Source organism: Pyxicephalus adspersus, chromosome 6, assembly GCF_032062135.1.
Source record: "Pyxicephalus adspersus chromosome 6, UCB_Pads_2.0, whole genome shotgun sequence".
In the NCBI taxonomy this organism is placed as follows: Eukaryota; Metazoa; Chordata; class Amphibia; order Anura; family Pyxicephalidae; genus Pyxicephalus; species Pyxicephalus adspersus.
In genome coordinates, this window is record NC_092863.1 from 33,816,657 (window position 1) to 33,888,745 (window position 72,089).

General features: G+C 38.9%; 3 protein-coding genes across 3 annotated transcripts in view; 1 reads left to right on the forward strand and 2 right to left on the reverse strand.

Moving 5' to 3' along the window:
- The first annotated feature begins 12,924 nt into the window (after nucleotides 1-12,924).
- On the forward strand, nucleotides 12,925-19,654 carry SDR39U1 (short chain dehydrogenase/reductase family 39U member 1). Its single transcript, XM_072415147.1, has 6 exons — nucleotides 12,925-13,045; nucleotides 13,773-13,879; nucleotides 15,437-15,519; nucleotides 16,689-16,810; nucleotides 17,121-17,276; nucleotides 19,137-19,654. Exons 1-6 carry the CDS (start codon nucleotides 12,946-12,948, stop codon nucleotides 19,553-19,555), a joined length of 987 nt encoding a protein of 328 aa, XP_072271248.1. The 5' UTR covers nucleotides 12,925-12,945; the 3' UTR covers nucleotides 19,556-19,654.
- Nucleotides 19,655-37,635: 17,981 nt separating this feature from the next.
- Nucleotides 37,636-59,055, reverse strand: KHNYN (KH and NYN domain containing). The gene is made up of 7 exons (XM_072415148.1): nucleotides 58,240-59,055; nucleotides 53,426-54,966; nucleotides 46,338-46,468; nucleotides 43,032-43,128; nucleotides 40,768-40,875; nucleotides 40,571-40,678; nucleotides 37,636-40,492 (listed from the first exon to the last, which is right to left on the reverse strand). The coding sequence occupies exons 1-7, from the start codon at nucleotides 58,480-58,482 to the stop codon at nucleotides 40,198-40,200; spliced, it is 2,523 nt and encodes an 840-aa protein (XP_072271249.1). The 5' UTR covers nucleotides 58,483-59,055; the 3' UTR covers nucleotides 37,636-40,197.
- A 4,489-nt stretch (nucleotides 59,056-63,544) lies between these two features.
- Nucleotides 63,545-72,089, reverse strand: part of LOC140333487 (ubiquitin carboxyl-terminal hydrolase CYLD-like) — a 26,650-nt gene continuing 18,105 nt past the window's right edge. The window contains exons 11-15 of the mRNA XM_072415149.1: nucleotides 71,297-71,429; nucleotides 66,997-67,102; nucleotides 66,371-66,489; nucleotides 65,942-66,146; nucleotides 63,545-65,116 (exon numbers count right to left, since the gene is read on the reverse strand). Coding sequence (XP_072271250.1) covers nucleotides 64,932-65,116; nucleotides 65,942-66,146; nucleotides 66,371-66,489; nucleotides 66,997-67,102; nucleotides 71,297-71,429 — 748 coding nt within the window. The 3' untranslated portion in view covers nucleotides 63,545-64,931. The remainder of the gene's footprint in view (nucleotides 65,117-65,941; nucleotides 66,147-66,370; nucleotides 66,490-66,996; nucleotides 67,103-71,296; nucleotides 71,430-72,089) is intronic.

Consider the following 72,089-nt stretch of genomic DNA (forward strand, 5'->3'; position numbering starts at 1 on the left):
TTCTTTATACATCTTAAATTTGCTGTGGTTGTCAGGGACAGGCAAGTCAAAAAAAAAAGGCAGGCATGTCTGTGCTTTTGAAGTCTGTATATCCCTAATATAGCTTGCTTGCGCTGAAGTTGGTTGAGGAGCCAATTCCAATTTAACTCTGTTTCTGCTTTTCCTAATTGTTGAATATGTATGAAATATAGGATGAGCGCCAACAGTTCTGTCCTAATTTGTTATATCTTCACAACATTGGCCCAAATTGGGTGATAATCAATTAATAAATACCAATCTTATTTTGGCACTTCATAAACTGTGTTACTGGAAACATGAGCAAATCCAGAGCGTTCTTTTTACTGCTTTAATAATAATAATCACTGAAAGTTCAAATCATTGCCTAATGCCCCACATTTTCTTAGCACAATATTTTTTAGATATATTATATAGGTTTACGGAGCAGAACATAATTTGATAGTCTGTTTACAAGCTAATGTGAGATTTACCTATGTAGAGTTACTGATAAAAGGTGAAATTCAGTTTAAAGAAATATTTATGCAGTATGAACACAAATCAGTGCATGCATGGTTTATTAAACAATGATTCCTAAATACAAAAGAGTTGGCTTCTGACTGCTGTCTCTAATTTTCATAGTGTCTTTGAAACATGTTTAATACTTTGGATTCAGCTGTGCAGAAAGTCTATTTGCTGAACTCGCATTTCTTTGTTTCCTGGGGAAGCCACCTTGATTTAGCACTAGCAAGAACATCCATGCACAAAAAAAGCAGATGAGAACATTCCTGGGGTTGAATGGTATTATCAAAAGTTTATCACAAATTTTTCTCTCATGGCTGCCCCACTAATACTTCAAATCAAAGAGGAAAATCTCAGGGGCATCACGTGAAACAGAGATGCAGAGGTTGTCTTCTGTAAACGTAGGGAAGCTTTGTGCAAATCCAGTCTTCATTGCAACAGACTTCAAAAGGAGTTTGTGAACCAGACAGATGCGTCAGCTATGTGCTAAGCTAGCATCCCTTTGTCTGGGGAGGCCACACACAGATTTAAACACAAAGCAGTAATGCAGGTCAGGTCCTATCTGCAATAAATGCTTTTGTTACACTCACTGAAAAGTTGTTGGTATGACCGTGTTAGGAACATTAGTTTGTAGCCACTGTTAATGACACTCCGTGTTTTGCACATTTGTATAGACAGTAGACTCACTCTCCAACCCTACATACTGGAATAATCGATCACGAAGAACTAGTGCTGTCACATGTTAAGAAGTTCTAGGTATTTCTCATGAAGCTGAATGGAGTGGCAGAGAATGAATGTAAAGGAACAAAAGTTGCCAATGACCTCCTCAGAGCCAAGTCACAAGTCAACTTTTCTCTCCTCCTTCTCTTCCTCTGCATTTGATACTTTTGACCCATCTACTCCTGATCCTGAATGCTATTGGTATGGGTGACAGTGAACTCTCTTGGTTTGCTTCCTATTTGTCAACTTTTCTCTGTACACCTCCTCTCTTGGTAGTCTCATATCCTCCTTTGGCTTACAGTACTATCTGTTTGCATATGACACTCAAATCTATCTGTCCACCCCTGACTTGTCCCCTTCTGTCCTGGATAAGGTCTCATGCTGCCTGTCAGCTATCTCATCATGGATGTCTGACCGATTCCTGAAAGTAAACCTGGATAAAACAAAACTCATCATCTTCCCCCTTGCTTTCCTTCACCTCCTTGACAACTTCCTAACCATTAATAACACTGTACAACCCTCCCCTCAGGCATGTTGACTCGGCGTCTCCTTTGATTCCGCCCTTCACCGAACATATTTACCATTTCCAGGTAATTTTGAGGTCCTGACACTTTAACTTGTGCATCATCTCCAAAGTTCCCCTACCTGTTCCCAGAGACCACCAAACTCCTGTACACGCTCTTATCATCTCTCGTCTTGGACTACATCATTCTCCTCTTGGGTATTCCACTAACCCAACTCTCTCCTCTACAATCTATTATGAATGCTGCAGCCAGACTCATCCATCTTTCCCACCGCTTCTCTTCTGCTGCATCTCTTTGCAATTCTCTACATGGCTTCCATTTCACATCATAATCAAGCGACCGAGCTTCACCTTTAAATTCCTCTACAGCTTTTGTCCTGTATACCTTTCTGACTTGTTTCACAAACACACTACTAGTGGCTATCTTTACTCATCCAATGAACTACCAATTACCTTCTACCCTTTGGACCCTTTAAAATGTAATTGTACAGGACACCAAAAATTACATTAACACTCAACTTCCTCTATTCTTTATAGCATTGCAATTCTTGCTTTAAACAACACTTTTCAGTAAACCAGGTCTCATTCATTCATACAATAAAAAGATGATGTGACTACACCTATATATAACACTGGTCAACAAACGTTTTCTTGCCAAACAGATTAAAGTCATTTTAGGTTATGTTTGATGCACAGATTCCAAGTATTTATTGGTTTTGCTAGATTGGCTCTAGTTTTTGAAATAATGATCTCAATAATAACCTAAAAGAAAACTAATGAAACATGAAAATTAAGCAAAATTAAACTACATATGCCTATGTATACAAAATTAAATTTTTGAAATACTTAATGTCATTATATTCTATATTCAGTATATTTACAGAACTAGACACAAAGAACTAATTGAAAAACTCTGTTTGTATGATTTCTTTTTATGCTGATGATCAGCACAATCATGTTGATGGCTCCAGCAATAGTCTGCCATCATGTGTCTATCCCATCTGCCCTGATACCTTTCAGGAGACAAGTCCCCATTCATCGCCTATAGTGCCCGGAGATCCCGCAATGACCGGAGGATTCCTACAGATACACAGCCGGGGTAATCTGTGTTGTATGCTGTACACACAACACTGTTCTGCTCTATGGAGAGGGAAGGGGGAGAACGACGGAGCTGCACCCTGCTGGGCTCTACTCCCTTCACTTCCATTACGATCGTTCGTCCACACTGTACACACGCCAGATTCTTGTCCAATATTGGCCCTGAACCGATTATCAGATGAGAACCATTGGACTTGTGTACATAGCCTAATGTAGGTATAATGCTAGAAGACATCTTCCAACTGCCATTTCCCTATGCACAGTGTCTGGACAAGCTCTTGAAAGTCAGGGCAGCAGCATTATTTTTTTGGGATAGAAATCAATGTATTTATGTGGATTAGGACTGTTTGGAGGCGTGAATAGGTGGAGTTTTGTTATCTAGCACACAGGCCAGAATACACTGACTAGGATTGCAGGGCAAAAGAGGCATTTTTTATGGGATAAAATATAGGAAAATCATTGTGTATTGAAGAGAAATGTTATCATACTCAGACATACATTTTAACTCAATTCAACAAACTTTGCAAAGTACTAGTCAAAACTAAATCGTTTTTAAAAACAGTCAGGGACAAGTATTCAGAATGGCTGATAACTTAGACCTTTTACATTCCTTGTCACTGTTCTATGTTGATTTTCCAAATGACACCTCCCTCCAGAGTCAGTATACTTTTCTGTAATCATACTGTTATTGTGCTGACCATACTGCAAGTTTGAGAACAAAATGATTGGGACCAAATGTATCATTTTTAAACTTTAGTTTGTATGCTTTTTCATGATATGTATAGAATCTTTATTTGAAAATTCAATATAATATATAAATCATAAGATATCAAGGGAACATCAAGGGAACTAGATGAGAAGATGAAGAGACGCCTCTCCTGTGTGGGCCAATGACTATTGTTGCTGAAGAAAACCTATGACATTAATATGGAGTGTAAACCATATAGTATTTATAACTGGTGACAAGTAGTTCTGCTCTTCAGATACAATCAGCCTAAACAGAGCCGATTTAGTCCAACATGATTCATGTTTGGCTCGGTTTGCAGAAAAAGCTCACAGGAAGGAAGAAGGCAATGACAGAAAACAGTTCACAGTCTTACTTAAAAGGGCTCAGAGAATCTCAGATTTGCATTTGGTGTTCTAAATATGAACAGACCTGAGGCAAACAGACTGAATTGAGGCAAATTCAAACAACATTAGTAACTAGTAGTCTGCAAATCAGCAACTCACTGGTCACCGCATAACAAAACTGTAACTTTTCATTTTGACTTCATCAATCATGAACTCCACAAAGTAAAATGTTTTTTCTTCTTTGGTGGTTATACCATTTATCGGCCAGGTCAAGAGAATAAAACTGCAATTTGGATGTTTTTTTTTAATTGTTGGATAACAGTTTTAGATGATGTATTTTTTATTGTGTTTGTCTAAAAGGAAAGAAATCTCAGAAGAGTAGATGCCCCTCTTTTTACCAGACTTAGGCTATGTTTACCCCTGGAAGACTCTACATGTAGATCTTCTTGGTGGCAGCTCCTTAGAGAATGAATGGGGGCATCAGACAGTGGTACTAGTACTGCTCACTGCTGACAACTGTCAAATGTCCAGATTCTTTAAGAACTAACACTGTGGTGCAAGTGACGGGGCAGCTAGGCAGTGAAGGTGCAAACTGTAGGGAGCTTTGTGGGATCGCTCAATCCCGAAGCAGGTGTGAACCTACCTTTAGTTGAATGAATACCATGTAATGCAGTTACAGTTTATCTAGTTTTTACAATCCGTGTTGCTGTCACACAGGCTAAAATGTGTATTGTATTACAAGGCCTCTGCTCTATATGTGGTGCAATCCATGACAGTGCCATTCATTTGGAAGGGTACCTCAATGCATACAGTAGACAGCAACACACCACAGGCACATACTTTGTTTCAACACCAGGTTTATTGGCAACAACCCGAACTTGAATATGGATAGCCACACAGTGCATGGTGAAAGAGAAAAAAAAGACATTAGAAGGTTAAGTTAAGCATGAAACAGATGTTGAAAAGTAACATGTACATGTGAGGTTTTTATTATAAACAGTAGCTAGACTTAACTTGTAATATATTACATTTGCAAGATATTAAATCTACTAAACAAAACAAGTTTGAAAGGTTGTGCAAAGGTCTGCCACAATGTTAATGTTTTTTTCTCAAGAACTCCTATGTAAGAGATTGCTTTCCAAACTTCAGGAGAAATGATTTCTTGAAGGCATATTGAAACAAACATTCATTGACATCAGCTTGTGAAATTTCTGACCTCTTCTCTATGCAAAATTTATTCCATCGCAAGATGTTTGTTTTTCCCTACATGAAGTGTCCATTTCAAGCTTCTCATAATATTTCAATGGGATTCATGTCAGGGCTTTAAACTGGCCAGCCCTTAGCCCCCTCTTTTTCTTCCTTTTGAAGCATTCTTAGTTGAATTGGCTAGTAGTGTGTGCTAAGGATCATCGTCACATTGAAAGATGCATTTCCGTTTCAATTTTAACTTTAGGATGGATAATTGCAGACAGACAGCCTCGTTTTCATCAATCATACTTTAATACAATGCGAAATTCATATGTAGCTGATTTATTAAAGCTCTCCAAGGCTGGAGAGGATACAATTTCATCAGTGAAGCTGTGTGATCCAGCATACCTAGAATATATCTGGTCCAGGCTTCAAAACATTTGCTAGCAAATAGAAATCAATTCCACGTTTGCCGAATCAGCCAGGTTCACTCATGAAAGTGTATCTTCTTCAGCCTTGAAGAGCTTGAACAAATCAGGGCCAATGGTGAAATCCATTGTAATACTGAAAAAATATTAAACATGTGCATGGTGCATTAAATACTTGAAGTCAAATGCAAGGATCAATGTGAATCAATTGTACTTGCAATCATAATATCCATGGTAAATACCAGTAATAGAAAATCACATAGGGGAAACCTTGTTTTAGCCAATGGAATCTGTGTATCCTCTCCAGCCTTGGGGAGCTTTAATAAATCTAGCCCAATCATGCAACCTGTTCATGCCCTGTAAAACAGAAAAGTGACTCCAGACTATTACATTTTCACCACTTTGCTTCACAGTTGGTTTGAGGTTTTTCTCCTGAAATGCTGTTTGGGTTTGCATAAAACATATCCACTGTTACTATGTCCAAATAACTTTATCTTTGATTCATCATTACTCGGCACATTGGTCTGTAAGATCTGCTCTTTCCCTAAATGTTGAATGGCAAACTGTGGTCTTGCTACAATGTTTTACTTTGATCGCAAAGGCCTTTTCCTGGCACCCCTCCCACATCATTTAAACTGGTGCTATAACTTTCTGATTGTAGATAATTAGGTTCTGGGGGTTTTAGAGACAGCCTTAAGTATTAAAAGGTCAATTGTTAGGCTTAATTTGCTGCTATAGCCAGTCCTGGACAGATTAACAATAAGTTAAAATCTATGATAATTTTTCTTACAGTCAATTTCAAACAATTTGGCAACCTTTAAATCTTCTTTCTGGGGGCCTAAGAAAGATCTTTTTATCTTGTCATGATGACATAACACAAATCCATAGCAGTCAATCACTAAGCCCTAGAGATTTACATAAAACAAGTTTCACCTGCATACTCCCTAAGGTCCCAGTCATTGACACCTAATCTAAAACACCCTATTCACCCATTTATTGATGCAAAGTGCTAAATATAGGGCTGTATTTGTATTAACTTAGACTATAGAAGTGCAATGTCATGCCAGTTTTGTGTGTCATGTTTAGGTATATTATTTTTATCTGAAGGTACTATTTGAATAAAACGTGATGCAACAATTTCCATTAGGTGTACATTACTTTCACCTAGTTACAGGTTCCAGGTGCTCTGTCTCCTGTGGGAGTTAAATTCCCAAAACCAACCTGAGGAAACTGGGAACCATGGCAACTATGTACAACACTGTATTTACATTTGGTCACTATGTATAACACAAAATTTATATTGATTACTGATGTATTAGCCAAAAATATACTTACCACCAAGGAGATTATATTAGTGGCAACTGACAGTAGGTTCCAAGTGTTAGAATACTGTTTGTTACAATACCTGAAAGGAGTGTCAGGAGTGTCATCATTTATATTATTATATGAACAAGTGTCCTACACACCTATTTTTTATGGACTGGGATAGAGTTAGCAGAGCCAAACCTGGGATCTTTTGAGTAGAGAATTTCCTTGAGTGGGAATAGCAGGTCACCATGGAAGGGTGTAACAAAAGATAAAGTGGGCATGGGCAATTTGAACCAAATTAATCCAGTAAGAATAATGTGCAGATATTGCAAACAACAGGTTTTAATGATATGCAAGTAATACTTTTGCATTCAGTTAAAAATTTGAAGAAAAAATTTAGTTTGACAATATTATAAACAACCCGGGTCAGACAGGATGAAGAGAGTTACTTACCAATGCTGTGGAAGGTATTTGCAGCTTCCATTATTACCCCTATCCTCATGGATGAAGGAGGCTACAGCCAGGATGGATGAAGGGGCTTCATCCGGAATGAATGGTGGAGGTTGCAGTGAGGATAGAGAGGTTACAGCCAGCATATACAAAGGGGTCTCAGCCAAAATGGATAGAAGAGGTTATAGCCAGGATGGGGAAGCCACAGCCAGGACAGACGGAGGTATCACAGCCAGAATGCATGGAGGAGGTCACGGCCAGGATATACAGAGGGATCACAGTCAGAAAGGATGGAGGAGGTCATTGTCAGGATGGAGAAGTCACAGCCAGGATGGAGGAGGCACAGTCCCAACTAATTTATATAGAGGGGTCATAACTAGAATGGATTGAGAAGGTCACAGTCAGGATAATGGAGGTCAAAGTCAAAGTGGATGAAGAGCTCACAACCTGGACAAATGGAGGGGTCACCTCCAGAATAGATGTGGAAAGTAACAACTCAGAAGGATACATGAGGATACAGCCAGGATGCATGGAAATAGTGGTTTGGATAGACCAAGCTCAAATTAGGTAATTTTCTTGAACCAGTTGGCAACACAGGTACCTGGTATTAAATTATGTTTTCACAGTTAGTGTTCCTAGCACAGATGCAAGACAACTAACCACAAATTGCCTGGTCTATTACCTTTTAGTTCTATCACTAAAGATAACCATACTGGGAGATATTGCATATGGATAAATTGAGTACAGGCTTACCAGGAGGTTACCCCACTCCTCTAAATGTAAATGGAAGCTGATAAGGCATATTAAAAGGCACAAGAAATTTTCACAGTAGGAAGGGCAATTCCTTATACATGTACAGCTTCTCAGCATTCAGTTCTGATAGTCAGCAAAGGGAACCTCACACAAAGTTATTATCCAGTATCTTAATTTTGGATTTAGGACACTCAGTTAAGCATATTATAAATGTAGTTAAACACAGGATACTTTGAAATGTCTAAAAGCTGCAGAAGTGTATGAAGTTAGTAATAATTAATTAACGTAGTTATTGTCCATAGTCTGTGTCCACAGTAAAAGTTTTCATGTTTTAACTTTTAATTTTCTTTTGGCAGGTGTTTTATGTGTGCGCTCATAATACTGAACACAAAAAGGCAGCAATTATAAAACAAGCATATTATATTTAAAGCTATTTCAAAGTTTTAAGCAGTGAGTTATGACATATAAGGGAGGGGTAGAAGGTTTTTTTTTACCTTTCTGGAAATAGGTAAGAGGTACTATTAACACCCGTTCTCTCTCCCCAGTTTTAGGTGATGGATATTTGGGGTCATCTCTATTAGTAAGGGCTTTCAGATTCCAAATAAGCTGTACTTCCACAGAACCCAAAGACACAGTGGTTACATTGAAGGGACGAGGCCTTCTTACCCCACAATGGCTCGTGCCACCATGACTACTTGCCAGACCAGTTATCTCTCTTATTATTATTGAGATCTGGGAGACTGTTTAACAGAACTTGGAATATCCTCCAGCACCAGTTAATAATATTTTGGGTATATCAAACCTGTCACCTTCCTCAAATAAATCATGCACACATGCCATTCAAGTCTCCATTTTTGACAAGAATTTGCCTCAGGCCATGTCACACCATTTTTAATTTTTGACATGGACTTGGTAACACCAATTTACAGTCTATGATCAGGCAGTCGGTTTCAGGTGATTTACTACCCAATTCTATTGTCAGGTAATACAGCCCTTTTCGCTGCAGATAATTTGAGCTGCTTTCTATCAGTCGGATATTGCACTACTGACCTTTACCATCTTTTGGTCAACGGGCCTGATTTATTAAAGCTCTCCAAGGCTGGAGAGGATACACTTTTGTCAGTGAAGCTGGGTGATCCTGAAAACTTGGAGTGGATCTGGTCCAGAATTCAAAACATTTCCTAGCAAATCCATTCAAGGTATGCTGGATCACCCAGCTTCACTATTGAAAGTGTATCTTCTCCAGCCTTGGAGAGCTTTAATAAAAAGGTCCCAATTTCTCTGCAAATCAACCATTTTCAATTTGGATACCATCTCATCTGATCTCTGCAGAGGTAAAAAAGGTAACTACAGCTACAATAAGATTATAAATAGGTCCTCAGAGATACATTTTTAATAACTTTAGGGAATTTATACACTTCAACAGTAAATTGCATGTGATGTTACTATGAAAATCATCAATGGAGCTTCTTAATCACATGCTTCTGTGAAGACCTTTATACAACAGTTCACTGAGTCAATTATTCAAGCACCAATTTAGACCATAACAGGTATCCGGTTTAAATAGATCCTCCATTCTCCTTTGTGATTCCCTAAAGTTTTTTTTTAAACTTGTTCAAAGCTTGAGACCAAATCTACCAGCCCTCCCTTGCTGCCATTTTTATAAGCTATGGCAGGACATGATGGTGCACCTACAAAGGTGGAGTATTCATAGGTTGCAGATAAGCACTGGTTATAGTTGAAGAATTCTCAGGCCATGATAAAGTACCACCAAGAACTGGAGGCTCTCTGGAATGATCTGTCATGCTGTCACAGTAGATCCTGGGTGTCTATGGCTTGTTGTTAACTGTTTTGTACTACTTTTATGTGTTCAGTTCAAGTGTGCAAAGGTCCACATGCAAAATGCCGTAACATATAGCAACGTATATGAGTTTATAGAATAAGCATTGTAATGTTATAGCCAGAATATTATGTTCAGGCTGACCAAACCAATGAAAAACCTTTACTAAAAAGGAGTTGTTTAAGCTTTTATCCAAGATGTTTGCATTTTTAACACCTGGGCAGTATCCACATGAGAACAGTTTTACCTGCCCTTAAAACCTAAGACAGCAAAGATATATACATGGCCTCCGCTGTAGTAATAGCACAATCTGGTCAAGAGCACAACTTATCCTACAATCCATAGGAAGAAAAAAGGACAACAAGATAACATATTAGGAAATTGGTGTTTTTTTGTAAATCAGGCACCAGCTATCACACAACTCCTTGATTCATTTCACAGTGAAGTGTTTAATCATATGGCGCATAACCTTGTGATTAATGGTATGTGAACTTCTTAACCTTTATTCCTGTGAATTCTAAGCTTTTGTTTAGGTAGGGGTGAGCCCTGCCTCCACCACGCAATGAAGAGAATATTGGCATAAAAAGACCAATGTATAACTTTGACACAACCTTTTTTGCTGATTTGACGTAGCAGCAGCATGTGCTCTCCAGAAAAGCTTCATTGGCTCCTAGTGCTGCAGTTCAATTTATTTTTGCATTATGTGCTGTTTTCGCAGCTTTTTTCATAGGCTTACTAGCAAAAATACAGGTATGCTTGTGTTCCAGTACAGAGGTTTGTTAGATGAACGCATTAAAATCTGTGGGGAGAGGTGGCTGTACAGGTGAGACAGGGGGGAGGGGGTTATCAAATAGGGAACTACTTCATGTCAGTCCTATCTTTGCTGTCAGTGGGATAAAATAGGCATCATTGTTGGATAAACAGTAAAATAAACCCCATTCTTTTTCCAGTGAGAATATTTAAGCCCCATATGGTGGTGGCCTCAGAAGGATGTTTGTGTGTGTAGTAGCATCCCCAAAATTTTGCTGCACACCTATTGCACTCTGGGGCAGAATTCTGCTGTCTACATGCTAAAACAATTATTTTATAGGCCTATATAGGTTATAAATGAATACCTGCAAAAAAAGTTTATACCTATGGCTGCAACTGCTAGCAATGTTGTGCTGCATTTATTATTAAATCCAAATAAGGGAACAAGTTTCCTGTTATGTCCGTATAGTATGGATTGTGTCTCTGGTTGTGTCGGCACATATTTTGTCTAATATTGCAGGTTTTGGTGAATAATTTTGGTATTGTATGATATGTCTGTGTTTTTGGGAGAAAGGTGCAGCATAAGGTAGTTGGTCTGGAGAACAAAAGCAGAGGGAAAAAAGTGTAACCATACTCTGTGGTTTGCCAATAGACCCAGATTGCGGATCTAGATTACCTATTTACACTTCCAGCAACCGTATAGAATCTATAAAGACCATATTCCTGGAGCCACCCTGACCTTATCAATATTGTAAATGGGAGAAAATTGTGGAAATCATTATTTTCAGTGGGATAAAATTCATGCCAATTCTTGGTATTAGTGAGATATTAAAATAAATGCTGTACCAATAGGTCTTATTAGGTGTCAGTAGGATAAAATCAGTGTCATTCCTTGGTGTCAGTGGGGTGTGATATGGGCCATTTTTTGGAGTTTAGGTGAACAAAATAATCCTGAAAAAGCTGTATCAATTGGAGCAAGAATAAATGTGTACTTACCTGAACACCGGCTGCAGGCCTTTGCCTCTGTTGCTCAGAACAATATTAGCAGCAAAGCAAAATGGGATTTTTTAGGCATCCACATTAACATAAATAAAAAGAAACTTTATTTCAAACATTTCAACAGCAGCAGTTTGATAAAAACAGTAAACCATATTGCCATTCAATTATGAATGAATGTGGATTAATTATGGTTTCACGTATGTAGGTCTCTATTACTCTTCCTGGTGAAGCAGACAAAATGGTATTTTAAATGTTTGAAATAAAGTTCGCCAGCATTTTGTTTTTAAGTTTTTTTTTAATTTTATGTTAATGTTGTTATGTTAATGTTAATGTAGATGCCTAAAAAGTCCCGCTTTACCATTTGTCTTATTCACAACAGGATCCTCTTCACCTATTATTTTGGGCTGGGAGATCCTTATGGATGTGGAGAACGTGTAGTAATGACATAAGCGGCATTTTCTGCACTCTGTATATGACGGGTGATCTGATGACAGTTCCTCAGGGGTGGGGCTGCCATGCCTTGCAATTACTGTATGTGTTCAGTGTCTCTGGGTTTCATTCAAGGAGACTGAGAAAAGGTGGACAGCTTCAGATATAGGTGTGTATTGCAGCAAAGGTTTTTGTAATGTAAAATTAAGCTAGCATAAAGCCTACTAAAATAAGTTTTGTAAATGTCTCATAAAACTAAACCAATGTGTTTATAAAGTCATTACTGGTCAGCAGTCTATAAAAACAAATAGCTTGGTGTGGTCAGAATGTGTGGCAGTGACTATGTGTTTCCAATCCTTGAAAAAAACATGTGGAAATCTATATCATACACAGAAAGCTTCATAACTATTGATACATTGTTTTGATCTAGTAAATTGTAATTATGGTATTGCTGTATATTCTGTTATTTAAATGTTAATAAATCTGTCAGATTGCTAAATAAAAAATAAAATATAAAAAAAAGAAAACTTTATAACTGTAATTGGCATTACAGAACAGAATTTAACAACACTCAGACATTGTAAATTTCCATTTAAATGAGGTCAGATTATGAAATCACGGGACTACACTACATCTAAGCAAACACTAGAGGTCACTCTCGTACTTTCATCATTACATAAGGTTTACTATCTGTTCTTTAAATGCTTTATGGTTATTTCAACACTGAGTGCGATTCAAGGGTATATGTAGGTATAATAACATTGGTATCAGGTGTCAGTTGTTTTGTATGGTGGTGGCCATTTTTCTGGAGACCTAAAGTTCACTGAATTACATTTATTCAATGCACGCTAACATGGCGTAAGTAGGAGACAATGTTATACAGGTGCTCTTGTAGTGGTCGAGGCGATGTCAGTGTGAGCGGCTACTCTGTGTGGAACTCTTCTATGAACAGCACGATGAGGGTTCTTATCGGTGAGGTGCTGGGTCATGTGATTAATGACTGACCAGTGACAGGCCGGGGTTTCTTTTACCTCATGTAGTGTTCACTTTGTAATTTTATGTCATAGTCACTACATTTTATAACCTGTGACAGATTACCTGTCACCTCTTATTAGGTGATTACTGGGAACATGCTTTCACACTGGTAGGGAAGTTGTGGTGCATTTACCACTTCTTGCACTACATATAGCGCCGCCCTGCAGCAGCCCCCATAGGGAATTAATAGGGGTGGCAGTTCCCACTCACTGACAACGCTGGTTATACCAGCGCCGCCATTCAAGTCATTGTGCCAACCACAGAGAGCCGCACAAATCAAGCAAGCGTCAAGTGTGAACCTGCCCTTATACCCTAGCCAGCCCTTAGATAAATGTAATGATTTGGGGCCATAATATTTAGCAAATGTTCACAATACTGACATGATAAATGTAGCCAGAATATTTATTGTCTTTATCTGGCTCCATGTTTGTTTCTCGCTCAGTTGTTCGGTTGTTCGCTCAGTTGTACTTAGGGGACAGAAAGCATTTTCCATAAAGCAATGTGGGCTCACAATACAAATGTCCACCTCAATATATAACAAAGTCTATTGTAGCTATCAATGCTTCCGCTGATGATTACCAATGTGTGGAAGCAGCCCACTGGAACTTGCTGCAAATTGAATGTTTTCCTTCATTTTGTCTGATGAGTTTTTTCCTCTTCATAGGAGGTGGCAATGGGTTCATTGGCCAATCTCTATCTCAGTTATTAAGGAAGAGAGGTCATAAAGTTACCATTATTTCCCGAAAACCTGGAGAACAGAGGATCACATGGGTGAGAGATATTGTATTTTACAAAATTACCATAAGTTATTTTCCATTTTGTTTATATTATATCGGCTCTATTTAATTCTGACCATAGTTGACCTCTTGTATGAAAGTAATTATCATTTCTTGGGAAGTAGTACATGAAGCCTAAAGCAGAACTAAACCAAAAAAAAAAAAAACTTTTGCAGATCCCCCTCATGGCGCTGTCCTGTTTGGGGTCCCACACCGTCCTGTAATCCAACTTCATGCCACCACCATCTTCCTCTTGTCTTTTTTCTTCTTCTGTCTACACTGCTCTGGTGCGAAATTGGGTGATGTACTGGCCAGAGCCGCTGAACACATTCCCAGATCTGAGCCTGCAATGGGAGAGTGGGTGGGGTTATGCCATCATAATGTCACTTTCATGGGTGTCATAATGGAATAACCCTGCCCACTCTACCATCGACCCGGCCCCTCTGGCAAAAAATTTTTTTAGATTGTGGCCCCTGACTAAAAATGTTTGCCCACCTCTGGCCTAGACGATGGATGAGTAGGAGGGCAAAGCTTGCGCAGTGAGATCGGCTAGTTTATTTTCCCAGACTTTTTTGTGCCTGAGTCCCGTGACATAGAAAGAAGAACCCGGATGAAGAGGAGAAGATGGCAGACCCTGGGTGCCAGCCCAAAGATGGGTACTGGGAAGACGCCGGACCCAATATAAGAAACCTTGAGACCGATCAACTGCACTGCAGGATTGAAGGTAAGTGTTATTTTTTTTTTTTGTTTTGGACACTTTTAAGTTTACTTCCTCTTTGAGAGAGGCCTGTATCTGTATGAAGTATTTGCGGAAAGTTGCTGTACATAAGCTACAGTCTCTGATTTCATAACTAGCGTCTATTATGGTTTATTCTTAGTTCTGGTGCCTTCAGAACGATGCATTCACCTGTGCAGTGCCTACTAACCCCATACATAAGTAGGTATTTAAGTATAGGATGCTTGAAATGGCATTTATCTATTTCAGGCTAATTACAATCTCCCATTACTACCACTCACCCAGGCTGTGCAGTCCTTTCTATCTCTATACATTTCTGATTTCACAAAGATAAATCCATTGAGATGTACTGTATAAAGTAACAGAAGTTAGGAGAGAGACGACTTGTGTGTTGCATGTATCAGGTCACATTGAACTAACTCATTAATGAACACCAATCACATGACGGGTCAGACCCTGGAGTACATGTAGGGCATGAAACCCTGATGACCAAAAAGACACTGGCCAGATGTCCTCATGGATTTGGATCTGGAAAGACCTATAATGGTTAATATAACAGAGCCAGATACAAAAGTAACAAATGCTGGGCTTTATTACATTACACACTACAAAATCAAGGATAGTACTACACAGGAAGATAACAGTCCTATAGATGTGCTGATCCTTTACTGTCCAGTCTACAGGCTGGGGCAGGTCCCTGACCAAGCTGCACTTTGCAAATATTTCATAGAATAATGTGGTTAGGTACATGGACATACTCATAAGTAATAAAAACAAGTCTGCTTTCTTACTCTTTGTAATGGTTTTGTTTTAAAGGTAGATGTTACCAAAAAGGGTTTGCCACCATGTGATGCAGTCATTAACCTTGCTGGAGAAAACGTTTTGAATCCATTAAAAAGGTGAGAATTGCGCATTGAATGTGGATTTTAAACTTGTAGACAGTTTTTTTCATCATAGCTTCAAAGTGATCCTTTTCTTTCCTTAACCATATATTTCAACCTTAACTCATCTTTACACAATACTGATATTTTAGCTTTTTAGTCACCTACTCCACCATTCTTCTTCTTAAGGTCATAACAAAGATGTCACATTTTGAAGAAGTCGTCACAAAAGTGGGGATTCTGGTTTAAATATCTTGCTTTCAGAATCCATGAGGAATATTCATGTCATGTAGCTTGACAGCACCACACTACACAAAACCTTTTTAGTGATAGGGAGAACCTAGTGACTTGGCCCCTGTTGTTTGATGATATCAGGATACTTCAACAATAGGAGTTTGTAGCAATAGTTTTCAAATCTAATTTATCTATCTATCTATCTATCTATCTATCTATCTATCTATCTATCTATCTATCTATCTATCTATCTATCTATCTATCTATCATCTATCTATCCACATGTGTTCCAGCATTTCCTACTGCATTCTTTATAATAAAAACATTTATTAATCCAACAAGAAGAGTGAAGCCACCTCACAATGGCTTAGTGAATATGTACTCAGGAAATCAGCACAGATATATCACTTATCGAGCATCCAAAATATTTAGGAATTGTGCCTTCATTGGGCAAATTTGAGTCCCTGCTTTTATGTGAACAAGCTGCCTCCAACTTGCAGTAAAGGGTGCTGTTCATACACCTGCTATACACTGAGCAGAATGCACAATCCATCCCTGAGTCAGAAAAATGCAAACAACACTACTGGAAGCACTATTTCTCTTGCATTGGTAGCTGCAGAGAGATGTACAACGCCATTAGCAGTAGTGAATGTGCTACCCTAAAAAATGTTAATAGGTGCCATATTTCTAAGGTTTCCGAGAAACATTTACTGTTATAATTAGAAATGGTTCTTTTTTTAGCACTCAAATTCTTTACATCTTCAAAGTAGGGAGACAATTGTCACACTTATGCAGGATTTTGGTGAATATTTTAGAAACGTCTTAGAAAACCTTAGCAGTTATGTGCTTTGTGTATACATTAGTTGGTTAAGCTCTGTCTGTATGGGGGCTGAACATTGAAGAATGTGTCAATATTTGTAATCACAGTGTATGATGTTTCTCTTTTCCTCCAGGTGGACAGAGCAGTTTAAACAGGAAGTTATTGCCAGCAGAGTTGAGACAACACGAACCCTCAGCGAAGCTATTGCCAGGGCAGAGAACCCCCCTCGCTCTTGGGTGCTAGTCACTGGAGTGGGTAAATAAATATTTGATTCTGTTTTTAGCCAACCTTTAGACATGTTCAACAAACCATTTACCATTAGTGTGTCTGAAACACAGAAAAAAAATGAATACTATTTGTTATTTTTTTTTTACAAACATATTCACTTTTTTTAAGCCAGTTAGGAATCTCTCTCTAGGTTGTAAATGGAAAGAATGCCATGGTAGGAAATCAGGATGTTTAGGTTCTTTGTAGACTTTACAGTGCGTTGTATTGCTATATCTGTACTCCCTTTAGGCAGAAACCAGTGACCAGAATTGGTCACATCACTAACTTTGTTTTTCAGGTTATTATCCTCCTAGTCAGACACAGCAATATACAGAAGATAGCCCTGGAGGAGATGCAGACTTTTTGTCCCGTCTAGTAAGGGATTGGGAGAACGTAGCACAGCTGCCCCTAACCGATGGCAAATGCGTCACACAGCTGACAAAAGTGCGGTCAGGTATGTCAACAAAAGTTATTAAAATACACCAAAATTTCAATAATAATGATATTATTTATTCAACATGAAAAATGTTCTGTATCTAATTGCAAACTAAATGATTTTTTAAAGTACTTAAAAAAAGAAAAAAGAAAAATTATAATAAAAGTTTTATACAGAGGAATGGGGTTGTGTCCACACAACTTGAACTAAGACAATTGTCCTCACATCAGGCAATAGTTGTAAAACCTTTTTTTCCTCATCTCTCTCTTTATCAGTGGCAACCAGGACTAATGCAGGGCAGATCAATACCTACTGGGAACACATACAGTAAAGCTGATATGATAAGGGTTTTCTGTACTCTATTAAAAGTTAAAAAAAGAGTCACGATTTTGACAATAAAATTAACAGCTTGAAAATTGCTTCTTACAGGCTACCAACATTTATTCATGTTGCAGAATAGTTTAGTCTGTGCAGCACTTTAGTTTTGGAGCTCACAATCTATTCTCCCCACCATAGTCTAATGTCTCCTACCTGCTTAAGGCCAATGCTGGGGGGAAGTCAGTCATTATGTTGTTGGGATGTGGGAGGAAACTGTAGTGGCTAAATTAATGCAACCAAGCATGGAAGAACATACAATCTCCATGCAGGTAGTGAATTCTCTTCTATTATCATTCTAAGCACTAACACTAAATATGATTACAGTTTAGACCAGATAGCTGTAGCTTTAGCAGCTAAGCAAGCTCCGACTAAGATGGGTTAGCACAGTGCTGTACCTATTGTGGAATGCTCCATGGATGTCTGTGGGCTACATTAGCTAAGGTCCTATGTGAGAGTGAGGCATCCCAGGGAAGTGAAGTATTGTGCTCTGCATGTTCAGTGATAACTGATGTAAACAAAGCCACTTCACTTGGCTTCTAGAAGCTGCTGCTATCATTTGTTCTTAGAGCTGCACTATTACCTTGTGTTTGATAGGGCAACAAGGAAGTGTACAAAAGTCTTTACTATAATTTAATGCAATTTTATGCTAATATTTGCTAATATTATGAAAGATTACAATTAATAGATACATGCATTTCACATTATGAGTCTGAGCTGAAAAACAATAGAACTTGGTGTGCAGTACATCTTGTTACCAGTAGATGACACCATTGATCCTTCATACTATTGGATGGTTTTGATTTAGACCAAATTTCTAACATTTTTTTGTAACATTCTTTGTAAATTGTATTAAGCTTCTAAAATCTCGTAATGAACTTCAGTTAATATTACATTCTAATAAATACGTTTTTCCAATCTGCAAGTAGCAGATATTCATGGTTTGTGCTAATCACAAGTGATAATTAGTTTTCCTAAAACACACACAATTTACCTTGCTGCTATTCCTAATTATTTTATCTCAGTGTCCTTGAATGTCTTGTTGCTCCTGAGATCCAAAACATGAGATCTCATTTGTTTAAAATTGAGCTGTAGTCAAAATTTCCTTTTAGTTCTCATAGATTTGCCACAAGCCTTTTACACCTAGGAACAGAAGTTTTAAAAACAAATGTGCAGACTTAGATCTTGGTGTGAGGAGAATGTTTCTTCGATGTACAAAGGAGAGAAAATTTGCTTCTGATTGCAGTGCAATCAAATCAGTAAGACTGCCAGTTGTTATTGTTGTCATTGTGTATTTATATAGCTCTGGCATAATTTGCAGCGCTTTACTGAGTCCTTAGTAATGTCACTGACTGTCCCTTACAATCTTATTCTCCTCACATTACATTGCTTTGAGACACACATGTAGGATAACTACAGAAGCAATAGGTTGTTGGGAGACAAGTTTTATTGTATGCTATGACAGATTCAGTTCTGCTTATATAGTTTCTTTTCTTCTGCTAGGTGTTGTATTGGGTCGCACTGGGGGTGCCCTCCCCACCATGCTGTGGCCTTTCAGATTGTGTCTTGGTGGCATTGTGGGTTCTGGAAGGCAGCCATTCCCTTGGATTCACATTGATGATTTATGTAGATTGCTGTGTCACACAATCGAGCATGAAAAAGGCATTGGTGGAATTCTGAATGCAGTGTCCCCTTCTTCAGCCTCAGATACTAATTCTGATTTCACTCAAGCCCTGAGCAAGGCATTGAGACGTCCTGCCTTTTTATTTACACCAGGCTTTGCTGTGCAGCTTCTGCTGGGAAATGATAGAGCTACAATGCTGCTGGAAGGACAAAGAGTTGTCCCAGAGAGGACTCTGCAAAGTGGATTTACCTTCCTGTATCCAGACCTTGACTCTGCACTTGCTGCACTCCTAAACTGAAAGAACATTCTCATTTATTGATGAAACAGTCATATTGTGTAATGGGGAACTTTAACTTTTCATGACTTATTTATTCAAAATAAAACTTTATTGTGCATATTAGAAGTGTTATATTTTTGCTTGCTTTGTATAGCTCAGAACAACATGTTTATGCACTTGGTTAAATTCCCGAGACTGCAGCCTTGTATTTTTCTGTGCGCAGAGCCTCTCTTTTATAACCATTGCAACTGAGGGACAAGAACAATGTCACCTTATAACAGGACATGGATAATATGTAGATACAAACTACATATACAGTTGCAGGTACATGTACATTTCATGTATCCCTAGCATCTCCTTCACTCCAGGAAACCGCATTCAACCTTACTTCTGCAGCGATTCACCAGTGAAAAGTAAATAAGCACAACCCCATAAAAAAAACTAGCACATGGGAACAGACTGTGATTTCACACAGGATGATCCCTGTTCATGCCAGTATGAGTTTGCTGAATGAGAGTAATGTGTTTTTCACAAAATATTTCAGCAGTTGAAGGAGACGTACTTTTTTCTTGGCATTAAAAAAAAAACATGCCTCCAAATGTTCCTTTCTTTGCTGTCTATGGCTTTATTACTGACATGAAGCAAACGTGCAAGTCAGCAATAACCATCTACATATTTATTATATTTGGCATTCAGTTTCCTATTATTCTTTGACTGTCAAAACAAGCAAGTAATGAGTGACCCTCTCCTACACAGTCAATGATGTGTTCTACGGACCATCTGAGCTTGTTTACGCCTGTCGCTGTGAAAAAAATAAATATATTCAGTTGGTTTGTTTGTAGGTTGTTTGCTTTCCAGTAGCAGTAAACTCATACCTCAGTACAGTGTGTTTACAATGAGCTCTCAGGATGGTCTTACAGTCCGTAGCTCCCCATACCAAATTTCCCCGACTCCTTAGCAGTACACAACCTCTTTTCAGAAGGACCATGACCTAAGGTAGGGGGGGAAATATATCTACCATTCAGAAGCCACCCCTGGCATCAGTGGTGTAGTCGCAAAAAAAGAAGAGGGGGCACGGTACGTGCCTGCCCCACTACACCCCTGCCCGTGTCACTCACAGGGGAAGACACTTCCCCCAGAGTGACATCATGATACCAGAACCTGCCCACTCTACTATCGCTGGTCTGGGCCTCCTGAACAAAGTGAGGGCACGGCGTTCCCACCTGTGCCTGCCCCACTACACCCCTGCCTGGCATCCTGTACAATCACCACTTGTGCACAAAACAAAAGAAATGTACAGCTTTTCTACATATACATTATCTTTGTGAGATATCTCCTGGCACTGTACAGTGCCTCTGTTCTATTCCACTTTGATGGCTGTGATGAGTGCTGGTATCTGATCCCCTGGACAGATCTTCACGATGAATGCAGCATGCCTAATGAACTAATAAAGGCACTGACCCACTTACTATTTGCAGTATTTATTACATTTCTTCAATGTGTTGATGGGCCTGTGTGTCTATGAGATGTGTCCAATCAAGCAGCGATTAGTACAAGGAATTGAATTCCTACTCTTGAGGATTTTCTACATGAGATAAATAAACAAAGCTTCAGTAATTTGAACGAGTGCCCCATCCACAACTGGTTCATGCTTGAGCCAGCCCAGGATGCAGAAATTAAAGTGTTGTTCATTGGCTTTAGGTCTAACAAATGGAAGGTGGTTGGGGGAATTAAACCAATGTAATCTAGTAATAATGAGTGCTGTGAAATGGGGCCAGGTTGTCTTTAGCATAATGAAAATCATTTTATTCATCTTGGCACTAAGGTAGCTTATAACTCAAAAGTGCACATTTTATTCTGGAACTTCTGTAACAGCAATGCAATATTGTTACTGGTTCAAATAATAGTGGTGTTATTAACAAATTACTCAGAAGCTTTTTTTTAATATATATATTTTTAATGCAGCACTAAAAAAAAATGATAAAACATAATGAATGAAAACAAAACAGTTTGTATGCATATAAAACGTGAAGAAAAAATAGCTAAAGAAAGGAAAATCAGGTTAGGTAATTATAGCTAAATTAGTTAATTGCATAACGTTTCCCATTTTCTTTAGTGTGGTAGATTTTAATAGGTTCCCTCTATGTATCTTTCTTACCTTTTGGTCTTACATACATGAAGATACTAATTGCTATATGCCAGTGACACTACCAGGGCATGGGTGAAACGTGGAGAAAGCTTTATGTCTTCCCTGCAATGAGTGAATCTTTAAAATTGCCCTCACAATCTTTACATAGGATACAAATGTGATGAGAAAAGAGGTGATCAGCATAATGGAAGATGTGATGGCTTCCTGGAGCTGCACAGCATCGGTATTAATACAAGCATTTAATAACAGAGATAACATCACAGAAGAAATGATTCAACACACTGGAGCAATATGGTAATCTCATTATTCTGATAGCTAAGGTTATTATGGAAAGAAAGGATCCTATCCATTCTCCAAAAATAAGTCTTTTGGGACTGTTGTATTGACAAAACAAATATCTAGAACAGACAGGTTACCTAAAAAGAAATACATGGGGCTGTGTAGACCTTGATCTGAGATGACTAGAACCAGGATGAGAAGGTTCCCAGCCATTGTACAGATGTAGATAAGTGGGATTACAAAGAAAAAGTAAACTTCAGCTAGATAAGAGGGAACACAAAACCCAACTAGATGGGGGGGGGAACACAAAACCCAACTAGATGAGAGGGGAACACAAAACCCAACAAGGTAAATTCTGTCACTAGAGTCAAATTTCTTTTGTCTGATGAAACAAGCTCATTTTTAGAGAGACCTTGTGACTTATAAATATGCAGCATCGTCAATATAATGATAAGTTCTGCAGTGAAAAAGAAAAGTCAAAATCCTTACATTTTACGTCCTCTAAAATCGAACATGAATTTTTAATTAGCTTCTTAACAAAAAAAGGTGCCCTTTGACAGAAATTTACGAATGTAGCTGCAATCTAAAAAGATGACAAACTTTAAATATAAAGGGGTTTGCATTAAGAGTAGAAAAGCCGGAGGGGCGTGGCCTGATAGCGGCGGAGTAAGACGTGTTCCTGAGAACTCCGTGTCCCGCCTGGGGATTTGTCACTGTGTCAGTGCTGCAGCTCCTTTTTCTCTCCGTTCAATGGGTCCCAAGGTGAAGGGACGCTCCGGAGGGGGCGATTCATCCTCTGGAGGCATCCCTGGCTTTTTCTCCGCGGAAGGCCGTGGTGCTCCTGACAAAGCCCCAAAGCCGGGGGCTCGATTTTTGGAAGCGTCCAACGGGCAGGCTTTGCGTCGCGACCCGCACATCCGCGGGCCAGATTGCAGCAGGAATCAGCTGTGCAGGGACCAGAGACGACCACCACACCACCACCAGAGGTAACATCTGCTTCTCCCATCCACAGCCCATGCTTTCTTCCCTCCTTGGAAACATCTTTAAGCAACAGCTCTGCTAATATGGACGCTGAGGAGGAGTAAGACTGGAAGGCCCATCTTAGGGCCTTACCTACCAGGCAAGATCTAGAGTAGGGCGCCTGGAAGCGAGCTGCAACGTCACGAGGCGCAAATTAATATGTTGTATTTGTTGCATGATGCCGCTGAGACCACAACAGGCGGAATAACATACGTATACAGGGTTTACCTGAAACCATACCGAATTCAGAGTTTTTCAGAATTCAGAGTACACAGCGGCCTATTCTATTTTTGCTAAACTTCTTGCTATTCCATCCGATGTTGATATAGAGATAGATCCGATTCATAGAACTCTGGGCCCACGCAGCACGAACCTGCAACTCCCTAGAGATGTTTTATGTCGGATACACTTCTTCAGAACCAGGGAAGATATCATGAAAAAAGCCAGAGAATCTACAAAACTATTGAATATGCTGGGGCACAGATACAAATGCTGCCTGACCTTTCTAAACATACACTGGATCTTTGTAGGGCTCCTAAACTGCTTCTAACAGCTCTCCGTGAATGGAACATCCCATATAGATGGGGTTATCCCTTCCATCTTGTTATCAGATCAGGAGGTAGAACTTTTGTTCTCCGTGAGCCATCTGACCTGCCTTACATTGTGCAGGATCTACACCTTCCAGACATCATATTACCTGAAAGGCCAACAGCGACCTCACTCCTCAACAGCAAACCAGCAGCATCACAAGCTCCTCCACAACCTCCGCCTGATAGACCTCCAAGTGCCTCCCCGGGTCATCTTTCTCCCCCTCCTCGTTTAACAACCTAGCCTGTTGAATTGGCATCGACGGCAGTTATTTTTGGCTCCCAGGCCACTTCAAGCGCTGTTCTTGGAATCTCCATCTGCCTTCTTATTTTTCCACGCTCATTAGGCTACCAAGCACCATCTGACTTCCTCCGACCCTAACTTGCACTACCGCCTGCCGTGTTTAGCCGAGTGATCGGCCCGCCCTTGTGAAGACGTTCTATATTCCTGTGTAAAATATTCAAGCTCTGTTATTGGAACTCTATCTACCATCTTCTCTATCTACGTACTCTCTAGGCCATCAAGTACCATCGGACTATCCCCGAATCTGTCTCACACAGCTCTCAGCCGTTTAGTCTATTGGACTGCCCAACCTCAATAGGAGCCTCTACGTTCCTGAGTGTAAAGCGTCTTATTTGCTTTGGGACTTTTCATATACCGGTAGCTATGTTTATTTTTTTTTTCATTTTTTTTTCTTAGTATACCTGAATGTCCTCTAGATTTTTTTCTATTTTGGTTGATATGCATGAGGGCTACTAGGGGGCATCCCAGCTTTGGTGTTTTTCCTGCTTGGCCAGGCCTATCCTGATATCTGGGATTTTATTTTCTGAATGTCTTAGCTTAATTTGGTAGGAGTTTGGTGAATTGCTCATCATCTGTGTATGTCCTTTATGGTATGTCATGTGATTTTGCTACTGCGATTCTATAATTGTTTAGTATACTGGGCACATGCTAAGAGTTTGTTCTTACTTTATATATTATTTATGGTTTTGCGGGTTCCCCCAGGCGGTAATCACATGTTTGTTTTGGATTGCTTGTTTGCCTTCCCCCGCCACGCGCAGACAATTCCCCACATAGGCCTGCTGCTCTTTTGCGCAGTGATTTGGGACCTTTGGGGTCCCGCTCTACTTTTTTCACCCCACGGTCGAGGTTTTAGCCCGCCTCACCTGTCTGGTGCCCCGTTCCGCGCCCCTTCCCCCTAATGTCATACATACTCAAGCCCATGTTTTGACAATCCGTTCCCCTAATGCTAAGGGTCTAAATAGCCCGAACAAATGCTCTCAATTGCTATATGCTCAACATAAAGCAAGAGTGAATATCCTATTCCTACAGGAGACCCATTTTCAATCCACTAGACTTCTCTCTCTCCACAATCGCTATTATCCCCTGTGGTACCATAGCTCCAATCTGGAATCTAGAACTAAGGGAGTTTCTATAGCTTTTCATAAATCGTTACCAGTACAGATACTAGATTCCCGCTCTGATTCTCAGGGCAGGTATTTGTTCCTAAAAATTTCTCTCTGGGATAAGAAATTTACATTGGCTTCCTTTTATGCTCCCAATCAACAACCCACAACGGCCCTATCTCAATATTCGGAGACACTGAAAGGGTTTGCTGAGGGATTTATTATTGTGGGTGGGGACTTTAATTGTGTTTTGGATCCCCGCATTGACACTTCATCAGGGAAAACTCAGATCTCGTATTCTAAATTAAACTCCCTTCGTTCTAAATTGCATGATCTTGGAATAATGGATATGTGGCGCATTCTGCACCCCACTACCAAGGACTATACCTTTTTCTCCCAACCGCACAACATGTATTCTCGCATTGACTACATCCTGGCGAGTCATTCTATACTCGATTGGTGTCCTATTGCTTCTATAGAGTCCTGCCTCTGGTCCGACCACTCTTCAGTGTCCCTCTCACTTCAGATTCCCCATATGGGCCCTAGAGAATGGACATGGAGATGCAATGACACTTTGTTTAAAGACTCTCTCTGTGCAAAAGCAGTTCTCGATGCGATAACCAATTTTATTGGAGATCACATCTCTGACCCCACTCCCCTTCCTATGCAGTGGGAGGCAATGAAAGCGGTTGTTCGAGGGGTTCTAATACAACAAGGCACTAGCCTTAAAAAGATCAGATCACAGGATATAGCATGTACATCCGATAAAATCCGCTCCTTGGAACGCCTGCATAAACAAAACATGGCCCCTGCTGTATTTTTAGAATTGACTGCTGCTAGAACCCATCTTTTGAAACTGTATGATCTGGCTCACCAACGCCACAGGGATCTTTTCCGTAAATTGATCTACCAATATGGGGATAAATGTGGCAGACTGCTGGCGAGGGGTCTTCACCCCCGCACATCCACCACATATATTCCGTCCATATGTGCTCCTGATGGCAGGTTGACATCTATCCCCAAATAGATTTTGCAAACTTTTCATAAATATTATGCAGAGTTTTATCAAATATGCCCTGCTTCAGCTACTCCTTCCTCTCTACAGGAATATTTAACTAAAACAGCCCTTCCAACATTAGATTCCGAGGTGATCTCACAATTAGATTCCCCGTTTACGGAGGAGGAGGTCTCTGCTGCGCTGGTCCAGATGGATTCACAAAAGCTCCACGCTCTTAATCTTGTCCCTTTCATGACCAAAGTGTTCTCCTCCGTTTCTGCTGATACGCCGTTTCCATCACAAAGTTTAGAAGCGCATATTACGGTTCTTCCCAAGCCTGGCAAAGACCATACGGTTTGCTCTAATTATAGACCTATATCATTGATTAATGTGGATGCAAAAATGTTTTCTAAGTTGATTGCCAATAGGTTGTCCCCACATATGCCCTTGTTGATCCAAAAGGATCAAACAGGGTTTATTTATGGAAGGGAAGCCAGGGAAAGTACTATTAAGACTCTCCTGCTGACCCAATTAGCTAAATCTTCAGGCACCCTTGCGTGCTTACTGTCAATAGACACTAAAAAAGCCATTGACAGGGCTAGTTGGCAGTTTATGTATTCAGCGTTACGTCAGGTGGGCCTGGGCCCCTGCATGGTCTCTAGAATTGTGGCATTGTACTCTTCACCCAGAGCTCGGCTGCAGGTTAACGGCTCTCTGTCCGATTCTTTTTAAATCAAGAATGGCACAAGACAGGGGTGCCCACTCTCCCCTTTACTCTATGCCCTAATTATGGAACATATGGCTGTGGCTTTGCGCCACAATCCAGATGTAAAAAGGGATCCAGGTGGGTGATACACAATATAAAATCTCTTTATACGCGGATGACTTCCTGATGTATATAACATTCCCTCATACCTTCCATCCTGAGGGAACTTGATGAATTTGGTATACATAGTAATTTCAAGGTCAACTTTTCCAAATCTGAAATTCTACTAAATACTACTAAATTGTACTGATGCCATTAAGTATTTGGGTGTAAAGGTTCCATCGGATCCCTCCAAATTGTTCTCACTTAATTATTCCTCAATGTACAGTAAACTTCATTCTGACCTTCAGAAATATGACTCCCTGCCTCTTTTGTGGTTTGCCCGTATAAACACTCTTAAGATGGATATAATCCCCAGACTGTTATATCTTTTTCAATCGGTTCCCATATTCTTGCCAACCGCATATCTTCGTAAGATACATAGGTTATTTTTAAAATTTATATGGCAACAGAAGCGCCCTAGACTGGCATTTAGTACCCTGTCCAAGGCCAAAAATAGAGGAGGGGCAGGGGCCCTGGATGTTATTTCCTATTATAGGGCTTCGGTTTTTTGTGCGTTTGATAGACTGGTTTCACAACAGGGAGCTGAAGGAATAGGTACGGCTGGAAGACTGTTTATCTCCAGTTAGCCTCCGATCCCTGCCATGGGTGGACTGGTCGTTGATACAGCCGGCCCATCCTCTACCTCCACTTACATTAGATTTACTACACAATTGTGATATCCTCCTCAGAGCAGGCAAAATGTCGACGAATCCAGTGCCCATGACACCGCTATTTGATAATCCAGCGTTCCCCCCGGCAATGCCGTTTCTATCTTGGTCCGCCTCGGACAGCCGTCATTTTAGGAGTATATTACATAATGGACGGGTTCCCCCACTGGCCTCCCTGGATCTTCCAAACAGAAGCAAGTTGCTATCTTGGCTTTCATACAGGCAACTGACATCATTTTTAGCTTCATTTACCGATTTATCCTCCCTATATAGACGTTTGACGGTATTTGAGCAGTTGATTAGCTCGCCTGATCGCCCCTCCCATGTTGTGTCCAGGTTGTACGAGCTAATTGCCCAGAACTCTGAGCCCTCTGCACCTAGATACACTAGATATTGGGAGAGGGAATTGCCTGGACTCATTACTGCGCATGACTGGGAAAAATCTTTTATCCTAACACATAAATTGGCCTTAACCTGTAAAGCTCAAGGGATTACAAAATTCCATACAGGTGGTATTATTGCCCTGTGGACCTGGATAGAATTTCCCCTACACAATCTGATCGTTGCTGGCGATGACACTTACAAAAGGGGACAATGCTTCATATATGGTGGGAGTGTCCACTTATATCTCGCTTCTGGGACACGATTATTCAGATATATAATGACAGTACTGGGTCCACCATAACCAATACTCCCAAAATAGCTCTTTTATCCATGATTCCGGGTTCGCTCAAAACTGTCAAGGGTGGGATTCTACGTCATTTTCTTACCGCAGCAAGGGCCACTATTCCGAGATTATGGAAGCAATCTGCTGCTCCTTCTATAGCTAATTGGGTCTCCGAACTTGAAAAAATCCGTCATATGGAGATGTTGGTTCCAGAAGTATTGATAGATTGGTACAATTTAAAATTACCTGGTCCACCTGGGATTGGTTTAAAGAATCTCCCCGATTCCATACATATTTTATTTAGTGTCCTGGCTTACAAGATGGAACACAACCCCGGTATTGAGGGTTATTATATATCTTTTTATTCTTGTATCTAGTTACATTCCCCATCCCCCTCCCCCCCCTTCTCCCCTGGGCTGTTTTGTTATATGTGTTTGTTTTTGTTTTTATTTTATCTGTTGTCTAAGAATATGGGTTTACACCCTGTGCCATATGCTTCCGCTACCAGATATGTAGCTGTTTTTGTACAGGTTTAATATGTGCTATACGGTCCCCTTAGGACTATCATGTTTTTTGTTTTAACTTTCTGGGTATATGCAGCTTTCTGGTAATATACTTCTGTTAATAGGAAGCCTACATTAGGTTTGTCCCACATTCGGAGCTAATAGGTTGCACAGGGTGATAGAAACACCTTTCAAGGTGCCATTTAAGACAATATATCTCCCTTCTGCATCAATTATGGAATGGGACAGTGTAAATTTGAGTAGAGTAGAATTTGGAGGGTAGAGTTTAGAAGCGAAGGTAAATGAGCCCGAACTATCAAAGTGAGTCTCTTGCAGGAAGATAACTTCCGGAGACATACGTTAAAATTCTATCAGGGCCAATTTCCGCTTTGTGTTGAGTTCAACCCCTTAACACTAAAAGATAATCTCCTGGCAGTCATTGAATCCAATAGAGAACCAGTATGCAACCACCAATTCCATCAGTAGAGAACCCTTGTGAGATCTTGCAAAAAACTACCCAAGACCAGTCACAGCCCAATCACATTCAGTGGGGGGGGGGCGACAAAGGGTCAACCTGGCAGCCCATAACATAGGGAAGCAAAACAGAAAACCCAACAAAAGAAATGAACCAGTAGATCTGTGGTCCCCAAGTGGAAGATCTAACACCAGCTGGTCTCTGCCACTTACAACAGGGGATCAGGGAACAAATTTGCCTGGCGGATGAACACATCCTCCCAAAGGGGCAGTAGACCCGAAGGGCCACAAGATAGAAACCAAGAAACCACACAAAAAACATCTTAGTGTCGGCTAGCACAATCAGGATCACAGCACTGGGGTGGACCTGAGACCCCACCCAGATATAACTAAGTGCGGCTCCAAGCCCCCCCAGGGCAGCCAAGCAACCTGGGCTTTTTAGCAGCAAGGCATAATAGCATTATAAACAGAGCAATAGGGCAACACAGCGACAATATCATCATGACAATTGTGAAAATATAAGTAGGCAGGATAACATCTCAAAGAAACTGCCTGCTTCTTTAGTGACGCAGCTCAGAAGGTCAAGCAGTTGGAGGCATAGGTTCCCGAGGGCTGCCCCTGGATCTCTTCCTGGAAACCATCTGCCATGGGGGAGAGCGTGGGCACAGAGGATCCTCATGCTCCCGTCCCGGGAGTCCCAGGCAGTCTATACCCAGATGTCTGCAGAAGGAAGGTAGGTCCCCCGGAAATCGTAGTATGGACGTTTTCCCATCACGGCGAGCCGAGAGGCTAAATGGAAATCCCCATCTATACGGAATACGGTGGTCCCTAAGGACAGTCAACAATAGCTGTAGTAAGTGGCGCTGTTGTAAGGTATGCCATGATAGGTCCTGATATAGCTGAAGAGGAGCCCCGTCAAACTCAAGGTTGCGCATATTCCTGGCAGTGGCCATGATTTCGTCTTTCAATTCAGCATCCTCTAAATGGCATATAACATCACGGGGTCTGCTTGCCGTGCCAGGTTGCCTGGAGCTTTTTATCTCACAAGGAGTTGGGCGCCCTAGAACCCGATTAAAAAATGCTTGCAAGACCAGGTTGAGGTCATTATCTTGAGTTGCTTCAGGGAGACCCCGAACTCTGATATTATTCCTCCGGGTTTTATTGTCCAAATCCTCTATAAGACGATAAAGCTCCCCTAATTTCTGATCACTTTCCCCAGCTTTATGTGAGAGGGCTGTATTGTCCTCTTTGGTCCGATGGACATTTTCATCCAAATCATCCACTCTACCGGCTAGAGATTGCAAGTCAGTGTGCAGGGCCGCAGTTTCAGCGCCACATGTCGCTTGAAATTCTGTGACTAATTTCTGGAAGTCCTCTTTGGTAGGTAGAGATTGTAGATATTGTTGCCAAGGGGGATTGGGGTACACTTCTTTAGGAGGGTGCCCCTTCTTCCCCCTCTTGTAGGGGTCCAACAATGCCTTAGCTCTGGGGGTACGATCTTCTATCATGGCATCTATGGGAAATGCTGAGGGCCCATCTGAAAAGGAGACCTTTGAAGCATATAAGGGGGAGCAGATGCTGGAAACCCCTTGGACCCCCCTGCAGGAGTGCTATGGGCAGGAAAGGAGACCCCCTGTCTGAAGGCTGCAGGTACCGTCTCTCCCAGGGATGCACATGGGGAGTTTGATGGCTGTGCTGCGTCTCCATGGGGAGAAGCTGTAGGGGAAGGGTTTCCCTCTGTAGGGCCCTGGATCGTGGGAGGGGGAAGGCGATGGATCCCTCCTGCTGCTTAGGTGAGTATCTGACTGTGGTCCCCGGCTTGCAGGTTCCAGGATCTGTTCCCGATCTCCTTGTTGCCAGGTGTGAGGAGAGGGAGTCGGCGCCATCTTGGAAGCTGAGGAGGGAGCTGATGAGGGATCCATGATTAAAGCCCGTATAGGAGGCTGGTAAGGAAACTGCTGTGATGCCGGGGTGAGGGGAAACCTCCCCACTCTTACCTTGCATTGTTTGCCCATGGATGGGTGAATACAAGCCCAAGAATCGGTGGATTGCAGTCAGCGCCAGCAGAGCACAGGAATCATCCTGCCAAGCCACGCCCAGATGCCAAATTTTTTAATGTATTTGTCTTCATTTCTTACATCATGTTCACAGATAGCTTGCTTTTCTGTTTCCATAGCTGAATGTTCTATTGTCCCTGCATTTCAATGACAAAGTATTCTTGAATGAATACCTGTAAAACAATGTGATTCCCAATATTTCTAGACAACATTGGTAAGCAATCCGTGGATGTAATGTAATATTGGATTTTGATATTTTCCTTTTAATACTCAGTATGGCTGGCCATTTGGTATATTTGAAAGAATTTAAAATGTGGTTAATACACCTATGGATAATTCAACATTTCTTTATTTGGTGTATTGCAATTTGCACATCATCACTGCTTTTCTCATCTAATCATTCTGATCTGATATTACCCACAAAACTTTTCTGACATAATCATCAGTCCAAGCTCCAAAATAAAAGCCCCAACCTTCCTAAGCACTAAATTTTTGTCAACCTCAGATACTTTTAGAGCTGGCACATTGGATAGGGACAGTAAAGGAAAATGAGCGTGCCATGTTTAAGGACTAGACTTGACTTCTGTCTGATTTTCATTTCTTTTCTTTACTATGTAGAGAAGCAGTAGCAAAGCCCTTGGCTGTAGGAAGTAATAACACAATCTAGTATATTATCTCAAAGTGTTTTACAATGATACAACAGATGATACATTAATAGTGTAGCCAACTAGCAATAGTCAAAATGTTTATTCTACCAAAAATGTTGTATCTTTTCTGTTCTATAGTGATTCCTCTGTCCAAAAAGTTTATCGCTGAATTACAGGCTATACTTTTGTCATTTATTTGGAATAAAAAATGACCTAGGTGTGCTTTCAACATATTGACCAGACACAAGCGGTTTGACGGAATGGGAATCCCAATCCTGTTGCAGTATTACGCGGCTTCAACGCTTTCTCAGATAACTTATTGGTGGCATCCTTCTCCACACAAGTTGTGGGTTGAGATGGAACAATTTTTTCCTTCTACGTTCAATCTATGGAATTTTCTAATGGCTATTAGACTGGGATATCCATACCCTATTCTCCTTATCCTTCTATACAAGCTACTCTCAAAATATGGGCTAACTCCTGCTTGCTGTTGTCTGACAATTTATCCAAGTATCAGAGTGCTGGAAATTTTTTCTCCACAGCTCTCTTTATTAAATTGGACAAACTGCGGCAACTCAGAATTCCGCTTGACTACTCACATGCAAAAATGGTCCAAGGAATTGGATAAGCATATTTCACCCAATTCATGGTATAAAGCTATTAACCTCTGTTGTGTCCAGTAATCAAGAAGGCAGGGTAACTTAAACCAGGTTTATTTACAGGATTTACCAACTATATACATGAGTAGTGTCTATCTAGTACATCTCCAGAGCAGAGCAGGACAGGAACCAACAACAACACCAATATAGATTGCCTTAAGGAGTAAACAACTAGAACAGTGACATCTACAGGCCAGATGGATGAACACCACATTTCCCCCTTGTACAAAAGCTTTTTTTTTTTTAATATGTAACAGAATGCAAGTGAAACTATAACACAAAACAGTACTATGCAAGTTAACTACATCACATAGTCCTTTGTCCATACAGGTGGTCTTCTGACTCTTTGAGTATGTCTGGACAGTTCTGGTACCTTATGTCCAGTTTGATCATCATCAGTAGTAATATGAAAATATCCTTCATCAAATGAAACATCTGAAAAGTCCTGCCTAACAGGTGCAAGATGACTGGCATTCCATATACGTCCATCAGACAGTTTATAGGTGTAAGGTCCTCGTTGCAGTACTCCAGGTTTCTTAACTCTAACTAGAGATCCAGGCTGAAAGTGAACTTCTCTAGCACTGCGTTTCAGATCAGTATATGCCTTACTTTTATCTTGCTGCACTTTAACAGTCTTAGCAATTGAGGCACTGGACATTGTGGAAGTTGTATGTCAGCAACATGAAGTTTAGTGCGCATATGTCTGCCATGTAGCAGTCTAGCTGGCGATGCTTGAGTAATTGCGTGTGCAGTTAGCCTGATAAAATGTAAGAACTCTGTAGTAAAGACTTTGCAAGATTTACCTGTAAGATTTGCAGTCTGAAGTCTGAAGAGCTTCTTTAAAGCTTCTGTTGAATCTCTCCATTTGCTTGGGGGTAATAGACAGAAGCTTTCCTATGCACAATATTTCTTTGCAGGAAAGATTCAAACTCAGATAATAAAAATTGGGGCCCATTGTCCGACACCAGTTCCTTTGGGATACCTTACCTGCTGAAAACTGTGGAGAGAAAAGTAATGACAGTAGCAGAGGTGACAGTTGAAACAAAGGCAATTTCTGGCCATTTACTGTAGTAATCTATTAATGTTATAGCAAAGCGACAGTCCACAGGGGCCACTGAAAAAGGCGCTCTTAGAGACTCTGGAACCAGCAAACAATGAGATCCACGGACAACATAATCATCAACTAAAGACTATTCGTAGGACAGTGCTCAGTTTAGTTGCTGAATTTGGCCATTTGTTTTGTGGAATGTCTCTTAATTGTGTTTGTACAGGCCATGATGCCACAAGTTCAACATCCACATCCTGTTCACTAGGAGCTGCAGGTAAGGGGAACCGTGACAATCAGCTGCAACATTCTGCAAACCTGGTTTGTATTGTATAGTGTAGTTGAAGTTTAAGTAGTCTTGCTGACCATCTGGCAATACACATACCTGCTCGTTCCAATCCCTTTGTGGTTAGCAGTGTGGTAAAAGGGCGATGGTCAGTCTGCAACATAAACTGTCAACCCCACAGGTATGTTCTCCATTTTTCTGTAGCCCAAATACTTCTCTCTTCTTTTTCAACAGTAGAATATTTACGTTTTGCCTCTGAAAGTGTTATGGATGCAAAAGCGACAGTTTTCTCTACCCGATCTGCATGGCATTGTGTAAGGACAGCACCCAGGCCATAGTCCAAAGCATCAGTGGTAACAATAGTAGGTAGAGAAGGATCAAACAATGCTAATGCTGGACTGTTCATGATGAACAGTGTCAAAACTATGCTGAGCAGTTTCTGACCAGACCAAGCTGGTATTTCCTCTTGGCAAAGCTCTCATCAGTTCCACAACTGAGGCATAATTTGGATAAATTTTGAATACCATGAAGTAAGGCCTAAGAAAGAACGCAGGGTCTGGAAATCAGATGGCGCAGGTGCCTGTTTCACAACTGTCACATGGTCAGGATCTGGCAAAAGTCCCTGTTGTGATATAATGTGACCCAGAAATGAAAGTTGTTTTTTTCTAAAACAGCATTTAGAAGTATTCATTTTCATTTCTGCATATTCAATGCGATTCAAAACAATGTGAAGGTACTTGTCATTAAGATCCAGAGTTTGGCCATATACAATGATGTCATCCACTGTACACCAGGTACATTACTGAGAATTAAACACATCAGTGTTTGAAAACAACTAGGTGCAGAAGCCAGGCCATAAGGTACACGTTTGAAACGGAACAAACCTTCATGATAATAAATGCAGTGAGATCTCTACTTTGCTCATCCAGCAAAACTTGAGTACAAAAGAAGTTAGCTCCTCTGAGTTCTGAAAAAACTTCCTCAATATGTGGCAAGGGGTGACTATCAATAATACCAGCTTTATTTGGTTCACGAAGGTCAACACACAGTCCTATACCTCCTGTTTTCTTCAGGGTCACCACAATAGAAACCCAGTCTGATGCATCAATTTTCTATCAGGTCTTGCTCTAGTAGTTTTTTAAGTTCTTGGGAAACAGCTTCTCTGACAGTTCTTGGGAAACAGCTTCGCCTTAATTTCTGATGCACTGGTTGGACATCTGGGCGCACTTTAATTTTGTGTTTTTTGCACAGCCCAGTGCGTTGTCAGTACGTGATGAAACACAGGTTGCAGGTTAGAATATGAAGCTGTTGTGATAAGGCCATCCACTAATTGTAGATTTAATGCAGCAAAAAGATCTCTGCCCAGTATAGCTGAGCCTTTCTTTACAATGAGGAATTCAGCTTGCACACTAGTTGATTGAAATGTAATAGTCACTGACAGGCAACCAAGCACAGGAATGGGGTCTCTTAGATAACTCACCAGCTTCAAAGTAGGCACAGTAAGTGATGTATTTGGAAAGTACTGGAAGTGGATATCCTCAGGTTGTATAGAAACAGCAGAACCTGTATCAAGCATCAGGGTAATAGAATGGCTCCAATTAGTAGTGAAAATGTCATTTATCCACACTTAAGACAGTACCTTCTGGAGAAGCAAATTCCTGAACGTGTCTAGCAGTGAAATTACGGCAGATTTTTACAAAGTGTCCGATTTTCTTACATTTGCCGCATTGTGAGTCCTTTGCAGAGCATAAAGCATAGTTAGCCATGTGCTGTGCGGAACCACACCTGAAGCAGTACTTGTTTTGTGTATGTACAGCTCTGCGCTGCAGTTCAGGCTTCATGTTACATGTCATGTTACACCCTTGTATTGAGCCTAAGTATATGTCTCAGGAGAAGCAGATTCTGAATTCACAGCCTGTACAGTACCACCCCTGGCTGAGGATTTTGGCCTCTACCACAGCAATTTAACTTTGACTTGATATTGTAATAGCCTTTGCAAGGCTTAAACCTTGTTTCAAAAGTAATCTCAAAGCACCAAAATCACAGGTACCCACCAGCTCTCTCAACGCTGCAATATAGAGTATTGTTGATTCGCCAGCATGCTGTCCACATTGCAGAAAGTATATAATTCTCAAACATCTGAGCAGAGCAGGACAGGAACCAACAACACCAATATAGATTGTCTTAAGGAGTAAACAACTAGAACAGTGACATCTACAGGCCAGAGGGATGAACACAACCTCCTGAGCGGTTCATTTCTGTCCAGTTTAATGTCTAAAAGCGGTACATTGTTTTTCATGAACATTTATTTTACAGTATATTAGTATGAGTATAATAAAGTTTGAAACACAAAATCATGTCAAATTAATAAATTAAATAAAAAAACTCAAAAAGACTCATCGGGTGCAGAGAACGCAGGAGGAAGGAAGAAGACACGAAGGACCATGGAGGATGCCAGCAGATCAGGTAAGCGGTTTATTTACTATTGTTTTCCATAGGTTTACCTACCCTGAGTGTGATTCGGGGTTACCGCTTCCAGCATTTTTTTTCTATCCGGACTCACACTTGGGGTTACCGCTGGGGAGGTTAAAGACACTTATAAAGCCACGAGATGTGAGAACCCTTGGAATCTCTATCAATATAATGTTAATCATTGGTACCTTACAAATGATCAAAATTCTGTACCAACCACTGCGCATTTTGTTGGGAGACATTGTGGCGATATAGGTTCACTTTTGCATTTATTGTGGTACTGTAAGTCTAAAAAATCCTACTGGATTTTGATATTTCAATTGATATCTACCCTTACACTCACTCAGGTATCTCCTTCGCCAGAACTGGCTATCTTACATATAAATATTGAGCAGTTCCCCGGTACTAGTAGGAAAATTGCCTTTTATATCTTATTGTTAGCAAAATTACATGCCACTAAATTGTGGAAGACAACTCAAAGTTCCTAGCTATATGGATGTTATTGCTGATTTGAATTTAAGTTGTACATATGGGCAGCTACTAGCCACCATATCCAAAGCTCTCTGTACCATTACATGTTAAATGAGTCTGTGAATGTTTTTGTATATTGTTGGAAATGTGAACCTGACTCAATTGGAAGACTGGTATCTTGCTTTGTTTTGTCTTTATCTTTGCATATTGTTTTTATTTTCTCTTCTCATTAGGACTTCTACTTTTTGTGTTGTTTCTTTATTCTTTGTAAAATATTGATGAAAAAATTCAATAAAAGTCCAACTAAAACATAAAAGTGTTGCCAACAATAGGGATTCTCTGTGTCACTCACAGGAAACTTCTTATCTTACCAGGTAAGTTACAGATACCTTACACAGTTGAAGCAGAAATACATTTATGGTGTGCCCTAGATTTGGGGTCCTTATAGAATATGGGGAAAGGTAACACCCCTGTAAAATTTTACTGGTATGTGGGACTCCATTTTTTTCACTTTCTGTTCTGAGATTGAATTTGGACAGGTTACCTGCTATCTAATATACACATACAGCAGCAGAAGCATAACTAGTAAGAGGCTTTTTATGAGATATTCCTGCACTTACTGTCTGGTAAAGTTTGATACACCATGAAAGGAAGTGAGAAAAACAAACCCAGAAAGATTATTTTTTTTCTATAAATGCAAGAACCTCTGTCAGGTTTTTATTGTGTTCCTTTTGCCATCTTCATCTTTTTTGTCCAGAAAAGGTTGTCTCTTCAGAACCTCATAAGACATGATAGCAGTTCTAACCTTTCCCCATTCTATCCAAATCATACACTTTATCACCTACTAATTTTCAAACAACCATTTAATAACCAGATACACAGGATAGGACCTCTTGCTTTTTAATTCACATGCACACATGCAGCAAAGGTAAGAAATGTCACAGCAAAATGCATACAGCACGGAGATGTGTCCTAAGGCTCATTATTACAGCAATGAACGGGGCTGTGAGTTTACACATATCCTAATTGTTTTTAAAGATGTGCATAGGGACTACTTTAGCTGATGATTTAGCTAATATGAGGACGATCTGTTCAGATTATTTAAAGAAGAAACAACTTAACAAATGTTTTTATTTTAAATTCAATAAATTATAGTGGTGAAAACCTTTATATTATTATACATTATCTATACCCCACATATACATCTTAGAGCTACTTGCCACCTGTGATCTGCAGACTGCTGGTTATGATTGCAAGCAGAAACCACATTTAAATTCATCTCTCCCTGCTGGATTGTAGGACCAGTAAGAGCTTACAGAAAATTATTGGGGGTTTTACACAAACACTTAATATAGCTACCAATAAAAAGTTGCTTAGCTGGTCAAGTTAGGAACCATATAGTAAAAGAAAGCAAAGGTAAAGTCAAGCAGTAATTAAAAGATTTATATTTGCCCCACCCCAATTAAAAAGCATCTACAAAACATATATTCAAATAGTGCAACATATGCATACAATGTTTAAAAATAGTTTTTCAAAACAATCTGCATTTAAATATTAAATATTCTAAAATAGCATTTTTGTACTCACTATAAAATCTTTTTCTCAGGGTCTAAAGGCTCTTTTTTTTCTAAAACATGGAATCAGACATTCCCTCAATCATTCCCTTGTGGGAATCAATTACTGCCATTGAAACACATGGACCTGGAAGATTCCCCTGAGGTAATGTTTGAGGGAATCTTTAATTCCGTTTTATAAATAGAGCTCATAAAAGACACAGGTAGTCATTTTAGTTTTGATTATACTACTCAATACTATACTCCTACTACACACATGCCTTAGTTTTATAGAAAATCAGTACTGTGAACCCCTAGTTTATTTAAAAAAAGGTTTTTATGGCGAGTACAAAAGTCTTTTTTTCTTTCTCATCCATTGAGGACAAAGAAAGTAGTTAATACCTAGAAATGGTGGAATAAGAGTTGTAGAAGTGACCTTGTAGGGTTTGTTGTTGAACCTAGATGCCAGGAGGATGTTCCCCATTGCTTCATGCTAAGGAAGCCGTCAAGGTTTTTGTGGACTTTCGAGCCACAGAACTGCAGGTAGAATTTAGGGGGTATGGACATGGTTGGCCCTGGAGTGGAGAAAATAAATATGCGACTGACAAATAGAGAAGGGTAAAACTTAAGAGTCTTAGGTTTCCTGGATGTTCTTTCTACCAAAAATGTGCATGACAAATATATCAGGGGTAGAACCATTGTTTCCTAAGGGCAATGCAGATCACATTATTTATTACATGAAGGTTTTTGCACCCCACTTTAACTAAAGCGTTCATCACATAAATTTGGACAGGAGACTCATGCAGACAATAGGAAAGTTTTCAGCAGACAGCTGAAACATAAAACTACCATCGTCTATGACCAAAGGATCAACCAAAGCAGTGGTAAAATGTTTTTAAGAGACTTTGCCCAACAAAGTTAGGAAAAGTGAGGTCACAGCTCAGAAGAAGAGCAGGACCTGAAAGCAAAAGAAAACTCTAGGGGGCTTTCAACTGCAAATCAGTTTACTTCTTAAAGACTGGTACAACCTTTATTGGTATGGTAGTTGATTTGGTAGGGCAGGAAATTGTCAGATCCATAGTGGGGATAGACCACTTTAAACAAATCATCCTCTTACAGGTACAAGCAAGCATTTTTTGGCAGCAAACCTATTATCAGTGCATTTTCATGGACGGTAGAGAAAGATACTTAACAGTAGGTGCAAAAGGAGAAAGCATTAAGGGTTATTGAGGATCAATTAGATACTCAAGAAAATAAGGTAGCTGGTAGTATATATAGGTCAGACAGCCAAAATTGGTCAAAGTCAACTTCTCCCAACATTTCCTTAATGTTTTCTTAAGCTGAATGGCTGGAAAGAAGGAACATTACCTGCATGTGACACTCTATTCAACAGATGACATTTCTCAGCATTAAACCTATTTAATGTACAGCGCTGCGTAATATGTTGGTGATATATAAATCCTGTTTATTAAGAATAATTACCCCTTCTGCCAAGAACATGTTCAGTGAGCTAGACAGTTGAGGTACCTCCTGCATCTGTGCCCAACCAGACAACTCACTAAGTGAATATTTGTTAGAAAAGCAAGTGCTAAGTCAATGCCAGCTGATCTGGACCTAAAACATAATTTGCATTTAACTTGTTACCAAAACAAGGTCTTCAAAGTGATGTAGGTGGAACCCTGTGCCCTGACGACACTTTCAGGGTATCCCTACAATGGCCGGTCTACCAGGGAATGACTTTGGCCAATGGTCGAGAAAGAAAAGAGTTTGTGTTCATCATTTATTAAACAATGAACATAAACACCAGTCTGAGGTTTCTTTGTTAAGACATCTATTTCTCTCTTTTGCAGAAGTTCAAAACTTGAGGTTGATTATAAGTTCAGAGAGTTTATTGAGATCATTCAGACATGGCTCCCTGTGAAGGACAAAGTCCACTTTTGTGTCTTGGTGTGGAAAGATGCTTAGAAGCTCATTCCTGAGTTTTTCAGTTTCTTTGTTGGAACGAAGTTCTGGTTCGTCTTTGCCCTTATGTCCTCCTGCCTTTCTGTCTCTGAGATTAATAACCTCTGTCTGAGATGATGGCTTTGTTGGACTTTGAGAAGCGTGAGGAGATCTTCTACCAGCAAACGAGTGACCTTTTGACTTGATTCTAAAATAAAACAGGACAGTGTTAGGCACAATATTTATCAAGGAGATTCTTTAAAGGACTTTAATCAATGGGACTTACTTTGGTAATGAGTTTTTGGTCAAGAATAGATCCAGTGGTGGCCCATTTCTTCCTAGGGGGTCATCAGGTACCATGAATATGTCACCAACAAAAGTAAATTGTAGCACTCTGTATTATTCCCGAAAGACAAGAAAAAATAGTTATCAAAATGTTCATCATGTTAAAGAGTTTAGTATGTTAATTATATTTGTTTGCACCTGTCCTTTATTATATTTTGCCAAGCTTGAGATTCTGCAAAAATGTCCCGCAGCTGATCATTTGTGACGATTACGCCATCTGTCTTCTCAGCCAACTGCAGCATAAACCTGTGTTGAGGAAAACAATTAAAATGTTATGAAAAAAAGATGTATTACTTAATTGTATTAATCCAAAAAGAGCTAATCAACAAAACAGGAGAGATACACAAATGATAAATAAATGTTTATTTCTACCTTTCTGGCTCTGTGTTCCGAGACCTCATTCTCTATAAATATTTACAGACTGCAACAGGTGCAAACTGAAGGAAAAGCTCCAAAATTGGAACATTAAATTGTATTTTGAAGGGTTGAAGCACAAATGTGAGGACACATTAAAGGTAAGAAGAAAAGACAGGAAGGAAAGTATTGTCAGGTCTCAGCAAAACAAGACCTAATACAGGTACCATAAAATGTTAAATTCATAGTACATGAATGCCAAATCAGTAAAAGTAAACTGATTGAATTTAAAAAGGGAAAAAGTTGGAAAAGGGAAATGATAAGGCGGCTGGTTAGCTTTATTAAAAAACATTGAAAAAGTTGGTGAACAGGTCTCGCACTATTTTTTTTTCGCATCGATAGATTTCTACTATTTTCATTCAGACACAGAATCCCATATGTAACGGCAGATGTAGATTCCAACAATTTATTGCTTTAATAAATCAGCCTATGAATATCAAGGACCAGGGTTTTAGATATTATTGTCAAAATGCTTGATTAACAAATATTCTGGCTGAACAATATGTTCCCTTTACCGTTTTTCTTGAAGGACGCGTAAAGCTCTAGCCTGGATCTTCCCTAACAATTATAATCGAAACAGAAGTGGAGAGATAACCGCTAAAAGTTGTTTATCCAGAAATCACTAGTTCATCATGTAACTGCTGCATCTCACTATGCATATGGACTGCTACACAAATGCCCCAATAAAAAGAACAATCTGGATCATGCTCTATACAGCATAGAAATCCAGCAATCCTGCTTGCTATGTTCATTGGGTTCTATTAGTAATGCAGTAGCATCAACCTGCATCTGGCTGCAATACACAGAACCTATGTAAGCCTTTTTTTTTTTAAACTTGTTCAACCTATATTACTATTTTTTAACTAATAATCAATAAAGGCAGTACCCATGGGGCTAATGATCCAGAGCTTTATGGGTCTCTTAAAAAAAAGAGACAGCGTTCTGGTAGCAATGCCCAGCCAAGTACCATTTTAAAGTGATGGTTGGTATGTCATAAAATGCTCGGCTCCGAGCACTTCTGAGTTTAGAGCTATCAAACCCTTACCTATGTAGTGTAGTACAGGATGACAAACATTCTGCGCCAACATATTACGCAGCGCTGTACATTATTAGGGGTTGCAAATGACAGACCGATACAATGACACAGGAGGAGGAGAGGACCCTGCCCAGAAGAGCTTACAATCTAAGAGCTAGGGGAAAATGACACACAATAGGAGGATATTAGCACATATTGAATGCTAATGCTGAAATACAAAGCATCATGTTCCAAAACACAGCGCAATAAATTGTCTCTTGAAATAGCTAACATGCCGCAGATTGTGTAAATGTACTTACTTTTAAAATTGTAAAGTTAAATATACATATTATGATTCCCAGTACCCAGGAAGCTCGTCCAGTGTGCTTAGTACAATAAGTGTAATATTGTATCCCCAGCACTATCTGGTAACAAACTGCTTAGGTAACTCTTCATAGTGCACCTTGGCAAACTTATTTGATTAGGCTTCTTTTTCCCAAGCACATTGGATGAGCTGCCTGGGTACTGGGAATTATAATATGTATATTGATCTTTACAATCTGTTCTACCTTTGATAATGTTGTAGGGCCATCCATCAGACTATACACATTTAATTTTAAAATTTAGGTTAGCATTTCATTACCCATTCACATAAAATACTTTGCCTAAGGACATGATATGCAGTGGAGAGTTTGGGCATCTGAAGTGGTGCTATCAATTCTGAAACCAGTGAACGTGCACCATCATTTCCACACTATCACAGCAATCTCCATTAAGTGGACTTCATCGGCAGGTGAATCGGAGGTATTTTGAGGACTCTACATCGGGACCAAAAGAAAACTGAACCTTTAAATAAACTGCAGCTCCTATTTTTTCTGTATTTGTAGGCCATAGCAGGAATTTATCAACATAAATAATTTTTGAAAAATGGTTCTGCTTTTTTGACTTTAGAGTCATATGACAATGGTGTTACCTGTCATCATAGGAAGTTATTCTTTTGCCTTCCACAGTTCTTGAGGGAGTGAAGGATAGAAGACCGAGATCGTTTAGTTCAGTCAGGAAGTGCTGCTCTGTATGAAAAGAAAAAAATATGTAATGTATAGTGTATATTTGAGCACTTTTGGATCTGTAAAACTTTACAATAATTTTATCATCAGAAGAAAGAACGGGTGTTCGCAAGCAATGCTACCACATATATTTTAGAAAGCTGTATCCAGAAATGGCATAGTGCAAAACCCACACGTTGTCCAGATATTAGTTTTTAATTATTTCAAAGCTGAAATGAACATAGAACTTTTACTTTTCATATCTTGTTTTTTTGGGCCCGGTTTATTAAAGCTCCCCAAGGCTGGAGAGGATACACTTTCATCACCAAAGTTGGATGATCCAGCAAACCTGGAATGGATCTGGTCCAGGATTCAAAACTATTTGCTAGCATATTGCAAATGACTTTAAAGAAATTCATTCTAGGTTTGCTGGATCACCCAGCTTCACCGATAAAAGTGTATCCTCTCTGGTCTTGGAGAGCTTTAATAAATCAGGGCCATTGTAACTACTGTGTGCTAAAATTTTAAAACAAGGTTTAAAAAAAAAAAAAAAACACCAAAAAAAACACAGTATCTTATTTTCAATTAGTTCTACCACTGGAACTTTTTGCCACCTCTGTTACACTAAACTTTCTTACTTACTAAACTTTCTACACTAGTAACAGATTCCCTGCCGAGCCGATAGGAAACCAGAGGGTAACATTCCTAATGAAAACCACTAGCAGGCAGTGTTCTTAAAATTTCCTGCATTGGTCAATAAAAGTGGAGAATTTCTGCAAGGGTAAACAAACAAGTGTTGTGTAACAAGTATTGCTGGCAGAAGTATGCTGCATGGCAGCTTCAGAAGCCCAAAAGCAAAATAAAATTTGGTGGAAAAGTGAAACAAAACATTTGGAAGTATGACAATAAAAGAGAAAATAAAATAAGGCACAATATTGCAGTGAACAGATAAATAACAAAGGATAATAATGATATTTAAATTTAATATTAGGCATTGCATACCACTTTAAATTCAGGATGCAAACACTTTGGTGAAGAGGTATTTTACTTGTCATTTAAATAATATTAAAGCTTAGTCTACTAAATACTGATGTATTCATAATCTGGTAGACGGAATCACCCACTGGGACTTATCATATACAACATCTTCATCTTGTTTAGCGTTATACATAGGGAAAATGTAATAAGACCTCATACAATTTTTAAAATTAATCTATACCTAAATTTTTTTCTAGATTTGGATAGCACAGGAAAGAATTCCTGCAGTCGAATGCTCCCCATTTGGAGACATTGCTTCACTTCCTGTATGGTAAAAAAGGTCTCGTATAAGTCATACAAACTGCACCCAACCCCCTCCATCCAGCTTCTGTCCTGCACACAAGCAAGCAGGGAAAGCATGTTCATATCCCAGAGTTGTCTGTATGTCAGATGTCTTTAACTCGGGGCTCCTGCATACAGTCAATATGCCCCCAATACTGTATTTTGTAGTTCCAGAGGTAGTGTAGGGAGAACTTTATAAGGCAGACATTTAAAATGTGTTTTGTGAACATCATGCTGTCCTTTTGCTTCTAATTATTTGACCCTTTAATGGTTGATGAATTTATGGAGACTCTGTTTGCTACTTAAAAATGAAAAAAAAAAGCAATTTCTGCAAAAACAATATAACTACCTGTCCTATAGCCCCATTATATTGAACTGTTTGAAAGCTCAAGCCTTTCTGTGGAATGTTCCTAAATCACCACTTCCACAGTTGTCCAGGATGCTTGAAGTCACTATTTTACTGTGGTATTCTCTTCCAACTCCCGCATCACTGCAAACTACAACAGTGACATAAAGGTTGATGGAAGGCCACAAAGCATAGCAGGTGAACAGGCATCCATCATCTGGAAATGTGTCAGATGCTGAAGACATTTCAGAAAGCTTAGATCCCAAAAAAGCTGAATTAGGCAGCAATTATGCACAGTTTTCTCTGCAGAAATACCTTGATTTATTTTTTTAAAGCAACGAGGCTCCATCTGTACTCCACTTGATAAATGCCAGAGTTATATATATCATTTTGTAGCTTCAAATTTTATGATACATAAAGAATTGCTAAATTTTTCTGGAAATAAATATTCTGGCACAGATAAAACAGGGTGGCCCTGTAACAAGTATTCCATCCACACCAGCCCAGTGTTTGACAAGCTTGATCCAAGGTAACGCCCGCTGAGATGCACAAACAACTGAAGAACTGACCTTTGGATTATACACAGAAGCATTTTTTGTCTTTAATCCAAGGGTCACATACAATAAAATAATATTACACATAAAATATAATTATAATACATGTCAAAAGAATAGGTGGAAGAATAATGATGGCATTTTAGATAATATAATAATAAAATATTATCTCTGGGTGGTAACAATTGTTTCTAAAATTTGAATATAATAACAATATAATATATTTAATAGAAATAATCCCCAGGCAGTGGGTTTCCACAATAAAGGCAGCCCAGACTTCACAAGGAGTTTGTGTAGGTAGTTATAATTTGACCAACTTGGCCAGCAAGTCCCTAAATATGGATGGTTGCATTGAAATTTTATTTAGGCTATAAAAGTATATAAAAGTAATTCCCTCTTACAACAGTATATAAGACTATGCTATGATGATTTCTATATTTTGGGCAAAATTGTGGATTAAAAATGAATCAAAGTTATTTTTTTGTTAATTGTTTAATCACTTTTGGTGTCATGACCAATATTACAGTTAGACATAATGAGCCCGATTTACTAAAGCTCTCCAAGGCAGGGAAGCTGGGTAAACCAGCAAACCTGAAATGGATCTGGTCCAGGATTCAAAACATTTGCTAGAAAATAGAAATTTATTCCTGGTTTGCTGGATCATTTGGCTTCACTGATGAAAGTGTATCCTCTCCAGCCATGGAGAGCTTTAATAAATCAGGGCCAATGGTGAAAACCATTGTAATACTGAATAAATATTAAACATGTGGATGGTGCAATAAATACTTGAAGTCAAATGCAAGGATCAATGTGAATCAATTATACAATATCCGTGGTAAATACCAGTGAGATAAAATCACATAGGGCATTAGCCGATGGAATCTGCTGGTGACAACAATGTAGCCCAGGACATGTACGTTCTACTTCCTGAACATGTTTTTCTAGTTTTTTAGCAATTTTGTAATGGAAAGTGTGAAAGCCGTGTTCTTGGTGTATAATTACTGGGTTTATACCTTTAGCTTTAAGGTCCTTCTTCATCCTCCACTGGGGCACAAAAACTGTGATATTACGATGTCCTCTGTTCCAGAAGTACTGTACAGCCAGTGCTATGCCACGGCATGAGAAAAACTGATGGAGACCATGTCTGTAATGAAAATAAAGAGACGCTGGTAACTCTGGGAAGAATCAAATTATGTGAAATAAGCATTTTCTTGTTGATGTTTATTTGATTTCTAAAACTGATGAATGTGGCTGTTTGAAACAACCTAAAACATTTTTTTTAAAGTTAGCTCCTTTGACTTTTAAATGTCAAACTGTTCCTTAACTTTTTCCTTAACCAGCTTAACTTTTGCCACTAGATCTTGACAGGGGCTCACATTAACTAAAAGACCCCTTTGGACCACTGCTAAATCACTGACCTACATGCATGGCCCTGTGTTACTGCAGTGCCGATTCCTTATTTTCCGTTAACACACTGAGGGGCCTTTTTTGTGTGTCCACATCACTGTCCGTGTGATAAAGACTCTTGGTATTGGATGTCCAGTAGTAGAGTCCTCTAACCATCCAGTAGAAGTGTGATGTCATCTAAAGTGGACCATGGAGTAGATCAGCGGTCCCCCGAACCTGATAACGGTGCTATCACAGATAACGGTGCTATCACAGGACCTGGACAGTGGGTTTAGGGGGAAAATATCTAACTTTTACATAAAAGGAAGCAAAACAAACTACAAGATTTTTTACCCACAGAAGGCTTTTAAACAAACTAGAAATTAAAACTAAAAAACACATACAAATGTAAACCCTAACTGATGGGTGCAGATGTTCATTAGCTGGTTGCATGCTTTGTGGGAGAGTATTATGAGTCATGGAAAGGATGTGATACAAGCATGAAAGAACACATGAGAAAACGCGGGGAATACTCAAGACACTGGGCTGAAAACACCTTCTATAAAGTAAAAATAGAACCAACTTTCCCTCAAATAAAAAGTTTCACATTTTGTTAAGTAACGGAATGTCAAAGAGCACCATAGAAAGTTACTGTAAACACTTTTTCACTTGAACATAAAACTTTATAGCAATCACAGAGAAGATCACTACGCTATACTGTATACTATATATTACTTATGCATTATAGAAGTAGTGTGCTACTTTCTGAGCTAAACCTTACAAAATGTATCTGCTAAGAGAGATCTCCTGATCACAGCTAAGCAGACATAGCAGTAGGGTGCTAATTTCAGTGCTAAAAAAATGCAACAAATACATTTACATAACCAATGAATGTCACACTAACAATTAAATGGATGACCGGTAGAGCCTTCAGAGAAAAATAAAAGCCTTATTCTAGAATCTATAGGAACCACCATCAGATTACTATAATTTCAGGTAACTATGGAATTGCAGGTATATGTGTACTCTGATTCATTAACATGGCCGGTATATTTACTACCTTAGTATATTTTAGAGCCTAGTGAGTAACTCACCACTAATAAACCTAAGCTGTTTGATATTAGGTAACTGGTAAACCGGATTTTACTAAATCAATTGCACAAGGGGTGGAATCAAAGCTATAATCATATCTAATCAAGGAGAGGAAATTATATCTGCTAATCCCAGTTGAGCAGACATTTCTGTTCTAGGTTACCTAAGTAATGAACTTGCAGTTCCTGTTTTAATGCTGGTGGCTGGAGCTCACTGACTTGTAAAGAGTCCTTGGTCTTGGGGGTCAGCTCCATTCAAGTCGCGATGTGTTTATTTTTTATGCTTAAGACTACAATATTTTTGGCTACTTTTCATTCAGTAAATAAGTCATATTCACAGTTCTAGCCAGCAGGCAATATTTTGAGTTGCTTTTCATGTCCAATACAGTTTCCGCTTCCCTCTTGTACAGAAAAAATGTACAGAAAAAAAAAAGTTATAAAATTTTTTTCACATCCATTAGTTTATTGTAGTGTGTTGCTATGGCACACTGCCACTGACCTGCATACATAGCTTTATTTTACTGCAAACCCTCTTACATTAAGAGTAATGGGTCTGCTGATAAAAAGATTGGATTGATGAGAAATGGGGGCCAGCAAAAGTTTAACTTTCTATGGGAAATGAGGGCCTTGACAGGGACCAGCTTTCCTCTCTTTTAAGTAAATTTGATTTCCTTCACATATTCTGTATCTTGCTATTGAAAAATACTAAAGTTTACTAAACTCAGCAGAAGCTATTATATACACACACAAACAGAGGAAGGGACTGGTGTGAGTCAGAGTATGTCTCAAAGCCGTGTATGAGCTGCTGTCTTTTTAGTTGACCAATAGCGTTTTCGGAGTCCCTTGGCATTTAGACATATGTATTTGTAAAATATAGCTTGTATACGTATAGTAACAAAAAATTATATAAAGAGCCATGCAATAAAACTGTATTAGAAACAAAAGACATTTGTCACAAACCCATTACATTGTGGAAAGTTGATTCAATTTATTGACTCAAAGCCAGGCTCTAAAGTACTGATAGAAATTCCTACCCCCTTGGTTTTCATGTTTTAGCCCAGTGTTTTACAAGCAGGGTTCATTCAGAGATTGCTAGGGGTTCTTATAGCAGTTATAGCACTTTTTGACTCTCAGGTCAGTTTTACAATGATCTTTTTGGCTATCTGTAAGGGTGATGGTCACATATCCCCGCAGGGGGGATCTGTGCCTTTGTCTGTGTTACCCACCTCACATTCTTCTACAGCTAGTAGCAGCTCTGTTCAGGAAGCCTGTCTGCTCGTCACTTCCTAGTCTCAGTCATGTGATCCCCTGAGAGCTGCCCCTTTACCCCAAAGAACTAGAATATTCCACAGAAGCATTCCATCTGCTGGCAGAAGAGTGAACACCACTTGAGCTGCCTCTGCTCCAGCACTCCCTCTGGTGATGGGCTCTCTTACCTCATGGTCATGTGATTCCCATTTGCTACATAAACTCCCCTATAAAAGGAGGTGACTGGCAAAAGGAAGTTGCCTGAACAAGGAAATCCTTTTGGCTCTATTTGTGTCTCCAGTTTCGGATCCCGGATTTGCTTGACTACTACTGTTTGCCACTTGCCCTGACCTCTGGCTTGTCTGACCACACTCCTGTAGCACGCTTTGTTCCTGCCTGGCAGCAGTTACTAGCCTCTGGGTTCACAGAGGCCACAACCTGGCAACAGCCTGCGAAGCATCTCTATCTTTAGAGGCTGTGAAGAAGAGTGGGATGTTGCTTGAACTCTGCGCCCCTTGCAAGTCTCAGCCAACCAGGCTTGTGACACGAAGGGTCCACCATTCTGCCCTGTGACATTCTGACGGTGACATTCTTCCCACTGGCCAGCAATGTAAGAAGCATGACCCACAAGATCCCACTGACCACCACATTAATGTACTGTGAGCTGTGCATACAGTATTTATAGTTCCCTGAAGACCTGAAAGAAAAATTCAAGGGTTCCTCTATGGTAAAAAGGCCAACAAACGCTGTAATAGAGTGTTAGAACCCATGTCAAATAATTATTGCTGCCTATGGGCTTGCTGGGGAGTGTTGTCATGGTTTACCATGGTGGCCATTTTCACTAGGAACAATAGTGAGGAAAAATGCAAAATTTGTTTTTCCACATGCAAAAAAAAAAAAATAATAATTTTTAACCCCATATGGGCGGCCAGGTGCTACGCATTTTTAATAGTGATACTACAATGTCTTATGTTGATTTGACAAGCAGGATATGTTAGCATTGTCGGCGCCTGGGAGCTTTCAATTTCACTTAGGCTGGCCATTTCTTCCAACCCACGTGTACTGTCATCTGGAGGAGGCGATGTACTGCAGGGCTTATGGAGCACAAGCCCTGCTCTCAATCTGAATAGGAAATATGTCTATAGCTCAGGAGTATATCACTCGCATATAGCCTTGGCCCACTACATGCAGACTAAATGGAATTACCTGGAGATTTGAGGTCAGACGAACATGTATAAAAAGGTATTGAGATCTATGGATTTTTTGTAAAGCATTTAACTAAGGAACTATTTAAGTGCCTTTCCATCTACTTCAATAAAAGCAAAATTTTTCAATGGGGACACCTGCTGTCATGTCAGCTGTCTAAGAGGGTATTTCCCTCACTTTCTATTGTGTCTATTGAACAGGAAGTGAGAAAAAAATCTCTTAAAAAGAACATGCACTGCAACAAAAAGACCAGAGATGTTTTAACCATTTCCCACACTTTTCAATTAAGGTTTATATTTTCATAAACATAAAAAAAGCCACACTATTACCATGCTGCAGTGCATTAAAAACAACATGGGGTATATGTATCCGTGCTTTACATATAATGTGACACACTTAAAAATACAACCCCCGCGCAAAGCAGGAGTTTTATAAATATTGTGAAAGACAAAAAAGAGGCAACATGGAGAAATACACTAAAACATTTCCCCCCAGATGTGGGGCAAATAATTCTTAAGAACTTTTTCACTGGTAAATAGATATGGAAAATAAAATTAAAAATGATTTAATTTGTTTTATACACCCATACACCCATACCCATACAGTTAAACTTATGTTTTGTAGTGGCTGAACATCAGAAAACCCATTACCAATATTTTCTTGATTTGCGGCTGCATACCAGCCAAGTCATTTTTAGGTTGCTCTTTGACTGTATACAGTAAATTGTTTGCTTGGTGTTAAGGAACTGTACAATGTCTGCTTGTATCAGCTGCATTTCCATAAACCTGGACAGATTATGGTTTATAGAAGTGTCCTATAAAGAGAAGCTAGATCAATACACACAAGGTTACCTGGGCTGGGCCTGTCTGCCCTAAGTGTCTTGAATATGTCTGATTCTTACATGCTACAACAATATGTAAATAATGTAGCCAGCACGCAAGAAACAAAAATGTGATTTGCTGCTTTCAGTTACAGCATTTTACATAGAAGCATTTCCCTGTCCTAATAATTTATTTCAGTATATATGTCATTTCATGCTAAGGGCATGCATGCCACATAATGTGTAACCCTTACATTTCATGACCTCTCACGCTGATCCCAATTCTCATCCTGACAATGCTTATAAAGTTACCCTGTCACTACAGAAGGTAAAAACCTGGCAGTAACCTCCGTGTGTGGACGTGGTATAACACACTTCCTAATGGCAGATACCTACTTCAGACACAAATGGAAGAAGTGTTGGGCACCTGAAGCAAAGTGGTGAAGCTGATACACAGGGCACCAGAGAAAGGTCATTTTATAGAGCAAAGGAGGTAGCAATATTTGTACAGTAGTAGAGTAGTAGGATTTTCATTCCTACAATAAGATGTTGATGCAGAAATGAAACACCTAAATTCAGATTCTGCAGCTTTTAAGCTTGTGACTTGCTAAAGAGGTCTTTGTCAGTGAGGATAACTGAAAAAATGCAAAAACGGCTGTACAGAATGCACAAATGCCTTTAGGCAACAAAATGCCCAAGCCACTTTTAGAGAATTACACAGAAGTTGACTGATGTTGACATTGGCAATAACCTTGCATCATAATTAGCGTTCTCCCCAGCCAGATGCACCACCATCAGCCAGTAACCACCCGGTTGTTTTTGAGTGGTTATTTTGGGTGGTCACAATACAGGGGCCACCACCCACCTAAAAATTAATTCTGGGGATAACACTGATATTCCCTACACCTATCATACCTCTCCAGCAAGTTTATTGCTGTAGATAACAACATTGGCTGGATATACACTACACTTTATTATTAATAGTGAACATTTCTCCTTTTTTAAACATGCTTGGCCTTGTATTACCTACCACCAACCTCTGCCAGACCAGGTCAAGTATATGCACAGGTAAAATGTTGATAACAATTTGTAAAACGAAAAAAAAAATGCCAGATGTTTCTCCATCAAATAATAAACTTGTGAAGAAGCTTTAATCTTTACAACAATAAAAATGTTGAGGAAAAGTCTTAAAGCGAAACTAAAGTTCCACTTTTGAGAATACACGATCAGGCAGGACAATGTCTCTTCTGCAATATTCCCTCTTACCTGCCTGATTGATCCAGGTATCTGTCCAAAAGTTTCAGCTTTGTTTGTTAGGATACCTGGCAATCCTGGCTTCCCCTGCGCGTACCAGAAATTATTTATCTTTACATCATCCCGGCCCAGCCAATCAAGATGGCCGAAGATCATCTCCAGGTAGTGAACAAAAATGAAAATAATGGGAACACCGGCAGGTGAGTATTGCTGGTTTAGTTCTGCTTTACATTACATATGAAATAGGGAATATAGGTTTGTTCTTAAATTGAGTTTGTATGTAAGTCAGAAAAGGTACGTTATTTTAATAAATACAAATAGGACAGATGTTTGTCTCAACATATTAATAGACAGTGTCAGTCACTGTATAAATCACTGTATATGTCAGTCACTGTCCTTACTGTGAGCTAATCACAAAGCGAAAAAAAAGGCTTCTGGAGCAAGCTGTGCTTTGATATACAAAAAGAAACAACTGCAGAATTTGCCTTGGCCATTAAAGAGTTACAAGAGCTTGCAGAACAGCAAAAAATTTCTTCTGCAGGTCATGTGAACCCCCCCCCCCCAAGCCTCTGTCCTGCAGAGGAGACATAGAGTCCATATGTTGGATGTCCTTAAAGAGGAACTATACTAAAAAAAACAAAAAAAAAAAAAAAACTACCCTCCACCTTTTTATGTAAAGTGAAAATTCTGAGTTTAGGTACACTTTAACTCGGGGACTACCTGTATTAGACAGGAACACTAACAATTACACAAAAGCAAATTTGACATGTATCAAAAAAACGAACAAAAAACAATCACTATTGGTTTCAACTTAGGGTCCCCTTTACCTTTGTATTAGACAATGCAAATGTTATCCCTTTTCATAAATTGTACATACAAAATATGTTAAGGGTATTTTATTTTCTGAAGATCAAGACTGGACATGTTTTATTACTTCAATGACTATCAGATAATACCCTCATTTCATACAATTTCATAATGTAAAACCAAGAAAAAATGTTTTGTTGGAATTGTTGAACACAGCATTTATCATTCAATACTGATACTAGACACCTGCTATGAACAGACCTAAACTGGAAGTGAAAGGTTTACTTACATCATGGCCACATTACTTCCATCTATAATGACATGTCTCAGCTGGTCATTTCCTTTTTGGTTTCTTAAATTAAGCTGGAAAGGAGTCTGCATTGCTTCATTAAATCTTTGTGCTCCGGTCACAATAGGTACATTGCTTGCTCCTTTAACAGGTGCATCTTTTGGATGCTCTATGCTTATATTTTCTGGATCAAGACCACCTTGAAATATATCCTCAACTGGGTGATTGTTACCCATTGGCTTCTGGCTCGGCAGATCAGAAATTTTCATATTTGGGTTACCAACATTTATCTCAGGTTCTGATAGAGCAAAGCTTTTCTCAAATTGTAAATCATTCTCCTGAAGTCCTAACCTTTGAGGCACATTGGGAAAAATATCATCTTCTAAATTATTTTTTTCATTGAGTTTCCTTAGAAGGCCAGCCACGGAACCATCCCCAATGTCCACAATTTCACTGGGTGAATAGCCACAGTTTTTGGCAGCTGATTTCATAACTTCTAAAAGATAATCATCATCGTCATTATTATAGGAGTGTGACTTGTCTCTTAATGTGGAAGGCCTTTGTGCCTGGTTGCTTCTGCTAGGTTTATGACCAGATTGTTCCAATTTAACTTTGTCCAGAATCTGAGAGGGCTCCTGGATTCCATTCTCTGACAACACCTTAAGCACAATAGACTCCTGATAACCCATTGTCTTGAAAAACTCTAAAAGCATGTGAAACTCTTTTTGGGTTGCTAAGGAAAAATTGTGATGGAAACCTGGTTCTCCATCATCCCACCTCATAATAGTATCCAGCAGTCCAGATATTTGCCGGAATTCTTCATCATCTTTTATTATCGGTTCCATCCTTTGATTGAGTTCAGTTCCCTTGTTTAGATAAGAACTCGCAGACTCTTCAAACCCCATCACAGGACTTTCCTGTACACTAAGTGATACCGGTTGTTTTTTATGATCCCATATATTGTTCTTGACTATTTCACGAGGTTTAGAAGCCCTCTCTCGTAAAACTCCTTTAACAGGCCTTGGTAACGCTATATCTACCGGCTGTGAAATTATTGGTTTGTCAGGTCTCAGATTTGGATATTCCAAAGGTGCAGGAAGAAGAGGATGCTTGCTTTTTGCTTTCTCACATTCCCTCTGGTGGTTTGTGGGTTGTTTATGTCTACTTTCTTTGTCCTCCTCTACAAGAGCTAACAACTGTTCCTTGGTGGACGTTGGAAGAATTAGAAGGTCCAGTGCATGTAGGTCATTATGTTCTTCCACCAGAGCCTTGAAATTCCTTTTAACAAAGGCCTCTTGGTCTTCCGGCTTGGTTTTACAAACATCTATAAAAGCAAGAATCCGACTTTGGGCCATTACAACTCCCTCAGCCAAGCCTGAGATTGTAAGGAGTCCGTGACTCTGAGGTCTGACACATGCTGAAGTAGCTCTAATTAGGCAGTCAAGAAAGAGACCTCCTGCCCCAACAAAGATGCAGTGCATCTCGCGTGGGTAGCTGAATTTCTCGGTAAGCTCTGGAGTACATAGTCCTTTAATATAATCCTAAATAAAACAGAACATAATTAATGCATATTTATTAACATTATTTATATATATATATATATATATATATATATATATATATATACACACACACACACACACACATATACATACACACATATACCAAAAGCTTTTACTAATTCTCTCTTTCTGTGTAAGAAACCAATGCTTGCAAATTCAGTATTTTATCTACTAAATATCTGGATATAATGTTTGTCTGTACTTTCTATCAGAGTTACTTACTTTAAAGGAAGGACTAATGCATGTTGATGGCAAAGGAAGTCAAAGCAAAGGGGCTTTAGGCCATTACAATGGTTTTGTAATGTTTTACAAATATGGCTGACATCAATAAGAGGCTGAAACCTGTCATATATACACTGTTATATGGTTTTATAGGAGGCAGTTTGTGCACATTAAAGGAATGGCTGAGATATTATTATAATTTCATGTAATAGTGTGTTATTTATTAGTTTTCTATATGAATAAACTGGAAATAACCACTGTGACAATGAAATGTACAAAGAGAGAAGAGGAAGGAAAGGTAGATGGCATACAGATGTTGTTTATTATTTTGATGCACAGGTCCAGCCAAAACTTTGTTTTATGTTGTTTTATGGAGTAGAGCCTCTGTAAAGTTTACATTACTGTATGTGACAGGAAATAAAAAAAAAACTTCTTCACCAGGAAGAACACCAGTCAGTGGTATCTGTTTTACGTGGAATACAACGTGTATAGTGTGACATTACCTATTTATATATTGGCAAACACCACAGTATTTCCAGACTCATATTTAAGGATAAAATGTAAAGTTGTTGTGTTTTAAAATATAATAGATAAATGGCTATTCTGGTCACTGGGAACTTCAGCATCTCCTATGTACTGGAAAGTGTTGGAGGGGCAGATTTGCCATCTACGTTCCTACCAATGGCAAATGGGCAGATTACCAGATCAGGAAGTGGATTATAGTTGCAGTCTAACTTTTTTGGAGGTTTTTTTATATTTATTTCAGAAAAACTTTATATAAAGATTTAGTCCACCATTTCAAAATCAAAGTAAGGTAACTTACAAACTAAAAGAAAAGATCAGGATCAATATTTACTTTTCAGGCACATCATGTTTTGGAACACCAGCACTTTTGGACTCTTCAGCTAATACAATCATTTACAATTCAAAATATGCAAAACACCAGGGCATCTCCCAGTGGTTTGTACATCAGCAGATATTCGACCCATTTGAATGGTCAGTTACCTGCAGTGAATGGTAGGGAGTAATTTGGCATTGTTCTAAGACAGGGGCTGCTGGATTGGTATTATTTTTTTATTAATATTATTTCCTGGGTGTTTTTTGTAAGTGATCCTTTAGTGGCTGGGTCACTATATGTGCGTTTCTTTTTTTTTGGAGAATTGGGGGTTGTCACTTAAGTAGACCTTGTATTTTTAAACAAGGTTTGTCTAATGACATCTGTACCTTCTAGGGCTGAAGAGCTTCCAAAATAGTTCACCTTAGAGTTTCCCTCGAATTCAGAATTTAAAAAAAAGAAGGTGCACTTTCCTTCCTCTATGGAGAATAAAAAAGATCATGGCCATGCAATAGTTTTAAAGGTTGCAGGGAGTACTGCCCAAATTTGGACTAATAGCAAAAATGGATTTAAAGTCAGTGATAACACATAAAACTGTGGGGAGACACCTACCTGGGGGTATACTGAACTTATCACAATAGCCAGATCCTGCTCTGCAGGAACTCACTAAGCGATTTGTTTTTAGAAGGTGTTACCTATGGAGATAATGGTATCGTCCAATTAAGGAAATAGTACAATTGTCTCCTGATAGCATACCCCATACTCCTTCCCAAGTTATCAATCTCGAGGTCACCTAATGTTTCATGCGACTATGGACTGTCATAACTGAAGGTTTCATGTGACTATAGTCTGACATCCAAGAGTATTTCGTTTGACTATGGTCTGAAATCACTAAGTGTTTGGTATGCTGTGACGTCACCAAGTTTTTCAACTAGTGCTTCATGCGTCCATGATCTGACGTCACCAAGTGTTTCATGTGACCATGGTTTGACGCCACCGAGTGTTTCGTGCGACTATGATCTGAGGTCACTGAATGTTTCATTCGACTATAGCCTGATGTCCCAGAGTTTCATGTGACTATGGTCTGAGGTTACTAAGTGTTTGATATGCTCCGACGTCACTGAGTGTCTCACGCGACTAGGGTCTGACATCACCAAGTGTCTCATGCGACTAGGGTCCGTCATCACCGAGTGTCTCATGCGACTAGAGTCCGACGTCACCGAGTGTCTCATGCGACTAGGTCCGACGTCACCGAGTGTCTCATGCGACTAGGGTCCGACGTCACCGAGTGTCTCATGCAACTATGGACTGACCTCAACTAGTGTTTCATGTGGCCATGGTCTGACATCACTGAGTGTTTCATGCGACTATAGCCTGACGTCCAAGAGTATTTCATGTGACTATGGGCTAGCGTAACTGAGTGTTTCATGCGACTATGCTCTGATGTCACCGAGTGTTTCATGCGACTGTGGTCTGACATTACCGAGAGTTTCATGTGACTATGGTCTGACATCACCGAGTGTTTCATGCAACTATGATCTGACGTCACCGAGTGTTTCATGCGACTATGGTCTGACATCACTGAGTGTTTCATGCAACTATGATCTGACGTCCGAGTGTTTCATGCGACTATGGTCTGACATCACTGAGTGTTTCATGCAACTATGATCTGACGTCACCGAGTGTTTCATGCGACTATGGTCTGACGTCACCGGATGTTTCATGTTACTATGGTCTGACATCACCAAGTGACTCCGTCCTGGCGTCAAATGCTCCCCTATATCCAAAAGCCTTGCTTTGTTTGAGCAACAGAACAAGGGCTGAGGCAAATAGACTGAAAAGTAAACAAGTAAACTAAGAACCATTCAGTGGCAAATGTGCAAAGTAGTGATCACTACGTACACCACAGAGGAACCTCTAAGTTTTTTATTGATGTCTCTATCCCCGACTTCCTATTCTTTCATTGATGTTCAATTTCCCCATTGAAAATATTATTCTAAATGTACACTTCGGTGATAACACTTCCTCTCATTTCCTGGGTGATCAGTGGTGACACAGACATCAATAAAAAACAAACTTGGCTTTTAACCCTTTCTATTTCCATGCTAGGACCCAATATGTGCCACAATGATTAAAACACGAGTTATGTCATCTAGTGAACATCTAGGGCTCATTTGATCTTTCCACCACCTTACCTTGGCCTTGATTATACTCCTCCTTTCTCCTTTAAGTTGAACCCACATCTGCTGGTGTTCTGTAGATTGAAGGGATAACTGATCCTGCATCAGCACTCCGATTATATTCACGGCGACCCCAAACAATCTTTCGATGTGCGCCTGTTGCCTTCGAAGTTCTTTTTCTGATCCCTGCGGCACAGTGAACTCGTCCACGATCTCATCGTCTTGCGCGGCCTCATATTCACCCACTGCCATCAGCATTTTAGATAGAATAGCTGGTCTGTAATACTTAAGACTTTGTAATGAAAGGAAATAGAAGTGTTACCCTCTGAAACGTGCACTGCAACTTTTCAGACCTGGATTGCTAGCTCTTTGGACCAGACTGTGTCCAGGGTTGCTCAGCTTTCCTGTCTCCACATATTTCCAGTCTCTTCTTGTCAGTATATAGTTGGGGTTGGACAGCAACTGTTTCTGTTTTGTGAAGTGAAATAGGGTGTGCACTTTCCTTCATCCTCTTCCTCATTCTGTAGGAGATCCAGGTCAGGCCTTATCCCCGCCCCATCACTGTGTTGGTGCCTCTATCACCTTACCAACACCTGGACAGGTCTCTGGGCCACATTCACACACATGTGGCAGACATATCACTCAGCTTCCCCCTTGTCTGCTCTCCTCTATCAGGCTGCCTATTCTTTGTGCCCACACAATGTTTGCCCTCAGCACTGGAAATAACTAAGCCTTACTAAACATGTCTGTATATAGATACATTCTCACCCTTCCTGATGACTGATGGGAAGTTCCTGTGTGTGTATGTGCGTGTGTCAGACTGCGGGGAATTCCACATTTTGCTCACACAGGGGAGGAGCAGCGCCTGCTCACAAGAGGCAAAATGGTCTTGGCTTCTCTGTCTCCAGTGTCAGGGGGACGCCATCTTGGCTGTGACCAAAGGAGCTGGCTTGTCCTGGAAATGCTTTGCAAACAATAGTTTCAAGATTACTTATAGGACAGGTCTTGAAATATATGTGTGTAATAAATATTTTATATATATACCGGTATATATATATATATATATATATATATATATATAAAAATAATTGTGTGCATACAGGAAGAAAAGAAGAGTAAAGATGGCTATGCCCTGCAGCAGAATGGATGGGAATAGGTGAATTTCCCAGGTTTAGTTCCACTTTGTTATTAATAAGTATTACCACCGTGCAGAGGTCTGATTGCCTTAACTTGCTGGACGTTTATATGTATAATACCTCTTAAATGACCCTGAGAAGACTTTTTCAGAAGTCCATATTTCTGTTTTTCATCCTCCGCTGAGCCTTTTTTTGGGTGGATATATTCACCTTTATTAAAAGGTATTATAAATACATATATCATACAAATAAGTGTTTTTTTTTTTCATTAAACCTTTCACACAGCATATACATTATTCCATTAGGTATTTTTAAAAGCTAAGAAATAAAGATGTCAACAAACTTCTATTTTTTGGGGGGCTTATTGATTTTTATGGTCTACCAAATATATGTGGGGATAAAATAAGTAAAAAGATTGTTAGTAAATAGAATGTCATTTTACATGATTAGATAACTGAAGTGAATCTTTACACATCTTTTGTGTAAATAATCCCAAATCCTCCAGTAAGTCGGCCTCAATGTCTTTCCCAATGCTACAACCCCACATTTGAACTTTGATTTGAGCCCAATCGCAATCAGAATTCTGATTAAATGTGATATTCTTTACTTGTTCATTTAATCCATTTTGTTACATGTCTCCAAATGACTACATTGCAAAATCTAAATAATAATGTGCCAATTTATGGCCAACCACTTTCAAACATTTTCCAGATGGACCCATGGAAAAAAAAAAGAAGATGGAGATATCTTGCTTTATCAGTCTAATATTGGTAAATACTCTTTCTCTTTGATACATTTTCCTTTTTTTCGTTCATGCCCATTTCTCTGATTGTGCTGTCAGCCTCTAACCACTTTGGATATTCTCCTCTACTTCATCCATACCGGCTCTTATCATTGGACATTGTTCTCTACTTCCTCTTTGCCCACTCTGGTAATTCACCTCTACTTTATCACCACACTTCTTCATTCCCTTCTTCCTTCATGCCCACTCTCCTTTATATCACCCATGCTCACTTACCCACTTTCCTTTCTGGACATGCTCCCCCATTTCCTCCACTCACTCTCACCTTTGCACTATTCATACCTACTTTATTGAATATTTTTTCCTGTTCCATCCATGCCTGTTTTCTGTTCAGGGACCATTCCCAGGGCTAGAGCTGAGTTAAAGTTTAAATAATGCTGTCAGCTCTGACTGAAAGACATGGTGCTATACTGCAAGGAAAAAAAAGTGTCATGTCAGACTTATATTTTTTATTACCTGAATCCTGTCCGGCATTTTTTTTTTTTTTTACAGCACCAGGCCACAGTTTAGGGATTTAAAGCTGTTTAGGAGCTAGAACTGAAACTTTGCCTAGGTTCCAAAGCAAACATGGAGCTCTGTAAACTCAACCTAAATCATTTTTACTTTATGTATAAGTTTATTAAATTAAATCTTCACAATAATTTACATACATGTTCAAGTGATTCACTGTTTCATTCATAGGAGGATACTTATAGGGAATTTACAGCTGTGTAAAAAATGTAAAAGATTCTTGTTCTTAGAATCCACATAGCCGGCCACTTGGAAAAAAAAGTCTGGGCTGTAAGATAAGAGCATAAATACTTACCTTTTCCAGTGACCCATTTCAGCAAACTTTGCTTATCTTCAGCTCCTACAAGTATTCTGAACTCCTAGGTGTGTGAATACCTGTCCTCCCACCACATGCTGAATATCTACGACTAAAGGGTCTACAAGCCAGTAGAGGGTAGCACAGACCAAAGAGAAATAAAAAATACCCAGAGAAGCCGGGGAACAGAAAAAGCAGTGACCCTGGTAATAAATGCAATAATATATCTAATAATCCTACCAGAATCTTGTGAGAAGAAAGCATCCTGTGGACCCTGATTATACTGCATTTATATCTGTTACATTGTTGCCAGCTATCTCTTTGCCCTACAAATGTCTCCCCCTATATTATGGAAAAGAGGCGATTGTGTTGTGTAGTCCTTACCTTGGATGACAGTTCCTCTTCTCTACAGATACTGTGCAGTACAATATTTTCCGACTCACACATCAGTTACTGTTTTGTGTAAGTAGTATCTCTTTGTGACTCAGAATTATTGTAAAGAGTCTTATTTCCGAAGCAATAGACATTTCTTGTGCACAAAGCTAATTATATAAACACATTGCTTAATGAATTTGGTGTGTAAGAACACAGGAGGCCTATGCATAGCCCAATGCTTCTGAACACTTTCTGAATGAATCAGAGTGCCAATTTTGTAGGCTGGGCTTTCCACCCCCCAAAAAAAAAAAAATCTCTGACCTTACAAATCCTAAGGACAGGTGGATAACTTTACAGCCTATGGTTTTAGATAGGGATGTTAAACTATTATATAGGTATAAGGACTAGGTATTTACAAACTTTTGACCATACTGTGTGTCAGTGGGAGGGTTTTAGAATACAAATTCTAATACCTGTAAAAAAAAATAGTGAGAGAGGATTGCTCAGATGGTAACTTTAGGGTAAAGGTACCTTATAACCTCTCTTTAAAGGATTTGCAGTCCCACATTCATTTTTAACAAAACAAAAGTGATTCCAATTGGGTACAAATGAAATCAAAGCTTGTTTCCGCTGTAATATAAAGCCCATTGCCTTGGCCATGGCTCAAATAATTAAACTCACATTTCAGCATGAGACCTCTTTGCATTCTTAGATACATACAGGATAGAAAGTCTCCTAAATTTCCAGCACAGCCAATTCGTGTGAGTTTTTCCCAGCTTTTTGCAATAAGCCAGGTATTCTGGCAGGTGGAGTAGTGGATTGGATGGCCAGGCTGCAGATCCACCCAATTGCTTCTGCAGCTCAAACTTAAAAGGAGTGTGATCTGTATTCCTCACCAATCCTAAACCACAATCAAGGTTAAACATATATGGCTTTTCCGCCTCAATACTTTTACTCTGGTGCCTACATACTTTATATGTTTTTTTGTCCCAAATAAAAAAAAGGAAATGTTAGAAACACATCTACCATTATAAAAAGTTATTTTTATTAATTTTAAACATAGCCCTTTGCTAAAATAGGTACCTTAAAAATTATACCTTCATCCAGACTAGAATAATTACAGTAGGACACAGCTGCTAAACACCCACACAAGACAAATGGTTACTTTTATATTTCAGGTTATGGGCCACAAAATCTGCAACATAAAAATAACTTTAAATTAATTGCTATCCCTGCTTGGTTCTACCTACACATAAAAGAGATCTCATTTTACCAAGCAGGGGTCTGGCTCCCAGCCTACACTAAATAAAAGCAAACATGAACCACTTTCAAATCTATGGTTTGTTAGAATACAGCAGGTTGTCTGTATTTAAACAAATAGCTGCCATCTGCAGTGTGCATTAACCATGTGTTTAAAAATAAACAGCACTTGGGCATAAATGTAACAGGGCTTCCTGTATTGTCATCACAGCTATGAGGTCCATGTCATTACAAGCAGCAATAATGCGAGACATAAGCAAATAAAATTATCTTTACGTAGCTTTAAAACAATCTGCAATGGGTATATAGTCACTAAAAGTTACTTTTAAATGTTTAAATATTTAAAAAGTTATTTGCAATTTACTTATTTGTTAGAAGGTATATATATATATATATATATATATATATATATATATATATATATATATATAATATATACACACACACATACCTACATTTGGGAGAGGGAAGGTTAGCTCAATGAACCAATCAGGTGTGTTTCATGCAAGTATGTTAACTGTTCACATGCTGACAGACAGCAAAATAGGATGGTGGATGGGCTGTTTATATCCAGGTTGTGGTTAGGGAGGTGACCTAGCTGTTTTAGTTAAAAAATCATGATTCTGACTGTACAGCATAGTCTGTATAAACAGAGTAAAAACAGATACCATCTGCCGGTATAACAACTCCCATGTATGCATTGAAATTGTGTATTTAGCTGTTTTCAAGATTTCAGCCTAATCATAGAGGGCAGTTATCACCTAATGAACTGATTCATAAACTGAAATGTACTATGTAAATGGATACTCCTATTTGTTGCTAGTTTGATCTTTGCACAAGATAATTATGTGCCATGAATTATTCCATATACACTTTGTAGACTAAGTAAGCTTAAATATTATCAATTTTCACTTAGAGTTTTTCAATTCATTCCAAACAACATTTCCACATTATTAAAATATTTTTATTGATAAGGCAGTCATGGTGTACATTCATTTTGAAAACATACTGTACCAGCACAGTGGAATTAATTTCCTGAATTTTTATGCTGTAAAAAGCTTGGAGAATGGTTAGAAACATATGGAATGTACAATGGGAACCAGCCCAAAGTTGAGATCTTAGTAAGGGCAGAACTACTGCAATGTTAGGCTGATGGGCACTGAAAGCAATTGTTCTGAACAGTGCTGATTAGGATACCAAGCACCACTATGTACCTCATCACAAAAACAAGCACAAAACCAGGACTCTGGCCAATAGCAATCTACAGAGTTTCACCTTTTTTTTTTTTTTTTTATTGAAACTAATTTGTAAATTGGTCATTATAAGCAACAAATATTTCTTTTGGACCTGTTTAAACTTAATAACTTGTTTTTGGGGGACCCTCATCATGTGCATTGGGACACAAAAAACTGATATGCCTTACTCTTTCTAAGCTGCGACAGGTATGTTTGCAAAACTTTTTTTTTTTTGATTTTACAAAATAGCAGATAATTCCTCTTGTTATAGCTCTTGTACTGAGAAGATTAGCATGTTATAATACCACTTTTGATGCGACTACCATGAAATCATAACCATTTTGCATATTTGAATGCAAGTGAATGTAAATAATACCAGGTGACTTAGCCATGAAAGTACTTGTTTGGGCACTTAATAAAACAGGAAATTAGATATTCCCTCGTGGGAATCTTCCAGGTGAATGTGTTTCAATGGCAGTAATTGATTGCCACCAGGGAATGTTTGAGGAAATGTCAGAGTCTCTGTTTTATAAAAATAGCCTTACAACAATATTTAGGCATGGTCCACTGTAGTCACCAACCCTGGCAAATGACATGCAGCTATTACTGGATCACTTTTTTGTAGACAGAACATTCTTGCAAAAAGGCTGCAGAAGACCAGCAGCACTGTGATGCAACAAAAAAGAAAAATATGAAAATAAGTATTTTATTTATAAAATAACATTCATTTATGATAAAGAGCACTTTAGCAAACTATAAGCTTAAGTTCCAATGTGTATTTGCTTAAAAAACATACAGTTTCCAAGTAAGGTGTTTTCCACCTTTTATAGGGCTTGGAGGCTACAAGAAGGCTTTCCTGGTGATGCTGAAAATCCATTTAAAATGCACTAACAGGGACCTAAAAATTATGTTGCTTGGGGGGCACTGATAAGTAGCAATAATTTTCTATAAAGTGCAAATATTTAGGACCAGCGTACAATATATTAGGAAAGAACCTAACCAATGTACTAAATTTCTTTTTGATTTTAATAGACTGGAACAAAGCTGAAAACCCAGAGACCTTTCATAAATCAGTCACTAGCCCTTGTATTCTGTTATTTGTAAAGACTAAGCTCAGGACTGTAATATAAGCACATATAAGAATCACATAGTAGCCGGTGAGCATATGCTGGCATGCTCTTTGGGTCTTGCCGTTGGAGCACTTCAGGGCTCATTTCCAGGTACTCTGTCACCTCTGGACAGTAAATCACTCTGGGGATGTTAAATCCATTCTGTCCCCCTATTGAAGAACAAAAGATTGATAAACTTAATTGTAAGGGATGTATGAACAATAGGTATAACATTGAATTTCAATTATCAGTAAGTACTGTGTGTGTGTGTTTGTGTGTATTTAGATTTGCTTTAAGCTATAGCAGGCTGAACAAAAAGAGGCCAGTTATGTTCATATAATGTTGGGATAGAAAAGGGCACTATTCTTCCCCTGCCTCACAGCTACACATGAACTGATCTACTGCATGCAGTCACAGTTCTTCATCTCCATGGAATGGAAGTCTGTTTCTAAAGGATAAACACCAAAACATTGCTGGTTCTTTCTATTACTAATTTTTTTTCTAGCAGTTATCTATAATCAACAGAACTTTTAGTATCAACTTTCTATTATTATACATAACTATACAGGATTTATATAGCACCAACATGTTATAAATAGTGTACATTAAATTTTGTGTGCATAAGACATAAACCAAAGCTCTTCTATTTTCTACAAAAGGCAACAGAACAGAAACATCTGAATGAGTGATAGGACAGTTTCTAATTCTTTATGAATAAGTAGTACCAAGTATGACACTTCTGTAACTGTGTGTGTATGGATATTTGTAACAGACTACCAAATATAAGTAAATAAAATTGTCAGAGCTTGAAATATCCTGGTTCACATATAGATACCCCCAGCTTGGACTAGCCATGGAGTGCACATACTATCCATTTACCCCTATCATATTTTAAGGTATGTGACATTGACTTTGTATGAGTTAACTCACTTTGCTTTCTAAATAGGAAAAAAACTGAAACTAAAAAACATAGATATCAGACATTGATAACCCACCTTCTCTGTCAGCCATGCTGTCAAAGAAAGCCCACATGGGTCGATTCTGGGAGTTCAGTCTAATAAAGGCAACATAATGGCTAGTTTCTATACAAAGGACAGCAAAGAGCTGCAGATACTGTCTCTGGAACACAGTTTGTCCATTTAGATTAGGCACACACAGTTCCCTGGGATGGTGGCTGCAACGCTTCCTGTGAAGATGGACCTGTTCAGAAGAGAATGTACTGTTAGAGCACCAAAAAGGCCATAAGAAATAATAACTTGAATACAAATGTCCTTAAAAAATGGGGCACAAAGCAAATAATGAGGTTCAGAATTTCATATTTTTAAAATTTGAAAAGAAACTGTGAATAGGTTACTATAGATTTCAGGCAACTATATTTTTAGAGACTTCAAGAAATAAAAAGTTTATTGACAGGAGAGTCTCACCTGTCTACTGCAGATAGAACAGTATTGTTTTATGTGACCTGGTGTGATCCCTGTGTCCTCGTAACAGTCAAGACACTCCGCTACTGCCAGAGACTGACAAATACAGCATTGCCTTGGGGCTGTAAGAAACAGAAGGAAACTGATATTAAAGTTCTAGATTTACAAATGGTATTTTCGGCTGGAAAAATATGCATAGCATGTCATGGCATTTTATTACCTATACCAAGCAGACACAAACAACAGCAAGATGTTGCAACTTTGAAACTTCATTGCCAATAGCAGGATATAACATGAGCAAATATTAAAGAATTGCAAGCTGATATGACAAACAAAAAGTAATGCTGCTGTATGTATTTAACGCATTATTAAATGTATATTTCAAATTAAAGTAGTGTAAGTTCTTGAATATGACCCGGCATTCGCCTCCTCCAAAACCACTGTCCAACAAAGTTCAGACTGGGGCCCTTCACTGTTCAGTCACAGGTTAGGGGGAAGGACAAGACTTAAGTGAAGCAGAGAAAATCAGGTCTCCTGCCCTGCCAGATAGGGATGTGCAGACAGCGCCATGTCAACTTCCCTATATGTATTGTATATGTGTTATGTGTTTAACTTTCAATTTTAATTACCATCTTCAAGAAGATCAGTGATGTCCAGTTGCAGAGTTGGAATAATTTTTGGAAACATCTTGTTCTTTCCATCTCTGGGCATCTGAATGATGAGGCAAGATGGAACCTGGCACATGACAGAAGCAACTATTACCTTTTTGCAAAAATATAAGGAGGAACTAATAACACCATGCAGACAGAAACTGGGTGGAAACAAACCCCAATGCTGAAAGGCAGTAATACTAACATCAAAGCCATCAAGTTATGTCTTTTGGTAAGGATAAACACTCACAAAGCAACTTATCAGGAACTCTTACACTGGTTCTGACTCTCTTAACTCTCATTTAGCCTCCATTCTTTGTGACATAGATCACACAAACATTTTTTCTGGTCTATAATTAAAAAATGGCAATAAACATGTAAATCTCCTATGCTACATCATCCCAAATGTGTTCTGTGTAATTTAGATTCATTAACCTGCCTGTCTATTTGTTTCAGCAAAACTGAGATTTAATAGGGTCAGGATACATTTTCTGATCTTCAAATGTCCATGACATTCAACTGTACCCACTGCAGTACCACTTTATATAAACTCTACATTGCTGTGAGTAAAAATCCTATAAGGTCAGCCATTACATCAATACCTAAACCAGCCAATATGTCACCAACAATCATATAATTGTCAAAGTCACTACAATCACAATTGTTTCCATTTTGGTGTTCGAAGTGAAGCTCCTAACCTGTATCTGCATTACGGTACGCTTTGTGCTGCTACATAGTTACATAGAAGGTTCAAGTCCATCAAGTTCAACCACTAGGGAAAATAAACATATCCCAGATATAAAACCCTATAAGACATAGTTGGTCCAGAGGAAGGCAAAAAAAACCCTGGTACAATTTGCTTCAACAGGGGAAACAAAATTCCTTCCTAATTCCATGAGGCAATCGGATGTTCCCTGGATCAACAGTCTCTGTTATTTTTACATTAAAGCCCTAATACTCACTTATATTCTGTGATTCTAGGAAAAACATCCAGCTTTTTCCTAAAGCAATCAATAGTAGTTGAATTACTGAAACTACTTCCTGAGGGAGCTGATTCCACATTTTCACAGACCTTACAAAGAAGGGATCCCTTCCCTATCCAGAGCTTAAACTTCTTTTCCTCCAGACGCAAAGAGTGCCCCCTTGTGCTTTGTAATGATCTCAAAGTGAATAATGGGGAAGAGAGTTCTCTATATGGACCATTTATTTATTTATACAGGGTCATATCCCCCTTAAACGTCTCTTCTCAAGGGAGAATAGATTCAGTTCAGCTAATCTCTCCTCATAGCTGAGCTCCTCCATTCCTTTTATACATTTAGTTGGCCATCTCTGCACTCTCTCCAATTCCACAATGTTCTTTTTGTGAACTGGTGCCTAAAACTGGACTGCATATTCCAGACGTGGTCTGACCAATGCTTTGTATGAGGGCAGGATAATGTCTCCATCTCTGCAGTCTATTCCTCTTTTAATACAGGAAAGTACTTTGTTAGCTTTAGATATTGCAGCTTAGCATTTCATGCGGTTAATAGGTCTATGATCTAACAGAACCCCCAGATCCTTTTCCATTTCTGACTCCCCCAAATGTATTCCCCCTAGACAGTATGAAGCATGCAAGTGCATAAGTTTACATTTATCTATATTAAATATCATTTGCCACTTGGCTGCCCAATCAAACAGTACATCCAGGTCTGCTTGTAGATTATAGACATCCTGTAAGAACCTAATTCCATTACATAGTTTGGTGTCATCTGCAAACACACAAATTATACTTTTAATCCCAAACTCTATATCATTTATGAAGATGTTAAACAGTAAATGCCCCAACACTGAACCCTGGGGTACACCACTAATAACCTTAGACAATTCAGAGTTATGAATCATTAATTACAATTCTCTGGATGCGATCTTTATTAAGCCAATTCTCTATACATTTACAGACTGACTTTTCTAAACCTATCGACCCTATATTGCATTACCGTCTGTGGGGTACAGTGTCAAATGCTTTAGCAAAGTTCAAGTACACTATATCAACTGCTATTCCACTGTCTACCTGTTTACTTACTTCCTCATAAAAAGAGAGTAAATTTGTTTGACAACTTCGGTCTTTCTGAAGCCATGCTGACTATCACTTATAATATTGTTTTCTAGCAGAAACTCCTCTTTGTGGCTCTTATCAAACTTTCTAAGACCTTTCCAACTATGGACGTTAAACGAATGGGTCTGTAGTTACCTGGTAATGACTTTGCTCCCATTTTGAAGATAGGAACCACATTGGCCTTACGCCAATCCATCGGTACCTTGCCAGTGACTAAGGAGTTTCTAAAAATTAGAAATAATGGCTTTGAAATAACTGGGCTCAGCTCTTTCAGGACATGTGGATGTAATCCATCAGGTCCTGGTGCTTTTTCAAACTTAATTTTTCCCATCATATCAGTTCTGAGCCATTGTGATTCATTTAAGGCAGTGACATTGCTATTATGAATTTGGACTTGAGATCTGCCATTTTCCTTCGTGTACACAGAGCTAAAAGCTACTGTTTAGTAAATCTGCCTTGTCTTTATCCCCAGTTACCAACCCAGCGATATCCTTTAAGGGGCCTACATGCTCAGACCTGAATTTTTTGCTATTAATATATTTGAAAATTTTTGGGGGGTTTGCCTTACTTTCCTTTGCAATCTGTCTTTCATTTTGAAGTTTTGCACATTTTATTTGCTTTTTACATCTTTTGTTATATTCTTTATAGGTTTAAAATGATTAAGATGATCCTTCATTTTTTATATTTTTGGAATGCCCTTTCCTTGTTCCTTATGGCTTTTTTAACATCAGCTGTAAGCCACATTTAATTTTAACCTCCTATTTATTATTACCCATTGGAATATATTTTACAGTTTGCTTTTGTAGAACAGACTTGAAACATTCCCATTTCTGTTCTGTGTTCTTTGAGGACAATATTGTCTCCCAGTCCAAGTCACAGAGAGCCGCCCACAGAGAGCAAATGGAAAATTTGCTTCTTAAAATTAAATGTTTTTATCTTTCCTGTTTTTGCTTCCTGTTTACAGCTTACATTAAATTAAATCATATTATGGTCACTGCTACCCAGATTCTCTTTATATGCACATTTGGTATAAGCTCTGCATTGGTAGAAAGAACTAGGTCCAGCAGAGTATCATTTCTAGTTGGGGCTTCTATAAACTGTACCATAAAATTATCTTGTATTAAATTCACAAATTTCCTCCCTTTTGCTGTTCCTGTAGTGCCATTACTCCAGTCAATGTCAGGGTAGTTGAAATCCCCTATGATTAAAACACTTTTCTCCCACATCTTACAAATAGTTGCTAGTACAATAACCTCACTGTTTCCAAACTTGGCTTCTGACTACAAACGTTCTTCTCTGCAGAAGCCTGGTGCAACTATAGTGCATACATTTTGGTAACTAGCTGTATGTTCTTATAACACTTATAAAATATAGCAATACCTTAAAGTCTTTTTTTTAGTTTTGGATAAAATGGAAAAAAGTTAGAACCCCTGTCATCAGAGATTAGAGAGAATTCCCTTTACTTCCTGTTCTTGCAACAAAGTTTAAAGGTGTGAGAAAAAAAATATAGAGATGAACATTCTAGCATTTGCCTACTTAACTTAAAAAGTTCCTAGCGAGACCTTTTTTACAATACAGGAAGTGAAGCAATCTCTCCAACAGAGAGCATTCGACTACAGGAAAATGTGACGGGAGTTTTAATTCTTTCTGTGCTATCCAAATCTAGGTCTTATTACATTCTGCCTATGTATAACGCTAAACAAGATGAAGATGTTGTATATGGTAAGTCCCAGTGGGTGATTCCGTCTACCAGATTATGAATACATCAGTATTTAGTAGACTAAGCTTTATTATTATTTAAATCACAAGTGAAATAACTCCACCAAAGTGTTTGCATCCTGATTTTAAAGTGGTATGCAATGCCTAATAATAAATATAAATATCATTATTATCCTTTGTTATTTATCTGTTCAGTGCAATATTGTGCCCTATTTTATTTTTTCTTTTATCGTCATACTTCCAAAGGTTTTATTTTACTTTTCCACAAATTTTTATTTTGCTTTTGGGCTTCTGAAGCTGCCATGCAGCATACTTCTGCCAGAACCCAAACCTATCCCTTCTACACCAGGACTTAAGCCATTCGTTTAGCTTCAAAAGTATTGTCTGGTTAGATTATTGTACTAATAATAAGGTGTATCAGGGTCTCTAATAATTTCCATACACAGCTTTCAAATGATGTTTTACCTCAGTGAACTTGAGATCCCCATTAACCATAGACCATTCCAGCAGCTGCTGCACTGAAGGCACATCCACTGACTGTCTCTTCTCCATGAAGATCTGATAGAATATGCAACCCTGTGGCTTCTTCCTGGGTGTCCTAAATGGAAAAATTACAGTTGTTTTGATAAGATTCTACTAAAACACATCTTGCAAGTTTTGGAAAATAAGATTTACATATTAAAATGAATAAAAAAATCTTTATTGGTTAGGACCTGTTGCTTGGTAGAAAGTGTAAAAAAGACATGGCTGAGACGTGTAATAAAGGGGCTATGAATATGTGGAGCTGTTTGTGGTCACCAAACATGCACATAAAGTTCCCAATTTATTAAAACCTTCGTCCCATATTTAATGCTGATAATGGGAATCTGTATGAAATAAGGTATAAAACAAAACCTTTAAACAGGTACTTTAATCAATGACTAGAATTGGATACATATAGATGGTATGTTTGGCCAATATTTATCGTTTCTTTGAGGAACATTACATTTCTACCTGCGGACTATAACAACCTATTAACATGCTAGATACACGCTATTGTAAAAGAAGCCTGTATGCTTCTTAACAATACAGCATCAATACAGCAATCAATATACGTGGTATTGCTTGACTTTTTTGAGTTAATGCTTGAGATTGAGGTCTGAAGCCTGCAAGCCTTCTGTGAAGGGGTATTTACGCTCTTTAAATGCTCTTTAATGTGAACAATGTTACCAGCTTTCCCAGCTATCACCCATAGACTTCAAAAAACTTGTCTCTATGG

Bases quoted from the DNA above. Each gene is read 5' to 3' on its own strand.
- KHNYN (XM_072415148.1), bottom strand. From the start codon at position 58,482: ATGCTGATGGCAGTGGGTGAATATGAGGCCGCGCAAGACGATGAGATC. The intron at 43,129-46,337 runs GTATAAACCCAG...CTTTTCATACAG, and splicing joins GAAGGACCTTAAAGCTAAAG to AGCAGCACTTCCTGACTGAA. The intron at 40,493-40,570 runs GTAAGTCCCATT...GTTTTATTTTAG, and splicing joins ACCAAAAACTCATTACCAAA to AATCAAGTCAAAAGGTCACT.
- SDR39U1 (XM_072415147.1), top strand. From the start codon at position 12,946: ATGTTATACAGGTGCTCTTGTAGTGGTCGAGGCGATGTCAGTGTGAGC. The intron at 13,046-13,772 runs GTGAGGTGCTGG...TCCTCTTCATAG, and splicing joins CACGATGAGGGTTCTTATCG to GAGGTGGCAATGGGTTCATT. The intron at 13,880-15,436 runs GTGAGAGATATT...TTTGTTTTAAAG, and splicing joins GAGAACAGAGGATCACATGG to GTAGATGTTACCAAAAAGGG.